The sequence below is a fragment of the Scleropages formosus genome, chromosome 12 (assembly GCF_900964775.1).
Source record: "Scleropages formosus chromosome 12, fSclFor1.1, whole genome shotgun sequence".
NCBI lineage: Eukaryota > Metazoa > Chordata > Actinopteri > Osteoglossiformes > Osteoglossidae > Scleropages > Scleropages formosus.
The window spans coordinates 27,098,054-27,167,776 of record NC_041817.1 but is presented as its reverse complement, the minus strand read 5'-3'; the positions used below and the strand labels follow the sequence as shown (position 1 = coordinate 27,167,776).

The window sequence follows — 69,723 nt, the reverse complement described above, 5'->3', positions numbered from 1 at the left end:
TATTTCACTCTGCGACTGAGGCGCTAATGCTTCTGAAGAGACCCACGTGTCATCATCCACTGCAGACGGCTGTTTGCTAAAGCAAAGCAAAGCACCCATTGGAGGGTTACAACAGTGGCTCACCTACTGGGATGTGAACCCACAATGCTTCTGAAAAAGGCATAGTCTCTTAATCACATTGCAGGGCTGAAGCTATGAGCTGTGAAACCTGGTTTCTTCAGTTGGGGCAAAGATTTCCCACTTCGGTTTCATAAGCTGTGTCAGGAAGCACCAGGTATGTACGATTTCTGTACGAAATTCCTTGTGACTCAAGTTGTCTACGTGGTCATCGAAACGTACCAAGGGACATGGATTGCGTTTCTTTGGAGCAGGTTTGGGTGTTCTCCCACAGTGCCCGTGTTTAGAAGGTGACACATTCCATAGCAATGCGTTCCTGGTCTGGTAATGCCGCGGCCTCCCTGCTTACCTGCACTCTGGTTTTACCTGTGCAACTGAAGGAATCTTGATTTGGAAGTTTTGGTTTGTTGACACCCATTGCCATGGAAAAAAAAAAAAACTTGCAATGACACCTTCGTTTGCTGACCATCCCAGAAAGTCTCTGGGCAAAGAACACCCTCTGAGTGTTTCTCAGTGTTGCAGCTGTGCTACACACACCTGCTTCTCGTGTTATTCGCACACCGCACCAAACACACGTAATGTGAGGCTGTTTTATAGCCGCGTTCCCCCATCATCGGCTTCGCTCCTCTAAATTGCCATTAAACGTAACAAGATGTGTTTCCAGAGCGGAGCTGCTGACTCTACTCTTGAGTTGGCGCGTTCTCTTCACCGATCGACCGTTCAAAGGGCACGCGCCCAACCAGATGGTTGCCAAATGTTGGTCGTTCGCACCATAAATTTGAAACCCACGCTCTTTCCTCTGGGGGTTGGTGAGCGGGAGGCTGTCGGTGCGGTCTCGGGGACAGACGCCATCTGTGAGCACGTGCAACGGACTCACGCTGCCCTTCTCTCCGGTTCGACTCGGTTACACGCACGGCTTATCTGGAGCGGTTGAAGGACGCCGGAATAGCTGCGGTCGCTTCCCGCACTGTGCTCGATCGGGGAGCCGTCCTACAAACGGCTTTCCCGCTGGGAGCCTCGGCTGGGGCCCGGGGCGATGACGGCGGCGATCGATGCCTCGCACGTGTCCCCCGCGGCTTTCGCGTGGAACCGAAGGCCCTGGCAGCGCTCCCTTGGCGCGGTGAACCCATCGGCATATTGCTGGCAAACCCACCGCCGCTCAGGCGTCCTTGCACGAGGCCGAAAGGACGCAGCGAGTGAATCGATAACAACTCGATCGCAGGGCCATGTGACTGTGTGTGGGGAATTAAGTTTAATGTCAGCGTTCTGTCTGCGGTGGGATCTGGCATCTGTACCTCAGGACCGCAACCCAAAGACTTCACTGTCAACTGGTTTTACATTGATTGTTAATGTTTTTTTCCAATGCAACTTACACCGTTCATCCACCTGTATTTCTTTACCTATTTATGCAGCTGGGTGATTTTACTGGTACAATTTAGGGTAAGTACCTTACTCGAGGGCTCTACCCCCGGAGGAGGGGTTCAAACCTGCGACCTTTGCTCTAACCACTACACTGGTCACCGATCCTCTGACTCTTGCTTTTCGGCTGTATTTGCCTTCAGATGCAGCGAGAACAAATGAAACATGGCAGGATCACCTGCGTGACCACAGTGAGCCCGATGACTCAGCGACTGTTGAACTGAACGCAGTGCGGCGCCACAATGACACATCGTACAAACGAGAGGGGACGCGGAACACGGAGGATGGTAACACCACACCTGTGTGAAGCTCTGCTCCCTTGAGGTTGTTTCTTGTTGCATCTCCCTTTAAACATTCATAACTGAGGGTTTCGTGGTTTCCATGTCTAACGGTCTTGGTCGAGACCTTGATTTGTCACTCTGTCTGAACTTTTTCCAAAGTTTGTTTTTAAAAAATAAAACATGAGCTCCAGCAACGAGCCTGTTACAGTGTCCCTCTGTCACATCGCATCCCATTTACTACCGTTTCATTTTCCCCTGCAGATGTAAAAGTTGGGGAACCGCAGGCGGTGTGTTTAGAGCTGCTACCTGCCATTTGGAGGACACGGGCTTGAATCCCCCTGCTGCAGGATCCTTGATCAAGGTACTTAGCCTGAATTGATGCAGTAAAAAAAAATATTGTGCACTGTTAATGGGTAAATAGCTTCATGCTGTAAGTTGCTTTGGAGAAAATTTATCAGTGGAAAGATTTTAAAGAAATTTTGTAGAACCTCTTGGTTTTTGGGGAAAACCAGGTGCATTAGGATCTAAACCCGGAAATAAGAGCGTTGTGTCGATCCCAACACGCCAGAACACTCCACTTGTGCAGCGAGAGCGGGGTGACAAGTCGAACAGAGTCCCCCGGGGCAAGCGAGCGAGCGCCGCACCCGTCTGGCAAATTGACATCTCTGACCCAGCGCCAGGGGCCACATCCAGCCCACTTTTAAATACCAGCAGTAACGTGAGGTGCACTTTCGACGAGCTCTACCGTATCCACAACATCGCTGTCGACGCCTTCGCGAGCATCCTGCAAGTTTGGGAGGGTTTCAGTCGCGCCCTCAGACGTTTTACTCTGGTTTAATTGTCTATGGTAATATTCCGCGGAATTTCGAACCGCTGGAGCCAGTTAAGAGTAATTAGTGGTCATTTGAAAATGAGCTCGAGGCGCCCAGAGCCGCCGCTGCAGCTTCATTAGTTTTTCTCGCTTCAGAGGCCTTAACAAACCGAGGAGAGCTGGACACGCACTGCACTAGGTTTGAATCCCATTTCCTGCTCTAGTACCCTTGATCAAGCTACTTGCCTTGAACTGATAGGGTAAAATTACCCAGCTGTAAACATGGGTAATTTTATGTATAACTAGGTTAGTGAACAAACCTGAAACTGGAAGTCATTAGAAAAAAGTTAGGTAATACTACTACTACTACTAATAATAATAATAATAATAATAATAATAATAATAATACACAGCAGTCCTCAAAGGCAACATGGTGGTCAGAGCTCTCACTTTTATACTCTATGGTTCCTTGTGCTCCAAGGTTATTGCAATGAACTTTGGGAGCATCAGCTAAATGAATAAAAGTGCATTTCTGTACAGGAGAAACTTCCGGTCTCCAGCAGCCATGAGCTTCCGGGTACGGTACTTTACGGTACTATCATTTGCAGACAGAATGGTAAGGCCTGTTCAATGTGTTCTAATCCCTCTCCTCTCCTGGCTCCAGTACAACCGGACTCCTTCTCCCCCGTCTTGTACTGGGAGAAAGGGCCACCTGGTCGGCGCTTTAGTTCCCTTCCGAGTCGGATTAAGACGTCGAAGATGAGCTCGGCGTCGCCTCGCTGGCGCCACGTGTCTCGGAGGAATGTTCCTGAAGCGCGGCGCTGACGACGTGCCAGTGGATGATTATGTAACATTTTAATACAAGCTGCTTAATTAAGTGCATCTGACGCACTGTTTAACCCAACATAATTAGAACATAATTTGAGCAGGTCTTGCTGCTCTGCTTCGCAATGACTAAGAGCATCGACATGCTGCACAAAATGAGGCTCGGTGGCAGTATCCACCTTACAGTTTCCATTTGATTCTCTCGAGCTGCATGGCCAGAGCTGCTCTGGTGGACGTCGGAGAGGGACACCTTGGTGCGCAGGTGGGCAGACGTTCCATCGCAGAGACTTTCCGCACTGATGATGTCAATTCATGAAAAGAGCAGGAAAGAGTGGGATGGGGCAGGACAGGACAATCGGACAGGAAAAGACAGGACAGAAGAGGATAAGGCAAGACATTAATTACTGCAGGAAATGAACAGGTTCTCCTCTCTGCAGGTTCTCCTCAATATTGATCATGGTTCTCTTCTCTCCGAGTTGTTTCCATTTTCTCCAGGTTCTACAGTCATGAACCATGAGCTCTTCTGGCTCTCACCATGTTTTCTCCAGGATCGACTGTGCTTCACTCACTTCCTTCCTGGTTCTTCTCAAGTTCTCCTACATATTGACTGTGAGCCATGTTCCTTCCATGTTCTTCTGTATATTGAACATTGACTGTCCTCGTTCTCTCAGGTTCTCTCTCCCAAATCCAGGTGTTGCATCTTCAGCAGAACCCACCCAGCTGGGAGCTGGTAGTACAGTTGTTAGAGCTGCTGCCTTTGGACCCCCAGGTTGCAGGTTTGAATCTCATCTCCAACTGTAGTACCTTTGAGCAAGGTACTTACCCTAAATTACCAAGCTGTATAAATGGGTCAATAGTTATAAGTACCTTAACAGTTTAAGTTGCTTTGGAGAAAAGTATGAGATGAATGTAAATGTAATCCTCCCCAACCAGCCTTCAGCTGCTGCCTGGAGGCTCAGCACAAGACTCCTCCACTGTCACACCAGGTGAACCTTTAATGGTCAAAAGAACCACAGGGGGCTGCATATTAGGCTCCTCAGGAGAAGCTCGAATCCAAAAACCAAACAAGCCCTTTAATCCAGAGTAGGTACTTATGTACCCCCCCTCCCCACCCTGGAGCTTACTGCAGCAAGAGGCACACGGTGGCAGAACAAACATGTTTCCTTTGCATTTCTGGGTCAGTGACCCTATGAGCTCCTTTGAGTGCTTTAACCGCAGTCTTTGAGAGGGTTCATGTCCTCAGCAGATCAGGAAAAAGGCCTTAAAACAGATGTTGCCTTTTAAACTTCGGACCGAATCAGTGGGGAAAACTTTTCCATTTACCCTTCTGGAAACTTCCTAATTCCCATCAAGTGCATTTCTCTAGGACGCAGCAGCCGAGCCCCCGGGCATTTAAATTCGCAGGTAGGATGAATACAGTTTACCCAGAGTCCTCTAGCATGGAGCCATGACTACGGGCACTCTTTACAGCAGAGCCATGGAACCTCATTCCATGTACAGAAAGCGCAGCCTAGTCAGATGAAATTGGGCATAAACCGTTTATGATTAAGAACATGTATTGAATAAATTTCTAGGCACATAAACCCCCCCCCATGCACAAAATATACATTTTCATGACATGCTTATAAATAGTCATGCAAGCGCACATAGACCGAGCACACGGCACATGGCACACATGTGCACACACACAGACAGGCCAACAGTGTGTTCAGCTGTGATTTATTTATTTTTCTCTCCATTTTTAACATTTGCCATATATTTGGATGCCCCTCCCCATCTATACATTCAGCCAATCAGAGCAGCTGCTTGCTGCAGCACCCAGTCTTGGTTGCCTTCTTGTTGCCAGGGCTCTTTGCCCCACCCCTTAATGCCCCCCAACCACACTTAACACCCTTACACACACATACACTGCACAGACCTCTGTAAATGAAGAAATAGAGCAGAAAATATTAGAAGAAATATATGTTCAATGAGTACTTGTGTTTTTTCTTTTTTTGGGAAAAGGTGAGACGTCGGCGCAGGGTTGGGAGACGCACACTGACACCGGTGGTGTCCCGCATCTGGGGCGGGGTCACATCTGTGAGCATCGTGTTGATGACGATGGATAGCTCTCCGTGCGGCTGTGGCAGACCTGCCCCCCACCCCTGCGCCCCTCCACCCCCCGCAGCCGCTCACGAGACAAGGTTCGAGAAGGCCTCACGTCTGCAGTGTGCCGCCGCGCCTCCTCCCCCTCGCCTGCCTCCGTATCTCTCTCTCCCTCTGGCAGAGACGCGTGCGCCCACGTCTGGGACGAGACGAGCGCACACGCACATCCTGGGGGCAGAGGCTCCTGCTTTATTTAACAGGCTTATAGGCGATGGCTGCAGACGCAAACTTCCCCCCCTGACCCAGATTCCAGTCTCCGCTTCCTGCCGCTTCCTCCCGCTTCCTCCGGCGCCCTTGCTCTCCGTCTCCCTGCGAAACGCAGCCGTGTCCCAATGGAAGCCGGTCTCCCCCCGACCCCCACCCCCCACGTCCTGCGGAGACTCGTAGGGGCTGTGGATTCCACATGCGGCACCGCTGGGGTGGGACTCATGTGAGGGACCTATAGATTAGCTCAAACTCCTCTAATTAAGCGCTTTTCATTTTTATCATATACCGTTCATTTTGTCATTACTGTGTTCAGGGTGAGGGGGGTGCGGTGGCGCAGTGGGTTGGACCGCAGTCCTGCTCTCCGGTGGGTCTGGGGTTCGAGTCCCGCTTGGGGTGCCTTGTGATGGACTGGCGTCCCGTCCTGGGTGTGTCCCCTTCCCCCTCCGGCCTTACGCCCTGTGTTGCCGGGTAGGCTCCGGTTCCCCGTGACCCCGTATGGGACAAGCGGTTCTGAAAATGTGTGTGTGTGTGTGTGTGTGTTCAGGGTATGACTTGTATTCCGCAACTGAACGTCTTCAAGCCCCCATATGAAGTGTGTTATACGGCTCTGATGGGTTTAGATCAGGAATGGAGACATCGAGCGCTGTGGACGATGAGATGATCCGGCAGAACTGGATCTGGACTTTTGACTTCCAGTCCATTTTTTCTAAACTATCCCCAATATATAGGAGATATAAATGTATTTGTATTATTTTCAGTTTTACTGCAGTTCACACTGGCTGCCCCCTCATGTTCCGCACTCACTCCAGCAGAAATGATGTTCGCTCTTTGCTGGGGGTCAGTGACACATGAGTCACGCTGCCTAAAGGTTATAATGACAAAGTTCAATAGCGACTAGAAGTATTAAAGGGACAGATTTCTGTTATTCCTTAATATTAGGAGACGTGAACTGACAGTTGTGCGTTTTACCAAATGTTTTTAGAGTAATCGGTGTTTTCTTTGAATCATTGAGCCGGTGTTGTTCTTAGGAGAAAGTGATGCTGCTGCTGACACCCCTCTGTATACTGTGTCATTTTGTGTTATTTAGTGTAATTTACTGTTATACCTCGAGCACCGAGTTACAATATTTCATAAGGAGGCGGAAACCCCCTTTTTGTTACACGGAAAACCACACACAATACTGGCAGAACACAAACACGGGGTGGTTTTCGGGAGGAGGCGGTAAAATATCGACGGGGTTCGAGCCGCAGTGTGCGGGGTGATCCAGGTGTCGTGACCCGGTGCTTTTTATGTTTGGAACGTACTCGACGAGGTGAAAAGAGACAGAATTCTCAAGAGTTCATTCAGGACTTCTGAGATCTCAGCCCTCGATGAAACCTTCTTGAAGCTTCTAAACTAAATTCCCCAGGGATCAACACAGTACTCTAATTTATCTATCTATCTATCTATCTATCTATCTATCTATCTATTAATGCGCACACTCCAGACACTGTATTATATTTCATTCTGACAAGGTGCTCTATGTCATTACAGTGAAAAGATCCACTGTTGTTCCACAGTGACCACTTCTCCTCAACTACATGACAATACCGTGATTTTGACTGTGAAACCCCCTTATCTGCTGGCTTTACCACACTTCTGACGAAGGCGTTGTGGTATCCTGCATCTTATTGCGTTAATGATTTGCATCGCATTTGCATTTATTTATTTAGCAGGCGCTTCTCTCCAAAGTGACGTACAACTCGGAGTAAACAAAGCGCATCGATCGCAGATGGACACACGAGTAACAAAGTTATTCTGTTTACTACAGCCGTTTCTGCCGTGAGTAGCTGAGCGTGGAACTGAGCGGAAATATAGTGGTGATCATGACGGAGGATGTGATCCAAGTTCATGTGGCTGTTAAGAGATCAGGAAGGAAGTGGATCTGGAAGAAATTGGTGTGAGACCCTTTCTGGATGTTGAAAGGGATTCAGCAGCTCTGAGGGACAGAGGGAGCTCATTCCACCACATCACTACGAAACTGGGCAATACAACAGGTTTTGGATGTTAGATCCTCATGTGAGTGTTACCCACCAAGGGGTCAGAGATGGAGGAGCGTAGCAGTCTGGATGTGGTGACCAGGTCCTGTATATATCAATGTTGAGATTCTATGGCCATATTGCAGGCTATAATGCTGTTTGTTTGCGCCGAAACCCCTGAAAAGAGGGATGCCATCAAAGTCGGGAGGTCGGGACAGGATGGAGTTTGAAGTTCTCAACCACAGCAGGAGAGATTATGTTTGGCAAACCCCTGCTGCTTGAAAACAGGGTGGGTTTTTGGTTCAAAAGCGTCATCATGAACATTTCTAAAAGTGAACAAGGAGGGAGCAGGAGGTCTTTAATGAACGCCTGAGTGCTGTGGTGATGATGATGATGATGATGATGACTGTGAGATGACTGTGAGAAACTGCTCCAGCCTTTTGGGACCTCACGGAAGAGTGTGGGTTCGGACCTGTCTTTCAAAGTTTGCTTCCATATGTCTGTCTGTATTTAACTCCTGATCAGGTCAGCAGGTGGTGTAGTGGTTGAGCCATTGGATTCAGGTCAAATGATTCCTGTTTGTCCTAGAGCAGGGTACTTACCCTGAATTGATACAGTAAAAATTACCCTGCACTATAAATGGATAAATTAGTGCAAGTAGCTTAGTGTACAAAACTCACACTGTCAGTTGCCTCGGATAAAAGCGTCAGTGAAACAACAAGAACAACAGTTATTATGAGTGAAACTGGGACGGCTGGTAGCATAGTGGTTAGCATTGCTTCCTTTGGATCCAAAGGGCGCAGGTTTAATCTCCACCTCCAGCCGTAGTACCCTTGAACAAGGTACTAACCCTAAATTGTTCCAGTAACATTACCCTGCTGTATAAATGGGTAAATAATTGCAACCTTAACACTGTAAGTTGCTTTGAAGAAAAGCATCAGCTAAATGAATAAGTGTAAATTGAGCCAAAGGGCAGCTGGGGTCATGAATCTTGCTAAGCTTTATATTTTTTGGTTATTTAGTGGTAGAAGGCTGTGCCCGATTAGCATTTTACAGCGTTTTATCATTTTTTGGTGCATGAAGTGCACAGCTGGGTCTGGATCACTATTCCACCTCCCTCCCCACCCTCCATCCCACAGCCTTTTCTAACCCAGCCGGTGGGAATGAAATCACCCGTTTCCCACGGTTTCCTCACCATCCGTGCTGCTGTTCCCACGCGGAGGGCCGACTGGATGCCGTTAAGTGTGACCGCTCTCGAAGCCACAGGTGTTTCTTCTTCTTCTTCTTCTTCTTCTTCTTCTTCTTCTTTTTGCCCTGGGCCACCTCCATCTCCAGTCCAGCCCAGTCCAGTCCAGCTCCTGTTGTGCTCCTCTCAGCTGAAAGGACAACGTTTCCCATAGTGCTTTCATAAGACACACAACAGACGTCCTGTCTTGTGTTGACTTTTCACCATCAGTTGCATCTTTCCACCTTCCACCTGCACTTTCATCAGTCCTCTTCTTACCGTTTCCTCTGTCTTAGAGTCTAGAGTCTACCTTGCATAGGACCTGGTGAAGGTGGACCTCCACCCAGGGAGACCATGATCACGGCAGATATGGTTCATGTGACCTATCCAGAGTGGTGGTTTTCCATCACATTTTTCCATGCCATTCCACCTCTTGAGCAGTGAAGAACCTGGAGGCTGGATTTCAGTAAACCCGTTCTTCTAAATACCTCCTCATTCCTAACTGATTCCATCCAGGGTAGCTTTACCATCCTTCAAGAAAATTATGTTTCAGAAGAGGACATTCTTCTTTCTTTGTCTTTTCTTTTTGGCCGTGATTCACAGCCATACAAGAAGACTGACCAAACTCAAGTCTCTTTGACCTTCTGAGCTGTTCTTAACTTGAACTTCTCTGTAGATCTTCTGTCTTCAGTAATTAAAGCTCCAAAGTATTATACATTTTTCACCTTTTTCTATCAGCAGGTGGTGTGATGCAAATTTTTGAAGATGTCAGGATGTCAGGAAAGAACCAGCTTTGAAAGAGATGGATTTTGAGACATTGTTAATGCTGGGAGGGCTTCAGCAGCTCTGAGGGAAAGAGAGACACAAATGGGTACATACAGAACCACACACACACACACACACATTTTCAGAACCGCTTGTCCCATACGGGGTCACGGGGAACCGGAGCCTACCCGGGAACACAGGGGCGTAAGGCCAGAGGGGGAGGGAACACACCCAGGACGGGACGCCAGTCCGTCGCAAGGCACCCCAAGCGGGACTTGAACCCCAGACCCACCGGACAGCAGGACAGTGGTCCAACCCACTGCGCCACCGCACCCCCTCCATACAGAACCAACAGGAAGTAAATTGTGACCGACTCTTTAGCATGAGCTTATGGAGCTGTCAGGAAGTCAGGAGAAAAATGGTTTCAAAAGAGGTGGGTTTTCAGACTCTTCTTGAAAACTGGGAAGGATTCAGCAGCTTTGAGGGACAGAGGGAGATCATTCCACCTCAGTGGAACCAGAATCAAGAACCTTCAGACTTTTGGTTTTGGACCCCTTATGAGTTGGACCACCAGGCGGTCAGAGGTGGAGGAGCACAGCCTTCATATTGGGCTCTACGAAGTGATGAGGACCTGTGGGTTTGGGGCTACAGATCCATTGATGGTCTTGTAGGCTGGAGCCAGAGTGCCAAACAAGCTACAGGAGGCCAGTGATGATAGACAAGGAGAGGAGACTCATGGGAACATTTTCGCAGCAACTTTTTTCCTCCAGTTTGCATAGGCACTCGTCCCGAAGGCTCCCGCTGCGGCTTTGAGGCATTCTTGAAAAGCACGACGAGTGCAGCTCCACTGAGCCGGAGGGCGCTGTCAGGACAGCCTCTCGCGGGTCTCCGTGGGCACGCCCCGCTCCGCCGGAGCCGGGGAAAGGATCCGTTAGATCGTCTGCGCCTGTCGGGGAATCACATTTCTGGGTTGTGTGAAAGAGGAAAGAGAGAATGTGAGAGCAGAGTCCCAACTCCATCCATTCTGAGCTTCTCTTTAGTCTTTGCTTCCCCCTGTTGTGCAATCTTTTTGTGTTCAACCGCACAACAGCACAAATCTGACCCACTGAAACCTAACTGCTTGAATGAATGAATGAAATGTACCATTTTATTCTATTCATGGTTTCATCTGTGTTTAACGACACGATTTCCCTGAAGTCTCCAATGACCGCTCTTTAGCCTCGAACCTTTGACACCCCAGAATTTGTCTCTGTTCCCAGGAGCTCTGACCACACACACCTCTGTAATTCCCCTGTAGGGAAGGGTGTTAAATGCAGGATTCAAACCCAGAATCTCCAGATGCACAATACATCAAGCTTGTCTCCCCTTTCATCTGTACCAGGGTTCAAATGTGACCCCCCCGCCTTGGTGTAAGGAAAGGCCCGTTACGAGTATCTGGCCCAATGGGAGCAGAGCAGCCTGACATTAATAACTGTGTTCCCCTCATTGCTCTCACACACTCACACACACACACACACACACATACTATGGGGTATGAGTCTAGAGTCACCAGTGCACCTGAAACACATGTCTTTGGACTGTAGGTGGAAACCAGAGCACCCACACAAAAACATGGGAAGAAACTACAAACTACACAGAGAGCACGAACGGAAGAACCCGCATTGGACCCGTCAGTACACTCTGGGGTAAAAACACGGTTTGATACCAACCTGACGTGTTCAGATACTGAACACCACGACTGCGCCAGCAGGTGGCGCATTGAGACTGAAGGACCTGGGTTCTGATCCCACCACCTGCTGGAGCAACCTTAGTCAGGGTACTGACTCTGAACAGATACAATAAAAATGACCCTGTTGTAAAAATGGGTAAATCATGGTAAGGACTTGTACATGGTAGTGAACAAATCTAAAACTGTAAGTGAGAAGTGTCAGATAAGTGACTAAATAGAATGTTGACTGTCAGAGTGATGCTGGTGAGAAGAACTAAAAACGATATTATATACAGTAGATTACAGTACAGTATACAGTAGAACATATTTATAGTTATTATCCACACTCATCAGGACCAGCTCTGCTTCGGTTAACGAAATAGTTTGGATAATTAAACTAGTTTATACTTAATTAGGCCAACAATTAAAGTACTGTACACAGGGTTATTGCTACTGTATTTTGAAATATGAAGTACAATGAAAAAACGATTTAGGAAATGGTTTGATAAAAATAACTAACACATTTTGAAGAAACAATGTATATTTATTTTGAACTTACCTAATTGTTTTACGTGTTTCTATAACATACTATAAATCATACCTTCTTACATAAACAGAAATCAACAAATGCAAGAAATGACACACAAGAGTACAGTTGTTCTCCTTATTTTGCTTTGGGGGCGGAGCTTCGGATGATTGACGGTTCCAATAACCAACATTCTGATGTAAATCTATACATAATGTTTTCAGACATAAGTTCAGTCTTAGGAAGATGTTGTTTAACTCTGGTAAGAAGAAGCAGCTCTGATGGACCGTTTTGCCATGGTGAGCAGAAACATGGACGGTGTCAGATGGATCCTTCCGGACTGAGTCACCAAGTGACAGGTGAACAGGCGTCCGTTGGAGTCGTTTTCAATGACTGAAAAACACAATGTTTCCATAAAGTTCTATTCAGCGCTGATTGGTGACCAATCGATCCCATGAGGAGCGTGTTCAACACTCCAGATCTTACATTTACATATTTATCAGACACTTTGATCCAAAGCAACTCCCAATGAACTCTATGTAGTGTTATCAGCTGACACATCTTATTCACCGCGGTGACTTACACTGCTAGATACACTACTTACAATGGGTCACTCATCTATACATCAGTGGAACACGCACACACTAGGGTGAACTTGAACAGCATATCTTGGGAGTGTGGGAGGAAACCAGAGCACCTGGAGGAAACCCACACAGACATGGGGAGAACATGTAAACTCCACACAGACTGAGTGGGGTTCAAACCCACATCCTCTTGCACCACCCAGTTGCTGTGAGACAGCAGCACTACCCACTGTGTCACCAGGCTGTCGATCTTGTTATTGATCACTGACACTCGGGAACAGCAGACAGGAGCTGTGAACACTGTGGAAGGGAGTTGGATCACGGAGGTCCCACGCGCCTGTCACACTCTGTTTGGGCGCTGTGTCGGGGACAAGGGGCTCCGATTCCCATACAAACAGGTTGTGATGAATATGAGATGTCGACGCTGACTGAACCTGAGTTTAAGCAGAAGGGAAGTGCGGTCCAGTAGATGAGCAGCTTTTTTGACCGCAGGACACGACTTGGTCACTAACTGATGTTTCAAAACGAAAGGGCTCAAGGCAGCCAGGCTGCTCCGCGTGGTACAGGAGTAGCCTTAAACCCGTGGGGGGGCCTGCTTTCCCCTGCTTTCACTACTGCTTCCACAGACTGTTTACCCCCAGCTCGTTTGCATGCGCTGAAAACAGACTGCAGACATCAAAGGGATGCCTGCGCTCCTCCGTTCAGAGGGAAGCGAGACCAGCGAGCGCATGGAGATACCGCACTGTTATTGGTTCGGAAGCAGGGTACAGCCTGAAGGGGACACCAGTCCATTGCGGGGTAGCTGCACACGCAGTAATGTAATCAATATGTGATCAATAAGGGACTGAATTAATTAGGGGGAGGGGAAAGTGGCGGGGCAAAGAAAGACAACAAACATGATGGAGAAAATAAAGACTGGATGCAGCAAACTGTCAAAATATGGACCAGTGGATGTTGGTGGAGTTGGGGGTGTAGGCTGCTGGCCAGGAGAGGTGTTCCAGCTAAGGACATGCACTTGTAACCAGAAGCTTGCTGGTTCAGTCCCCACTCCTTCCACTCTGGTAGTGGAGAAAAGCAGCTTCACAGGACTGAGCAGTAAATAGCGTGTTACTCCGGAGTAAAAATGAGTGGCTACAGTAATATCTGGGTAAAAGTGAAGTGGGGGGGGTGGAATCACACCAGGGGAAGGTGGCAGTGTAGACCTGTTATTAGGGTCAAGTCCCACCACCGACCATTCCTTGCTGCTGTTCCTCACTCTTCTTTCTTCCTGACGCAGCAATTTCTCTTCTCCACTTTTTCCTAGTTTCGGGAGGAGAAACACACACACACACACACACACACACACACACACACACACAGACACACCATTACCTGGCGCATGGGAATTTCTCTGCTAACTGGGGCGTCAGCAGCACAGGAGAGTCAACAAAGTCACAAAGTTCCTGGTGAAGTGCGACTGTGGCTCTTTGATCACAGCCCCCCCTCCCCGCCGCCATTCCTTTCCACCGTTTCCATGGCAACCAAGTACAAACTGCAAACTTGCTCTGACTTTGGCACGCAGCTTGATCCCAAGGAGAGGAGTGGGGGTGGGGGGCAGGAGAACAGGGGATTTATCGGTAAATGCTGATGATAAACAAAACCGAGACAACTACACTGTGACACCAATCACACACATATTAAAATATAAAAAATTAATAATTGTCTCCGACTTGCACTTCTCCTCAGTATTAGGGTATCAGTGTATCACACACACAACGTCTATAACCGCTTGTCCTAAGCGGGGTCGAGGTGAACCGCAGTCTGACCCTTTGACACAGGGTGCAGGGCCAGAGGGAGCAGGGACACACCCAGGATGGGACGCCAGTCCATCACAAGGCACCCCAAGCAGGAGGTGTATCCTTACCTGTTACTTCAGTAATGAAGTACTATAAAATGATGAATGGAGCGAAATGAGCTGGTGATTAACCGCTCCCAGTTTAATAGGATTTGCAACACCTATTAAACTCCGTTCTGATTATCACAAGGCACCCCAAGCAGGACTCGAACCCCAGACCCCCTACACAGGAGGCTCTGGTCAAACCCACTGCACCCCTGTTAGTGTATCAAAATATGTATATTTATCAGTGCATCAGAATATCAGTATGGTAGTGTGTCATGGTTTCCTGTTTGACTGGAGCGCCATCTGGTGTTTAGATGTTTAACTACAGTTCTCCTGTATAAAGTTTAATTTATTAATTTATCTAACAATTTTCAACAAAAAAACTTACAATTTTGCACTTTGGCTCAATCTTACAAAATTATTACTATTATTTTTAACCTGACAATTTTGTCAAAGGCAACTGAAAGTTTGAGTTTTTTACACTAAGCTACTTACACTGATTAATCCATTTATATAGCAGTGTAATTTTTGCTGCATCACTTCAGGGTCAGTACCTTGATCAAGGGTACTACAGCAGGAGGTGGGATTCGAACCCGCTGCCTCTGAATTTGACAGCTCTCATGACAATGCTGCACGTTGCCCCTGTTGACCCTTACTGTTGTATCATGGTATAAAGAGTATTTAATTTCTCCTGGAGAGCTCAGTACTGTGTGGTGGTGACCCGGGTTCGAGCGTTTGCAGGATTGCGTTCCCTTAGGTGGGTGAGAGGTTTAGGATCCTCTTTCAGAAAAAAAAAAAAACTGAAAGCGCTCAACACATCAGTTCAGGATTAAATTAGCGCTGAAGGGCTTGTGGGTTCATTTCCTCAAAGTAAATCACTGCACTTTACCGTGACTTCACCATGTTTATAATTAACTCTCCCTATAATTTGAGCAGAGAGTTAATGATTAATTCAAGGGTAAAAGACGTTGCGACTGAGAGCACATTGATTCCTGCTGCCACCAAACCCGTTCCTCACAGCTAGATCAGTACACGATCGCAGCTGGTCGACCGCACAGACGGGCACTTCCAACCAAGGCCTGTGCGACCGCTGGAACCTCAGTCTGAAGGTAAAGAGGGTAAGCAGCACTGACTGACCCCATGGCTTCTAACAGTCTGGCGGCCCCTCCCAACTGGGCCTTCCAGTCTTTTCCGGAAACTTTCAGCCCTGTAGTTCTTCCAATGGGCCTAAGGTGGCGCCCATGAGCCAAGTCAGGGTTCCAATCCAACAAAAGGGGTCTGAGATTTTAGGAAATCATGAGAAAGAAAAGCTCTGTTTGTCTACTGTACTTGTTGCCCAACATGCCTTGTATCACACTTTGCACAGTTAACACAGTTTACACGCCTTGCGTTCGATGGACACTCTTAACGTGTCTCTCTGAGGGCCTCGTTGTGTGGCAGCATTTCATGGACGTTTAATGTCTGCAGAGATGGACTTCCAGGAATGTAGGAACTGAACTGCCTCAAGATTATCTTGCAAGAATACACACACACACACAGATATGTACATGCATATATCAATGCATAAATGGATGCATGGACAAATACACATATATGCATACTTTCATACACACACGGCAGCAATTTTTATCTTTAGTCCTTTCTGTACTTCCTCTTGTAGTTCTTCCAGTGGTTCCTCCTCAAACTCCTCTTCTGTTTCCTCTCATAGATCTTCCTACAGATCCTCCTGAAGTTCTTCCTCTAGTTCCTTCTATGCCAGCTCCTCCTGTGGTTCCTCCTATAGATCTTGCAGTTTCTTCTATAGACCCTCCTCAAGTTTCTCTTCTAGTTCCTCCTCTAGTTACTCCTTGAGTTAATCCTGTGTTTCCAGCTGAAGTTCCTCCCGCAGCTTCTTCTGCAGTTCCACCTTTAGTCCTTCCAGTGGTTCCTCCTCTGTATCCTTCTGTTGTTCATCCTTTCAGTCCTTCTTCCGGTTTCTCTCGAAGTGCCTCCTGGAGTTCCTCCGAGATCCTCCCGTCCTTCTTCCCAAAGCAGCTTTCAGCCTCCAGGTGTCCCGACAAACAGTCACGCTCTTGTTACCTAACATGCTCTTTACACACCAGACATCATGTCTGCAGAGAACCGGTTACACGTTAATTCATTATTGGTTTAAAAAGAGCAAATTGATACAGTGCAAACAGTGTAAAACCACAGATTCCCGTTTGTTGTAAAACGCTCACGTTTGATCCAATATGTGAAATGAAGCAAATACAGCGAAAACAGTGGAAAAAACAAGTAATCATCAGTACACACAGTACTGCACACCTAATACGTTCTGAAAACAATTACATGAACATTTATGTTACAGTTTTTAGCTCCTACTACTGAGACGGACATACATGATGATGCACCTGTAGAAATTTAATTATGAGAAAAAAAAAACTACAAGTATCAGCAATGTCACTTTTTTATTACGGTGGAACTGCAGAAAGAAATTACAGAAGGAGAAATTTCAGTAGAACCTACAGGAAGAACCCCTGGAAGATCTACAACAAGAAAAATTGAAGGGACTTCAGCAGGAGCCACTGCCAGTGGAACAGTGGAAGGACTAAAGGTGGAACTGCAGGAGGAGCGTCAGCGGGAAACACTGGATTAACTCCAGGAGTAACTAGCCTAGGGGAGGAACTGAGAGAAACTTGAGCCTCGGAGGGTCTACAGAAGAAACCGCAGGATCTAGAGAGGAGGAACTTCAGGAGGAACCTCGGGAGGATCCATACATAGGCTCTGCGGGAAGAAACGAGAGGAACGAACGGGGTTCTAGAGAAGAAACTACAGCGGGAACTGGAGGAGGAGCTTCAGGAGGATCTAGAGAAGTGGAGGAACGCAGAAGGACAGAAGGAACCTCAGGAGGATCTCAGAAAGGAAGTAGAAGAAGAAAAAGGACAGATGGCTGGGTCAGAGGAACCTGCTGTTGCTGCGTGCAGCAGCCTCGTCTTCTACGTGAACGGCAGGAAGGTGAGGAAGGAAAGTTCTCGCCACGAACGAACGCGGAGCTTCTGGAGGCGCTTTTTCAAAACTGGTGGTGGTGGTGGTGTGTGTGAGTGAGTGAGTATTAATCGAGGAAGAGATTAAATTTAAGCGCGTTTTGCTGCAAATCAGGTTGTGGAGAAGAATGTGGATCCAGAAACGACGCTTCTCTCCTACCTCCGTGCTAAAAGTATCCTTTACTCTGTTTTTACTCTGTTTTAGTTAGTCACTAGACTAGTGTGTGGTGAACGTGTGTCCTTTCCGCTCCACTTTCTTAAATTTCAGTCAGTGTATCTTTCTCACCCCCCCCCCCCAGTTTTATTGTTTTATTGTAATCTATTCTCTTGTGTCCTTTTCATACAGGTTTATTATTTAATTTAATTTACTGTCTCCTCTCTCCGTATGGAGACCCGTCACACATGTAACGAAACGCAAATATTAAGCACTTGTATTTCTTTCTAATATACTGTTCCGAGTTTTAACGTACTTTAAAACAAAAAAAAAAAAGGGAAAAAAAAAATCAAAGTATCTCCACCTGGCGGGAGCGCGCAGGAGTGCGTGCACGTGCTCCACTCCGCTTTACCGCGTTGCATGTGAGAGTTTTACCTTATTGTTTTAAACCCTTTCCTTTCTTAAGGTTTTCTTCTTGTTATTATTCACTATTAACATAATTTGGGACCTCGGATTATTAAAGCACTGTTGTGTATAATCATAGAGCTCTATTACTGCTGTCTGGATATTATTAATAATGATAATGATGATAAAAGCACTAGTTAGTATGAATGTTTTCGGTAATGAATTTTGTTCCTTTCACTCGTCACTCCATCACTTGAGGCCCAGCCTGCATTTGAGATGTTTCCACCTGCTTTTCCACCCATGGTTGCTGCCTCAGGCCTGCTGTGCCCTGTCAGTGACCTTTGACCCCTGACCCCAGTTTCCTTAACCCTCGGTCCCACCAGTGCGGCTCACCGGGACCAAGTACAGCTGCGGGGGCGGAGGATGCGGAGCCTGCACCGTGATGGTGTCCCGCTACAACCCGCGGGAGAAGACCATCTCGTATCCTACGCGCACACGCACGCGAACCCACACAGGCGTGACAGCGGTGGGCGCTCGGGTCCCCTCACCGTGACTCTTTTATGGTCGATGCCCCAACTTTGTCGTTTGTGACAAACTGTCTTTCGTCCAGGTTTCGCAAGAATGTCCGAGGACGATAAAACAAACGGCGATTCCAATAAAACCCGGGCGCGAATCGGTTGTCCTGGTGTCCAGGTTCTGCGTGGTGCGTCCGCTGCGTCCCCTGTGTATCCGGTGTGTCCGCGATGCGTCTGCGGTGTGTCTGCGGTGCGCCGGGATCCGTGTCCAAGTACGACGCCCTTTGTGAGCGCAACTCCCCGTTCCCGTGCGACGCCTTGAGCGAGAAAGACGTGCGCGACCCGTTCCCGCGCCGTGAGCCCCGTTAGTCCTCTGCGCCGTGTCCGCTGCTCTCGCTCCTCCGGCCTCATTTCCTTCACTCTGCAGCCACTTCTCGGCCAACGCGTGCCTGCTGCCCGTGTGCCAACTGCACCTGGCTGCGGTCACCACCACGGAGGGCATCGGAAGCACCGAGACCAGGATCCACCCCGTCCAGGTAAACGGGGCTCCGTGGGGGGGGGCTGAGCTGGGGTTCGAACTCGTAACTGCCTGAGCGCGGCCAAAATGAGAGCAGCAGTAACGCTCTCCACAAATGATTTTGGCGCAGTCTGTTAATCGAGCAAAGGAAAAAAAAAAAAAAAAATCGTCCATTCCAAGAAAATCATATCTAAAAAAAAAAATGATCTTTTACTAAAAGCAATTTCTCATGAGATTCTTATGATGGAAAACAGTCATTAACTGAATAATTATTCTTCGTTAATTATTTCATTCATGAATTTGTTTTTAAATAAATCTAATGCTGTTGTGTCCTGGTGGGGTCATTTCAACAAATTCATAAAGAAAGGAGATTGTCGTGGGTGTGACTCCTCACTCAGCGCGGAGGGCAGGAAGGCGAGGAAATCAGTGTTCGTTATGGACATTAGCTCACATCCCCCTCCAGAAGCGTGTGTGTGTGTGTGTGTGAGAGTGAGTGAGTGAGTGAGAGAGAGCAACCCCCAGCTGGGATTAATAATGTTCCGTCCTGTCCTAAGGGCAACTGGGATGATGTGACTTTGTCAGTGTCCACCAGGGCGGCGCTCTTTTCAGCTCTTTTTGTCTCCCTGTCATTGCAGGAACGCATAGCAAAGGCCAATGGGTCCCAGTGTGGCTTCTGCACCCCAGGGATGGTGATGTCCTTGTACGCCCTCCTGAGGAACCAGCCGCAGCCCAGCCTGGAGGACATCGTGGAGGCCCTAGGCGGTACCGTTTACCGAGCCCAGCACCCTTCCTCCGCCACCCAGTCATGAGTTACAGTCTCACCTTATTTAGCTGCTGCTTGTTTTTCAGGAAACTTGTGTCGATGCACTGGGTACCGTCCCATCGTCGACGGCTGCAAGACGTTCTGCGGGGTGAGGATGTCTGTCATGAGGCATTTAGAATCACTGCTGGTCGATAACGCTGCTCACCAACATTTTCGGAATGTGTGTGCGTGCGTGCGTGCGTGCGTGTGTGTGAGAGAACTGTGCTCTTGGGGGTAACAGCAAGAGAAGTTTACCGTGTGTTTTGTGGGGCAGCTGCTGCCTTTGGATCAGAAGGTTGCAGGTTCGAATCCCACCTCCAGCTCTAGTACCCTTGAGCAAGGTGCTTACCCTGAATTGCTCCAGTAAAATTGCCCAGCTGGGTGAAAGCATCCAATAAACGGGTAAATATGGGTGACAGGTCATGGGAGACTAATGTGGTTGTGATGTCACAGGTGAGTAACTCCTCCCTACAGGCGTCCAGCTGCTGCCAACTCAACGGCCAGGAGGAGAGCTCCGTCAACGGGGAGGTGAATGTGAGTGCGAACGATCCAAGTCCCCCCTGGGCTCCGGGTTCGAGGGTGTGAGGCGGCATTTGTGCCATTGTTGTCCTCTTTGAACGGCGACATCTTGCTCCTCACGACTCGTCTCCAACTCCACCGATGAATATCGTGGAGCTCGAGAGTTTTTGTGCACTCTTTTCATAAATGATCTTTTACCAAAACACTCCATTATATTATTATGATTTACTTGTAATTGTTATTCACCGTGTGATATTCATTTCTCTTTTACTGAATTTTCTCTTTGTATGAGGGTCAAAGTTGTGAAGTATCACACTTCACACTTTCTGACTGACCCTCACCTACAGCTTGTGTGAATTTTCTCGTCTTTGGTGCCGTTATGTCTATGATGTCGTTCAGTGGAAACTTCTAGAAAGAAACCACCTGTGTTACTGGGAGATTCTACCCAGTGGAAGGAGATTTTGGATGGTCTGTATTATGGGGACAGTTAGAGCTCTGGGGGAGTGTAAAAAGACGATGAAGGGACGTGCGTGCGTGCGTGTGTGTGTGTGACAGGTGAGATTCGGCAGAAGTGTAATAAACCACTGGGGGTGCGGTGGCGCAGTGGGTTGGACCACAGTCCTGCTCTCCGGTGGGTCTGGGGTTCGAGTCCCGCTTGGGGTGCCTTGCGATGGACTGGCATTCTGTCCTGGGTGTGTCCCCTCCCCCTCCAGCCTTACGCCCTGTGTTGCCGGGTAGGCTCTGGTTCCCCGTGACCCCGTAAGGGACAAGCGGTTCTGAAAACGAGTGTGTGTGTGTGTGTGTGTGTGTGTGTAATAAACCATTTTAACTCTGTGTCTCATTATTGAGACTCCAAAGATCCCGGAGATCAATTCCAACACAAGCAAAGAATTAGACTCAAAGGTTCAAGGGGTGGAGATGCTGTTTACCCCCCCCCCCAACGTGACCGCACTAAAACTGTATATTCCTATACTTTTCTGTTAGGGGGTTCCTGAGCTGTTCCATGAGGGGGATCTCCTTCCTCAGGACCCGACCCAAGAGCTGATCTTCCCTCCAGAGCTCATGGTGAGACTTGAGCACCACCCTCCTTTTGAAGGGACCGGTGCGCGGATCTTGACCGTCGAGGACCGTGAAGGACCGCAAAGGACCGTAGCAGTGCCATATGTCTGAGGGGAGCAGAATTCTCTGTTGTTTCAGCCCGATTTTCAGAAGGCGACATTAGGGTTGGCTTTTGACCTCTTTGTTTGTGAATATCGTATTTATCGAAGATTATACACTGATTTTTTTTAAAAAAAAAAAAACACACACACATCTTGATTAATGTCGTTATGCTGGAACACAGGAAAAATATCTTTAGCTTTGCATTTCAAACGTGACGTTTCACGTTTTTCACGTTTCGGGTCACGTTCTCCGAATCTTCCGAAATACCATATTTTTGTTGTCTAAAGCAGTAGTCCTTGGGTATGAAATCCTACCGCGGTGCGGAGCGGCCCTGTTCTGCGGGTCTTGAACTCGGCGGTGGGTCACGGACCCGGCGCTGGCAGCCTCTGAACGCGTCCCTGTTCTGCTCAGCTCATGGCAGAATCCCAGAGGCCGCTCACCCAGACCTTCTGCGGGGAACGGATTACCTGGGTGTCCCCGGTGACCCTGCGGGAGCTCGTCGAGCTGAAGGCGAAGCACCCGAAAGCGCCGCTCGTCCTGGGGAACACCGGCGTTGGTGAGGCTCTTTCGCGGTGACACCTTTATCTCTCAAAAACCCTGCGATCGCACCGCGCAAATCGAGGTAATGTACCGTGTTGCTTCCTGGCATCGTCGGCTCGGGCCGTTGGACTCGCAGCCAGAGAAAACCGCGATGATGGACTCTGATATTTAACATTTATCTTGTTGTACAAGACTATGATGTTTTGTATCTTTCCATGTTCCAACTTCGGTCAGAAACAAAACGGTACCGTTCGTCCCATCAGGTGACCCGCAGTCTGGTGCTTCACGGTATTATTTCTAAACGCTTCTTCCGGAATTTTGAATAAAAAATTTGAAAAAATTCAACACAAATGGTTAAAAACGCCACGGCTTCAGTATCTGAAGTGATTTGTTCGTGGAAAATTTCCAGTAAGAATAAATTCTTTGGATTTGTTACAGATGCGTTTTATCAATTTTATTTAATTTCTATGCAAATGTCTGTTTCGTCAAACTGTCACATTGTACTTTGTTACAACGTTTAATTAATGCATAACAAATTATTTAAAAAAGTGGTATGTGATACACTGCAACAGTCAGTCACATGTCTGGACCCCCCAACAGTCCAGTGATATGAGGACAAGCTGTAAATACAGATGTGCAGATAAAAAAAAAAAAATAATAATAATAATAATAATAATAATAATTTGAGATCTGCCATTTATGAGCTTCAGTGGCAACCTGGCACTTTCCAGTCCTGGAGTGCTGAGTACCGCGGTCCGGCACTACGGTACACTGGAGTTTTACTTCACCTGCGCCGTTTCACCTGTCGATTCCACAGCTCAAATTATACTATAAGCATGGCTCTCCGTGTCTCATAATAAAGGAATAAATACATTATTTGGTAACTGCCACAGGTGCGGTTTTTACGCAGCTTCTCTTTGGTTCTTTTGAGAACTTTTCGGGGGAGAAAGTGTCCAATTCAGATTAAACGATTAACCTATTTAAGATATAGGCTGCTTACCAGCTGCGGGGATAAGAATGACTAAGTACTCGGAGATTAATGGGAATAATGAAGTGTATTATTCACGTCTGCTGGAAAAGCGGTGAAAACTGAAGTGCCGGGCATGAAATTGGTTTAACGCAAAAAAGGAAGTTATGGCAGTTCCTCGTTCGCTTGAGCGTGATTTGGATTTTGGGGCGAATCCGACGGTCCGGTCGGCACACGCAGGTGGCCTGATGGAGGAAACTGCAATAAACACCACCAGGACTGGGGTTTCACACCTGCTGGAGGGGTGCTCTGGTTTCCTCCCACAGTCCAAAGACATGCTGTTCAGGTTCCCCCATAGTGTGTGAGTGAGAGAGAGTGTGTGTGTGTTCCACTGATGTATGGATGAGTGAGCCAGTGTAAGTAGTGTATCTAGCAGTGTAAGTTACCCTGGTGAATAAGGTGTGTGGGCTGATAACACTACATAGAGTTCATTGGAAGTCGCTTTGGAGAAAAGTGTTTGATAAATAAATAAATGTAACATAACAGATGTAATGTCCACATTTTGCTCTCAATGCTGCTGCTGCTGACAAGGTCTGGAGATGAAATTCAAAGGCATCCTGCATCCTGTGATCATCTCTCCGACCCGCGTCCCAGAGCTCTACGAGGTGAACAAGACACCAGACGGTAGGTCGTCGTCGTTTCCCGTCCCCTCAGCTTCCCTTCAAGGGTTGCGACTGTCCGCCGCCTTTCCGTAGGGATGTTTCTTGACTGCCGTTCAGGCACGAGAACTTGGGCTCTGTACCGCAGGAGTGTGGGTGGGCGCGGCCTGCTCCCTCACATCACTCAAGACCTTGGTGGAGAAGCTGGTGCGGGAGCTCCACGAGGATCAGGTGGAGACGTTCTCGGCCCTCCTCCAGCAGCTGCGCAGCCTCGGGGGCCAGCAGATCCGCAACGTGGCCGTGAGTCCAACTTGCCCCGCCCCCCCAAACCCCGGAACGTTTCCTTCCTAAGTCTCTGAATCCTTTGGGGTCGTGGAGTTCGGTCCTGAGCGGCGGTGCCTGTGTTCCAGTCCCTGGGCGGTAACATCGCGAGCGCCGCTCCGAACTCGGACCTGAACCCCGTTCTTGCTGCCGGAAGGTGCATCCTCAGCGTCATCTCTAAGGGTGAGCAGGGCGACACACGTTCTTAACCTCAACAAACAGTATTTAACTTCACGCACACTTCACAGGGATCTTCTCACATGTCCACGATGGGTTCTGTAGAGGTGAAGCGTTTTTCTGTTTTTTCCTCTTCAGTTTTGTGTGTCACGCTAACGTTCACCACCGATGGTGATCCCAGTGAATGGTTTAGTCCTGTCTCGACTGCACTCTTTACAGCTTCGGCCCAATAATGGGGACAGCTGGTAGCGTAGTGGTTACAGCTACTGTCTTTGGACCTCAAGGTTGCTGGTTCGATCCCCACTTCCGTCTGTAGTGCCGTTGAGCAGTGTACTTATCCTGAATTGCTCCAGTTAAATTACCCTGCTGTCTAAATGGGTAAATAATTGTAACCTCAACATTATAAGTTGCTTTGAAGAAAAGTGCATCAGTTAAATTTGTGGGTTTGTTCCCCACTCAGTCTGTGTGGAGTTTGCATGTTCATAGTCGTTTGTCATTTCGACGCTTACACTGGGCACTGAAATGCTTGTGACGGGGCTCATGTAGGTGTGAACGGACATGACGAGGGTGCTCTGGTTTCCTCCCACACTCAAAAGACATGCTGTTCAGGTTCCCCATAGTGTGTGAGTAACACAGGGAGCGTGTGTTTCACTGATGTATGGATGAGTGAGCCAGTGTAAGTAGTGTATCTAGCAGTGTATGTTACCCTGGTAAATAAGGTGTGTGGGCTGATAACACTACATAGAGTTCATTGGAAGTTGCTTTGGAGAAAAGCGTCTAATAGATAAATAAAGGTAAATGTTAATATCCTCCTGTCCATCCAGCAGGAGGAAGAAGGGAAATTGCTGTAAATGAAGATTTCTTCGTCGGCTTTGGGAAAACAGCCCTTAAACAAGACGAAATCATTCTGTCCGTTTTCATTCCGGTGTCCAAAAGGGTGAGAGAATCGTCTCCGAGTTGTTTTTACTTCCCGCCTATAGGATGTACTAATAATTCTGTTTTCCACCACACGGTGTTCAGTATCAAGTCCCTGGGAATTTTTCCTCTCTAAAGGCTGAGAGAAGCAAGTTAGGATTTTTAACGTGAGCAGAGCTGCACCGTGACGGATGGGACCCCATACTCTGTCTGTCTCTGCCGCAGTGCATTAGGTCTAATCTGGCAGAGAGGCATTGTGGGTAGTGACTGATTAACTCCAACATCCAGTGTAAGGCACGCGGCTCATCAGTCGGGAGGTGAAAACTGACTTTTGACACTTAAGGTGGAAATGATTGCTCTGATACGATCGCCTCTCCCGGTGCTGCTCACGTAATCACGAGGTCCACGTGGGGTTTCGTTCACGTGCGATTCGTGTCCAAAGGGCGTCAAAGCAAACACTAAGTGTTGCATTCTGGGAGAAGGGGAGCGCGGTGGCGCAATGGGTTGGACCGGGTCCTGCTCTCCGGTGGGTCTAGGGTTCGAGTCCCGTTTGGGGTGCCTTGCGGCGGACTGGCGTCCCGTCCTGGGTGTGTCCCCTCCCCCTCCGGCCTTACGCCCTGTGTTGCCGGGTAGGCTCCGGTTCCCCGTGACCCTGTATGGGACAAGTGGTTCAGATAGTGTGTGTGTGTGTGTGTGTGTGTGTGTGTGTGTGTGTGTTGCATTCTGGGATTCGGAGGCAGAAAAACCGATGACTACGAGCTCGGAGTTTGGCCTACCGGAGCAATAAAATTCTCAAACTACACCAAAGTTGTTTTCGTTAATTATGAGCGATAAGGAAATGCGGCGAGCTTGGAAGCGCGAAGGTGGCGTCGCCCATCGACGCGAGGGACGATCGGCTCTCGGTGACGGTTCGCCCTTCTCTGCGGGCCTGGTCTCGCTCAGGGGGAGTTCGTGCGGGCTTTCCGGCAAGCTCCGCGCAAGGCCAACGCCCTGGCCACCGTCACCTCGGGGATGCGGGTCCGGTTCGCGCAGGGCACCGATGCGGTCGAGGATCTCGCCATCTTCTACGGAGGAGTGGGGCCCTGCACCGTGGGAGCCACCAAAACCTGCCGGGAGGTCATCGGCAGGTACGGCGGGAGCGAGCGGGGCCGTCTTCCGAGTGCCTGCTTCTGTCTCCGTCTGTCTGTCCGTCCGTCTCCGTTTCTGCTTTTTTGTCTCTTTGTCCGTTTCGCTTGTTTTTAACGGATTTACAGCGGCCGCAGCCCAGGGTCACGGCAACGTAAAACGAAAACGACACTCGGAGAAGTTGCGGACACGTCGACGTGTATAAAACGGACAAAAGGTGGTAACGTTTCCGAGGTGCGATCGGAGACCCGTGTCCGTGAGGTCCGCGGTCCAAAAAGGTGTTCGGAGTTCACGAGTTCTCATGCGCATCCATTTTATTTTATTTTTCTATCAGAAAATTAATAATTTGTCATCCGTATACTGGTTTTTGAAGGATCTAGACCACGACAAAATAATTTTTCCGTTTCCATACTTTACTGAGACTGGTAGCGTAGTGGTTACAGTCACATCCTTTGGACCCAAAGGTTGCGGGTTCGATTCCCCCCCAAGGCTGTAGTACATTTGAGCAAGGTACTTACCTTGAATTGCTTCCGTGAAATTACCCAGCTGTCTAAATGGGTAAATAACTGTAAATACCTTAATATTTTAAGTCGCTTTGGAGAAAAGCATCAGCTAAATGAATAAATGTAATTTTATGTAAATGAAAGTAATGTGTCTACTGTTAGGAAGCTACAGGGAGATTAATGTGTTGTCCAGCATTTCATCTCGTGGAATCCGAACCCATCATCGTGAGTCACATGAGCAGTTTTGTAACAAACGCTGTCCTTTACGGTTGGCTGAACGTTTATGTTTGCTTATTTAGATGATTTTCTACACATGTGCTGCAGTTTCCATCTGATACCCTTTGTGTGAAATGTGATATAATGTGCCTTTGACGCGTTTCAGATTACATGCTGATATGGCCGTCCAGCCAAATCGGGAACATATCGTTAATTTAATAAGATTTTTTTCTATGAAATTGTGTCACACAGGGGAATCAAATTCTAGTGGAGCAGCTTTAAACAGGCTGAGTTTCATATTTGTTTGTTTGTTGTCTTGTTATTTCTCCACCTCTGACTTGCTTCATGGCGCATCTTATGAGAGGTCCAAAAGTCGGTTCTGCAGTTCTCAGTTTTGACCCCAGTGTGGTAGAATGAGCTCCCTCAGTCCTTCAGAGCTGCTGAATCCCTCCCAGCATTCAAGGGTCTTAAACCCATCTCTTTCAAACCCACTTCCCTCCTGGCTGCTCCAAAAACTTACATTGAATAATCTGCCACAGTCACCTGTCTCTTTCCTATCATCATTTCTATAAGCCACTATTCATGTACTCATGCTCCTCTGTCCCTCAGAGCTGCTGAATCCCAGCCACATTCCAGAAGGGTCTTGAACCCATCTCTTCGAGAGTCACTTCTGTCAGCTCTATAAATGACCCCAACACCATCTGCCATGTTTATCTATGCATTTGCTATTTGAATGTCACTTCTGTAAGGGCAACTGGAGAGATGTGAACCAGCGACATGTTGGTTTCATACAGACAAGCTGTGCGTCAATAATCATGTGTCTGGGTCTAAAGTGTCGTCTGTTGCTGATGCACTTTTGTTTACGCTGAACCCTTTTTTCCCTCACTTTGGAGAAAAGTGTCTGAATGAATTTGAAATGAAAATGTAAATGTTGTATTTACTAAATAAGCCATTTTGCACAGAGGGTTCAGGCAGCGAATCTGAGAAAGCAGGTCAGTAAACCCCTCGCCCTCCCTCCCTGTTGAGACGCTGGAATGAGGAGACCCTGAACGAGGCCTATCGGCTCCTCCTGGACGAGATCTCCCTCCCGCCCTCAGCCCCCGGCGGGAAGGTGGAGTTCCGCAGGTCCCTGACCCTCAGCTTCCTGTTCAAGTTCAACCTGCAGATGCTGCAGAAGCTCAACGAGATGGTAGGTCTGAGCACCACCTGTGTATGAACTTCTGCCAGATATGAATGTGCAAAATAATTTTTACACAAGCAGAGAGCTTTCTCTTCTAACCGCAGGGACAGCTGGTAGTGTAGTGGTTAGAGCTGCTCTCTTTGGACCCAAAGGTTGCAGGTTTGAATCCCGCCTCCCGCTGTAATACCCTGAATTGCTCCAGTAAAATTACCCAGCTGTACAAATGGGTAAATAATTGTAAGCAACTTAACACTGTAAGTTGCTTTGGAGAAAATCTTGAACTCAGTGAACAGCTGTAAATGTTTTATTAATTAGAGTCAAAGTCACTTTCCTACAGTTTAGCTCGCTGTTACAGAGCATCATCCCGGAGGACCTACCTGGGGAGGTGGCGAGTGCCGTTCGAGGTCTGCCGAAGGAGCTGCAGCCCAGCTTCCAGGAGTTCCAGGTCTGAGCCTTCGTGGAGATGGCAGGTACGGCCGGATTGTTCGGACAAGAGGCGTTTGACGTTTGGGACGTGTCGTTCCCAGGAGGTGTCCCAGGGTCAGCGTGGTGACGACCTCGTGGGGCGGCCGGTCATGCACCGCTCGGCCCTGAGCCAGGCGACGGGGGAGGCCGTGTACTGCGATGACATCGCCGGGTCCCAGGGGGAACTCTTCCTCGCTTTGGTGACGAGCACGAGGGCTCACGCTAAGCTCATGTTAGTACTCTAGAGTGGTGGAGAAAAGTTTCAGTACCAGGAACGAAGAGCTGGGTTGGATCCACAGCCGTCCTCTGCTTGCTGCTCCCAGTGCACCGACGTTGCAGTGATCTGTTTTGACAAACTGACCCTTATTTATTGTGCAGTCCGCAACCGCTTACCTTAGTTTGTCTCGGTGACGCAGGTTTTTGGCTCAAAAATAAGTAAACTGGAAATCCGTTCATAATTTGTATCGTTCGTGACTCCAGTCTCACGTTGACTGCAACGTCGCAGTCAGTAAAACCCTATTTATTTGGTTCTGTAAAATCCCGATACAGCTATAAGAAATAAAATTTTGCAATACTTTTAACTTTGAGCTTTATTAAAATTAAAACTGATTTAAATGATTGCAAATAGAAATACGTTGTCTCCGCAAGGTCCTGTTCGGTGCCGATCGTTGACAGATCCGACAAACAAATGCGACTACAAACGTGCGGCGTCCTTCATCTTGGTATCGATCGTCGACTCTCGGGAAAAACACGGCCTTTAAACTCTCTGGAAGTGAGTTAAATTAATGTGGCCCCTCACTCCTATTTGGTTTGGGTGCTCTTTACTGCCCCCTATCTGCTGGGAGGGTAAACACAGGTTGCACAGGTTCAATGTTCTGTAGACAAATCTTTGAAAATAGAAGATGAAGAAATGCACTTAACAGGAAAAATGTCTGTATTTTCATAAATCTGCCATTACTAATATGAATAGTGAGTGTTCCTGAAAACATTATACTGTGATTTTAATGACCTTCTGTTGCTTGAGCTCATTCAGGCCCGTCGTCCCCAGACTGACATTCTTTCTCATTCTTACATCCTGCTCCTACGTAGAGTGAAGAGAGTTAAGACGGTTCAGACAGAGGTTCGTTCTGTTGTAGGACAGCGCCGATGTTTCCGCTTAATTCGGACCACATGACTGCCAATTAGCAGCACTCGGGGAGCGCCGTTCACCCATCCTGTCACATGGTGCCAAGGAGCCGCAGCTCATTCTGTACATGATGCCGTTACCAAAGAGCATCACTTTGTGTGGGAATAACACTCAGGGTAGAACATATTTTCATTGTGCAGACCCAACAGTGTAAACCCCCCTCCCCGGGCAGCTAAATGAATAAATCATAATATGTGCAGCACTTGACCCCTTGGAGTTTAACGAAACGGTAACGTTGGGAAATTGTCGACTAAGGCTGGAAATCTAAATAAAAACTCTGTTCTTCCCTTCCCCCTTACAGAAAAATAGACGACGGCGAAGCGCTCAAGCTCCCCGGAGTTGTGGATGCGGTAACTGCCAAGGACATCCCGGGCAAGAAGTTCCGGACCTTCACTGGCATCGACGAGGAGCTGCTGGCTGAGAACGAGGTACCGCGCTGCCAAAAACATCCCCGTCCCAAGCTGTCCAGATCACGTGTCCCCCTCATTCCTTCCCGCACTCCCCTTTACTTCCTGGCAACCGCACTGGTGGTCTTTCCAAAAAAAGAAAAAAAAAAAACGGACACCGTTACAGTGTCTCCTGCAGCTGAAAGTCGTCCTCTGTGTTCCACACACACATCTGCACAAGTTGTTCTTACGAGTTCGGCATTTTAAGTCCCTTATTCCTATCTGGCTAAAGGGACTAAATTTACATTTGTTTATTTATCAGACACTTTTCTCCAAAGGGACTTCCAATGAAGTCTACATAGTGTTATCAGCCCACGCACCTTATTCACCGTGGTGACTTACACTGCTAGATACACTACTTACACTGGGTCACTCAACCATACATCAGTGGAACACACTCTCCCTGTCACTCAACCTGAACAGTATGTCTTTGGAGTGTGGGAGGAAACAGGAGCACCCGAGGGAAACCCATGCAAACTCCAGACAGTCTGAGCGGGGATTGAACTCATGTCCTCTTGCACCACCCAGATGCTGTGAGACAGTAGTGCTACTCGCTGTGCCGCCGTGCCACCCCTGAATAAAGGATCGGTCTGCCTAAATTATTAGTATTTGTTAAATTAGCTGATACCTCTGTTTAAGGTGACTTACTGTGTTATGTAAGTTAAATACAGTTATTTACCCATTTGTTCAGCTGAGTGATCTTTACTGTATCAATTCAGGTTAAGTACCTTGATCAAGGGTACTACAGCTGGTGGGGGATTTGAACCCAGGACCTCTAAGAGTAAGGTGCAGCTGTAACCACAAGCCAGTGAAATTAAAGCTTAAATTAATTTATATTTCTTCTAACATTTTTAATGTTTTTAAGCCTCCTGAGAATTTACATTGATCTCTTCAGTCTGAAGTTTTTCTTTGTCGTTCTCAACTGCTTCTCAGTCATTAAACTTTACCGAAAAGTGGGACCTTTCCTGCTTCCTTTGATTTTTGCATATTTCAGCTCAGTTCCTTTTATTTTATTTTTATAAATAAAGCCTGTTTCATGTCTATCTGGAAAGTTACCGTGCCTTGTTTTTTGCAGTTCTTTAGTGTTTCCTGTGGTTCACTGATTGTTTTCTGTACTTTCGCTGAGTGTGTGGCTTCCTGCCTCTACCCTCCAGGTGACCTGTGTGGGTCAGATGGTCGGCGCGGTCGTCGCGGACACCAGGCAGCACGCCAAGCAAGGTGCGGCGGCGGTGAAGGTGGTCTACGAAGACCTGCCGGACCGCGTGTTGACCATTGAGGTCCGACAGTCGGAACGTCCGCTTCATTTTTACGACACTCCTTAAGTGTGTATTAAGAGTTGGAAACAGGCTGCGTTCTTGTTCTTCTAACATCACAGGAAGCCATTGAGAAAAAGTCCTTCTTCAAGCCACAGAGGGAGATCGAGAGGGGCAACGTGACAGAGGGCTTTCGGAAGGCCGATCAGATGCTGGAAGGTCTCAATGTGGAAGAAAACACCTACTAGTCCTTTTACAGAAGAATTTAAACTTCTGTATTCAGTATTTGTGGCAAATTCTTATGCATAGTGATGCAGCTGAGTTGTAGGTTGACCCGTTTTCTGCACTTTTCAGGGGAGATCCGCATTGGGGGACAGGAGCACTTCTACATGGAAACGCAGAGCATGCTGGTGGTCCCATCAGGAGAAGAGAAAGAGCTCAAAGTGTACCTGTCCTGTCAGCACCCGACGTACGCCCAGGTATCGCACCGGGTCCATCTATCCCATATTGCTCCTTCCTGCTTTTGCCTTGTGAATTTTTCATGACTTTTCCGTGATATTAATGAGCAGGAGAGAAAGATGGGTTTCAGGGTTGCGTGTCGCACGTTGCCACAGGAGTCCATTGCGGAGACGCTGGGGATCCCGTCCAACCGGGTGTCCTGCCACGTGAAAAGGATGGGTGGAGCTTTTGGAGGGAAAGTCACAAAAACCTCCATCCTTGCATCCATCACTGCTTTGGCTGCATGGAAGTGAGTGATAGACCTAGACACGCAGACTGAAAACCGAGACTGAACACACATGTACAGTGCTGTTTGTGTGTGTGTGAGTGAGAGTATCCTTCGGCAAGGTACTGTACCTTGTTATTCCAGTAAAAGTTACCCAGCTGTATAAATGGGTAGACATTTGTAAGTAGCTTTACACCATAAGTCACTTTGGAGAAAAGCATCAACTAAATGAATAAATGTAAATGTATATTTGCCTCTTGCAGGACGGGACAGGCTGTGCGGTGTGTGCTGGAGCGGGGGGATGACATGCTCATAACAGGGGCTCGCCATCCCGTCCTGGCCAACTACAAGGTATGGCTTTGCTCCGCGGGAGGTTGATGTGCTCACAGCACCACCTACAGTGAAAATGCATCTTAGGCGTGTAGGAAGTAGTGTAAATCCTGTTGTCATGAAGCATCCAACCTTTTAGATGGAGTCTCAAGAGGGACCTTGCCGTTGTACCCTGAGTGCAGCACATAACCTGTCAAGCCCAAACGGTGGTGTCCAAAGAGTTCTGTTGTCCTCCTTACTGCATTTGCTCTCAGTGTCTGTGAGGAATTTTCAGTTCAATTTATTTTTACAGCACTATTCTCACTCAGTGACACAAGTGCTTTAACACAGGCATAAGGCAAGAAAAACAAACGCATCAGATAAGAAACAAAGAAGACAGTTGACTAATGACTACCATAATGTAGTACTTTTATAGAGCTATAAGTATGCCTGCTGGCCATGGAGGAAAGTAACAGAAACTCCCAAATGAAAATCGAGGGAGAAAAAACCTCTGAGGGTCCGAGGGCCAGTGGTTGCCCCCCCACCTCACCTCTCCTGGGCATTCTAGATGAAGTAACAATTCTAAGCCAGTGTACGAGTCATAATGATATTGTTGCTGTATGGTAGCTTGAATTCGCAGTTCAGCATGGTACATGTTGTCCATCATGGCAGTTGGTCGTCATCTTCAGTCAGGATGGGATTCGTCTGTCACCACCGGCTGGCTGCATCAGGTCTTATGTGGGGAGACAATGCTCCACAAGAAGACATTGTTAGTAATTTGTAACTTAAACAAGTAAATTTAATTTGCATTGGTGTAGAGGTGGGAAAAACAAACACAGCCGAGTGGAATTACATTTCGAGGTGGAATGCCTGAGTAAGCATGTAAGTCTTTAGTCTGGATCTGAAGACGGAGACAGACGGGACATTTCTGAGAGTGAGTGGTAGAGTATTGCATAGTTTAGGTGCTCTATAACTAAAGGTAAACCCTCCTACTGAGGTCTTATTGATCACCGGTACTTTAAGGTAACCTGCATCCAATGAACGAACATATCGTCCTGAGATATAAGAATCAATAATATCTCAAATGTAAGCCGGAGCGATGCCATGTACTGCCTTATAGGTCAAAAGAAGGATTTTATAATCAACTCTAAATGCCAATGTAACGATTTAAGTACTGGTGTTATATGGTCGTACTTTCTAGTTCTAGTGACAATTCTCGCAGCAGTATTTTGTACCAACTGTAGCTTGGATACAGTCTGGTATGGACAACCCGATAATAAAGCATTACAATAGTCCAGCCTGCTTGAAACAAAAGCATGAACCAATTTCTCAGCATCCCGTCTACGTAGGGATCGCCGTAATTTAACTAAGTTTCTTAACTGAAGGAAGCACAACTTAGTCAAAGCATTTACATGACATACAAATGACAGCTTTCCATCCAGCAGGACACCCAAATCCTTGACACAATCTATACACTTTAAGCTAAAAGCATTTGTTGTAAAGATTGACATGATTATGTCGAGAGTTTTGGCATCACCACCCACCACAAGTACCTCTGTTTTACTGGCGCGCGCGCACACACACACACACACACACACACACACACACACTCTTTCTGAACCGCTTGTCCCATACGGGGTCGCAGGGAACCGGAGCCTACCCGGTAACACAGGGCGTATGGCCAGAAGGGGAGGGGACACACCCAGGACGGGACGCCGGTCCGCCGCAAGGCACCCCAAGCGGGACTCGAACCCCAGACCCACCGGAGAGCAGGACCCGGTCCAACCCACTGCGCCCCCCCGTTTTACTGGCACTTAGAGATAAAAAATTTTTACTCATCCATAATTTTATACTGGTAAAACAATTGACTAAAGACACCTCATGTGATCGATCATCAGGCTTAAACGATACATATGGCCGTGTGTCATCGGTATACGAATGGAAATTCCCATTGTTTGCGAATAATGTCACCTAGTGGTAACACAGAGCCCTGTGGCACACCATACCGAACCGTAGTTGAGATGGAGGGGGTGCAGTCATCAGATTTCAGTACAAATTGTTCACGGTTAGCTAAATACAAGTCAAACCACTTCAGAACGGTACCTCTTAGTCCAACCAGGTTTTCAAGTCTGCTCAGTAGGATACCATGGTCTACAGTATCAAATGCAGCACTCAAGTCTAGTAACATAAGAATAGAGATCTGACCAGAATCATAAGAGATGAGAATATAATTAACAGCACATGTGGGTGCCATTTCAGTGCTGTGATCAGTGTGGAAACCAGACTGAAATTTTTCAAATATATTGTGATGATTGAGATATTTTACAATTTGGGAAGCTACGATCTTTTCTTTTTCATAAAAACACCTGGTAATCCACTCCTCTTCACATGTCTTCAGGTGGGCTTCATGAACGATGGAAGGATTATTGCAGCAGATATTCAGTATTTTACGAATGCAGGGAACACTGGAGATGAGTCTATCTTGGTGAGTGTCTTTGCAAAAATATTTACTCTAGATGTTTCCTTGGTGTGTAATTTGATACTTATTTCCATGACTTCTGAAACATCAGGATTTATTACTTAAATTACCATGAATATGGCCCCAAAGACCCTGGAAACCATTTGTTCACTTGTTCTCCTCCAGGTGATTGAGAAGATCCTCCTTCACATAGACAATGCTTACAGTGTGCCTAACCTGCGAGGTCGAGCCACAGCCTGCAAGACCAACCTTCCTTCCAACACAGCCTTCCGGGGCTTTGGAGTGCCCCAGAGCATGCTGGTTGTGGAGAGCGTGATCAACGATGTGGCCATGAAGCTAGGCTGCACTGCCGAGGAGGTAGGAGGGATGAGAACTACTAGTTTCTGGAGCTGGAGATGGTCTGCATGGAGAGCGGGCTTGGAGAGAATCTGTCGTGTCACCACCCTTGCAGATCCGAGAGAAGAACATGTACAAGGGGCCATCCATCACCCACTACAAGTTGCAGTTTGACCCAGAGAACCTGCTTCGCTGCTGGGACGAGTGTTTACAGAAGGCAGACTACCACAGCCGCCGCACTACCATTGCCCAGTTCAACCAGAGCAACCGCTTCAAAAAGAGAGGCATCGCTGTCATTCCCATCAAATACGGCATCGCCTTCGCCGAGTGCTTCCTCAACCAGGTGAGTAGCCAAACAAATCTCATCTTCATCCTGTCATTATTCGTGGGAGTGATTATCACGCAAGCCTGACACTGTTGAGTGTTCGAAGCGTGAGGAAGCCTGGTCGTAGAGTGTGGTGTCATCCTGATTCCATTTCTACCCAAATCGTTGTTCACATCATTGGATCAGTTATTGAGATAAGTGCAGGTGAGCACATGCTCCAAGTGCTGTGTATCACAGCTTGAGGAGAAAATGTTTCTCACAACAGTGTTTTCCACCCAAGGAAAATGAGTTATGAGTAAATCGGAATCTAGGTATGTGCTCTGTACATGTACTACCGGCAAACGTTCACTACAATATTACATGTACTTCTTGTGTTCCTTGTGTAAAGGCTGCTGCTCTGGTCCACATCTACAAGGACGGGTCGGTTTTGGTGAGTCACGGCGGAGCGGAAATGGGCCAAGGCATTCATACGAAGATGCAGCAGGTAGCGTCGCTTTTTAATCGTATAACCGAGTTGAACTCAGATGGCCACAATTCCCACATTTGCTCTCTCCTTACTTGTGGTTAGGTGGCCAGTCGGGAGCTGCGAATTCCGGTGTCCTTGATCCACATCTCGGAGACCAGCACGAACGTCGTCCCAAACACGTGTCCGTCAGCGGCCTCCTTTGGCACAGATGCCAATGGGATGGCAGTCAAGGTTTAAAGAGGCGACCCTTGTTTGTGTAGGGTGGGAGGCTGAAGGCTGGGCCATGCTGATTCAGTAGCAACGATGGTGACGGATACAGAGGGCTTCAAGGCTATCCAAAAGATGACCAGTGTTGACCCCTGTGGATTTCTCTGTTGTTTCAGATGGCCTGTGAGACGCTGCTCCAAAGACTTGAACCAGTTATTAGGGAGGACCCCAAAGGCACCTGGCAGAGCTGGGTAAGGTTACCAGAGGACCTCGGTCATGGAACAATTTTGAGACCTTGTCCTCCTCCTGCTTCTTTTTGCTCTGTCTGTATCATGTTTCTTGGACAGTTGGCAGCAACAGTGAAAATCCCTAGGTCTCAGTCCTGCAGGTCAAAGTTACTGCTCAGGTTTGCATATAAATAAAATATCTTTTACATCCAAGTACTGGGTGAAGAGCAGAGGTGGAATAAAAAGCAGAATACCTTGGGCTTCATGAGCTGTGATCTTCCAAAGCACTGAAGATCATGTAGGGATTATTAAAGATTCTGCCTTGTGAAACGATTCTTAATGCGTTTGCCCTTTATTCTCATCAATTGCAGATCAAAGCTGCTTTCTTCAAGAAGATCGGTCTTTCTGCAACTGGATATTACAGGTGATGCATGTGAAGAGACTTCATTTTTGTTAAGCTCAAATTGAAGGGACAAAAACCACATTTTAAGGTAGCTTTCCAAAAAACTCATAGCAACAGCAGCTCGCCTCAAAAATGAGGATATGTGATTTCACAGAAGGAAATTTTTTTGCAGAAAAGCCTGTGGATTTTGAACATTAAGGATAAAAGAATCGAAACTTGAGTTGGCCTAACGTGGTGTCGCTGTGCAGGGGTCCTGACACATACATGGACTGGAAGAAACAGGAGGGTCAACCATACGCCTATTTCACCTATGGCACTTGTTGTAGTGAGGTGGAGGTGGACTGTCTCACGGGTGACTATCAGGTAACTTGTTTTTCTAAGGACCTAAATGCGGTAAATAAAACAGCAGTTCTCAGAACTTTGTTCAGGGCACTCATGCCTGGGTCATGGAGGCTTTAGATCATGGTCTTGCCTCTTTTTTTCTGTGAGTTGTTCCCTTCAGCTGTGGGGGGGGTGGGAGGAGAGGACAACTGCCCCTGGTGGATAAGTTCAAGTATCTTGAGCTCTTATTCATGAGCTTTGGAGGAAGGGAGCAGCAGATGGAAGGGTGGATTGGTGCAGCATCTGTAGGCCTGTGAGCTCTGTACCAATCTGGTGGTAAAGCAGGAGTTGAGTTTCTGGACTTAAGCTCTTGCTTTACCTCTACGTCCCCATCCTCATTTACAGTCATGGGTGACTGAGAAGAATGACATTATGAATACATCAGCCAAATTTGGGTTTTTCTGTAAGATAGCTGGGCTCCCTCTCCATGACAGGGTGAGAAGCTCTACAGTCTGGGAGACCTTCAGAGTAGAGCTGGGCATATTTTAAGAACTCTAACCACGTCCCCCAGAGTTACAAAAGGGACATCCTACTAGGAGAACCTGTGGCAGACCAGTACTCACTAAAGAGAATCTCTCAGCTGGCCTGGGAATATCTCTCATGATGGCTGTAGGTGGGTGAGGACCTACCTGATTTGTGTGTTGATTGATGGTCTTTATGCATAATGTCCCTTCAGACTCTGAGGACAGACATTGTCATGGACATTGGAAGAAGCATTAACCCTTCAATTGACATTGGCCAGGTAAGACTTTAACCACTTTAATTCTATCCATAGTTTTGAGTATGGTCATTTTCGTTGTTTCATTATTAATGTGGAATAGAAGATCTGAGCTCCAGGAAGGTTGTTCATGCTAATAGTAGGGTTGGGTCTTTCAGATTGAGGGGGCATTCATGCAGGGACTTGGCCTTTATACCATGGAGGAGCGCAAGTTCTCACCCTCTGGGATGCTCTACCCCCGGGGACCCGCACAGTACAAGATCCCTGCCGTGTGCGACATGCCCTTGAAGTTCAATGTCTACCTGCTGGCTGGATCCAGCAATCTACATGCAATCTACTCCTCCAAGGTGAGGGCAGACAGTAGGGAGTCATTTTGTAATATCGAGAAGGCACAAAGCATTTGCTAAACAACCAAAATGCAACCATGAACAGTCATAGATTAGAGAGGTTTGTATTAAGGAACTTGACCTGACCCTGCTAATGTTATAACCCCAAGTTAATAACTGTAATTATATCCTGGATTCAATTATTTTAATGCTTGACTCCTGGTTCTTTGGAGACACTATGATGAAATGTGGAGATCTTTATTCATGCTCCCAGGTGTTCCCCTTCCTGACATTACATTTATAGTCTGAATCATCAAGTCCCAAAATCAATCAGTCACATTTCTTATGTTGTTTTGCTGCTGGGGGACTTCACCTCACTAAGATATATACCCAGCCTTCTTTCACAACCCTGTTATGTATTTTAAAGAAATCTTACCCTTCCTGACTCCCAGCTTCTGGAATATCCCAAAGAAACACTAACATAGAACAGTACAATAAAATACCCACAAAGAATATTAAAAGTTGTCACAAAAAGAAAACAAAATAATGATCTATTGTTGTGGAATGTAAAAGAACTAAAGCAAGACTAATTAAAGGTTTAAGATGTTACTTAACCTCCCTAACAATTTTATTAAGATTATCGTCCTACGCGTCCTGAGGGATCGTTCTTTGTCCAAACCGCTACAGTGAATCATCTAAAAATACTAAACAGTGAATGAATTGAACAGAAGTTTGGGCTATGCCTGTTGTTCTCCTGTCCAAATAACCGTTTTACATGTGCCTTTACCTGCAGGGTATCGGTGAACCTGTTCTGTTCCTAGGGAGTTCAGTCTTCTTTGCCATTAAAGATGCGGTGGCAGCCGCACGGAAGGACGTGGGTCTCGGCGGCCCCTTCAAGTTGGACAGCCCTGCTTGCCCAGAGGAGACCTGCCTGGCCTGTGCCTCCTGCTTTGTGCAGATGGTAGGGGAATTTCATGTTGTTGTTGATGCTTTTTGAGGGTGGGAATTATTTTTATTCACATTTATGTGTTGCGTGCTGGTGAAAACCTATGATGGGCTGCTGTTATGTCCAGGGTGCACTCTCCCTAACACCCTCTGCTTCTGTGATAATCCCCGGACCACCAGGACCCTGCCCTGGCACAACAGTTAATGATGGATGGCTGGATAGACTTTACAGTATCAGGTTATGCTGCTTTTCTTTACCATTCTAGGTTCCAGTCCCCAAACCTGGATCCTTCCAGCCATGGGCCATTGATGTGTGACAGCCAAGGCCAAGTTTGTTTCGCATGTTCGTAACACGTTGATCCTCCACGGTTTTCTAGAATTAACAATTTACAGAAGCTCAAGTATTAAACATTAATCACCTTACTTTATGTTCATCAAATAAAACTGAACCTGTTATCCAGGATTTACCTAGATTAAAGGAATTACAAAGTACCCTTAACCCTGCTTATTGCTAAAAATATAAATTGGTCAGTGTTTTTTGCAGTCATCTCTTCTTAGTACTGTCTTTCCCTATGTGTGTCATTGCATTAAAAAGCACAGTTAAGTTCTACCACCTCTCCATTACTATTCTTTATTCAGCTGAAACCTTTCTCCGGTGTGCTGAAAAGTTCCCACAAGATTACAAGACAGATGAACTCAGAACAAATGAGGATGAGATTGTTACAATTAACACAAAAGTCAACCTGATACAGTTAAACACTAAATGAAAAATGTAACATTGCTTTGTACTTTAACTGTATGTATACAAATTGCCCTCATTGCTTTTCTTACCAGTACAGCTGAAATAAGGCATGTGGCAACTGAGAAGAGGAAGAAAACAAAACTCCCACATCCGGGAAAAAGAAAAATAAACTTCTGGAGGGTCTGAGTCCTAGTGGCTGCTCACCCCTCCCTAGGAGAGTGTCCTGTATTATGACACACGCAGGCTATTACAGGTGGCAGGTACATATTCAGCAGTGGTACATTCATGATCCACAAGCTACCGCTTGTACATTAATGTTATGTTACAAGATAGTTTATTAAGGCGCTCATGTCACACTACAGAAGTACAGTGTAAACATGGTAAAAGCAACTCGGGACACACCTGGACACCCCACACATCACTGACTTTGGAGGGGCTTCTTCCTCAGCTCGAAGAGCCTCTGTCCCAGTTTGACCAGTCTCTTGCGGTACTCGAGCTTCTGGTGGTTGATCGCAGGTACCCCAGTGTAGCCGTAGATAGCGCCCCACCAGGCGGCGGCGATGGCTGCCGTGGAGTCGCTGTCTCCACCATGGAAGAAGGAGTGCTGGGCCAACCTGCTCCAGGAGTTTCCTGCCCACAGCAGCCCGTCGTAGGCAATCATTGGGGCATCGTGCCCACTGCTGCCTCCCCATCCGCTGTAGCTCACTGACTTGTAGAACCTGTCCCTCTCCTTCACGTCATAATTCTTGGGGAAGCAGGCCTCAGATTTGCCATCCAGGATGCCCCTATCATTTAGGTAGTCTTTCCACATCTTCTCAAAATACCCCCTGGAACAGGAACAAAGGGGTTATATTGCTTCCCCTTTCTGTCATCCTCCAGACCCCCCATGATTTTGAGGAAAAAAAAAAAGAAATTGATTCCACAGTGTGAGAGTAGCCAATAAATAAAGCATGGTAATATGATACAACTGTCACATTTCTGAACATTGTACAGTTATGGAATTACACTGACTCCTCACACCATGAACAGCTGAATTACAAATTCCTGAACACAAACATTTTACCATTTTCTGTCTTTTTTAACTGCAAATTTGCTTACCTGTGCTCTAAGATTTATCAAATAGAACTAATGTCTACCCACTGAGCCAAAAAATGGCAGTAAAGAGTAAGCAAACAGAATTGCAGTGTGGGACCAACTTCCACAATGTTTAGAGCTCGTATGTGGTGTTCCTGAGTGTCAGCGACCAATAAAAAAAAAAAAGGAATATTACATGTGTTTATGGCATGAATCGTTCAACTCTCGGCACTGAATAAAAGATTGTGGCACGTACGTTTTTATTTCCAGTCATTTTAAAGTTCTTTATGAATTTTTAATTTTCATGTAGCTCAAAGATAAAATATTATAAAGTAACTTTTACTGTAGCTGTAGCTAAGATTTTTATAGAACCTCACCTTTAATGAAATTGAGGCATATCTGTATTATTCAGCATTTTTGACCGTGACTTTGATGTGAAAGTGCCTTTAGAGTTACGAACAATTCACGTTGCTGGTTAGGGTTCAGGTTACTCAGGTTACTTCTTCCTGGTCCCAACACTATAAGGCGAGTAGCCAATGAAACTGTAAGGGACTAAAATTAACATCAGCACTGTCCATTAGCTGATGGATATCCAGCCCCCCATTAGCTGCAGCACAGTACAGCCCAAGCGAACACTCACCAGTGTTTCAGGTTGTCTTCCACACAGTGCCCCGACTGCCTCACGTATTCCTTGGCCGTCACCAAGGTGTCCAGCAGGCCTCGGCCCCACTCCACCAGCGGTGTCCCCCTCACAGCGTACGCAGTGAAGAGTGCACTCGTCAGTGCGCCCAGGTAACCTGTAGGGTGGTGGTGGGTCATCCGTCCACTCTCCACGCTCACGGCCACGAGGGCAGCCTCCTGGTTAGGGTAGGGGAACCTCAGGCCCACACACATGGCCCTCATGGCCGCCCCGCAGCCCCCAGCTGTCTGACTGAATGGGATCATCCAGCCATTCTTGACTTTTGGCTTCAGCAACCTCACGCTGTGGACACAGGCCATTCCTGGAGATGCAGAACATTAGGGTAAGGTGTGGGTTTCCTCCAGAGGCTCTGATTTCCTCTCACAGTTCAAAGGTCTGTCTTTCAGGTGGACTTATGTCTCGTGTGTGTGCGTGTTAGAGTGTACCCTCCCTCATAATCTAGGTTTCCAGGATTGGCTGTTTAACTGAATAACTGGTTATTGTTAATGGCTCCATATATTTGAGTCAGGGTATTACTACAATGTTACCTCATTATGAGAGCTACAGTACCTGGAGCTCGGTCGGTCATGTCCTCCATGCAGTCGATGTACTTCTGTGCTATCCGGCTATACAACTCAGAGAGCGACTCTTCAGGATCCTCCACTAGTGCCTCTGCCGTCGCTATGTGCATAACCGTGTCATCGCTCACACGAAACTCCGCCACATCCAGCTTTTCTAGGCCGCCCTTGCAGGCCACTTCCTCGTGGATCTGCTCTCCACTTCTGCAAAACTCCCACTTGCCGTTGTTATAACCCAGGGCATCACCAACCCCGCTGAGGACCATACTGGCTTCATACCTCTCCTGAAGGTCCATCTTGGAAGTCTGCTCAAAGGCAGGAAACAGAGACACAAACATCACTGCAGAACTTACTCATGGTTGGAACACAGGCAGGAAAAACAATATTAATGAAACACTAAAGCAACCAATGAGATTATAAATTGATTTTTTTTTTTTTTTTTGCTTTTAATATACATTATTCAGGGAAAACAGATTAGACATATGTTGTGAGTCTGATATTTCCCTCATTTTTTCTTTAATTTTCAGACCCAACCCTAACCCACACTTCAAGAAGAGCAAGATAGAAAAGATGTATAACACTGTGGATAAAGTCAATCGTTTCATTATCAACAGGTTGTCCTTGAAATTATGGTGATATGAGAGCCTTGTGTTCTTGGGGGGGGGGGGGGGGGGGGGGGGGGGGGGGGGGGGGGGGGGGGGAATGGTTACATTTTTTATTTTAATTAAGCTGGAGGAAGTGTTTGTAAGGCTTTCAAAACAGGATAGCACAGGGCCCCAGGTCTCATAAAATGTTTTAGTTGACTCTTTAATAGAATACTTGATCATTTCAAATTGGAGGAGCAACACAAGATCTCAAACCACAGAAAATCTTTCAAAAATGTGCAGAAAATCTTTTGAAAACATTAATGTAATCGGGGGTGTGTTAAAAAGGAATAATACAGCTTTCAGGACTCGTTGCCAGCACCTGTGTGTGAAATATCTAATGTATGAATGTCATGGTATGAGATTTTAATGGTATGATTACCAGGAAATATTACGGTTTTAGTTTTGCAATTTTTTTCCAGGTAATTTACTCAGACAGCAAAGAGAAACCACAGAGCATTAAATCATTTGTCTCTTTTTCCCCCATAACATTCTTTTGGATATAAAGAACATAAAACAAATAAAATATGTAAGCCTATTCCATTTAGCTAATGCTTTTCTCCCTGCAAAATAACTTCCAATCATGTTAAGCAATCTAGAATTATTTACCTATTTATACAGCTGGGTGATTTCCTTTTACCGGAGAAATTTTAGGGTAAGTACGTTGCTCAAGGGTTTTACAGCAGTAGGTGCGATTCTAACAAACATGGAACCCTTAGATTCAAAGGTGACAGCTCTAACCACCGCATCAATAGCTGCACCACAATGCAAACATGGTAAAGGACTCTGCAACAGTTGACTGACCTGCATTGGCAGCAGGATCGAGGTAGTTTTAGGCCAAAAGTGAATTAACAAGTAAGACAACAAACCTAATCCATGTGAGAAAGTGTTCATCAGACAATGATTTCAGAATATTTTTAATATAGAAAAAATATGATCATCAGCTATCCAGTAATTTTTACAGTGTATATGTCTGGCCACCTAGAAATAATTTATAGTGGCGAGATGGACACAGCGACAGAGGTCAGAGGTCACCAGCGTCTCCCTCCTCACCAGTGGAACTGCGTCACTCATTTTCAGTGAACAAAGTATTTCGAGTCATTTACTTCGCGGCCAAGTCCAGCAGGGTCCGAGGACGGAGCACGTATAGGAGAAATCTTCGCAAAATTAGTCATACAGTAACGATACGTATTTATTTTATTTGTTTATTTTTGTTTTCCTGACTTGAGTACTGGGGGGAGCGCAGCTTAGCTTTTTGAGCCGTTTTTCGTAGACGGCGCCTCTGACTGGTCTAGTAAAATAAACTGGCTGGGCATCCGTCGTCTTCTACCGCCTCCTCGTCATGTTTAAAAAGCCCCAAACCCAGCCCCAAATGTCGATTTCAGCCAGGCGCTTTTCGCTAGAAACGAAGCTCTATCTCTCTCTCTCACACACACACACACACACACACACACGGACAGACAGACAGACAGACAGACTGACTGACTTCCCTCAACGCCACGCAGCACCCCCGGGCCGGACGGACCCCTCGCGCACAGACAGTGACGCAGCAGCAGTGCGTGACTGACTCGCGGAGCAATTTCTCACGGCGACATGGAAATAGGATTTCGCAGCGGCGTGTAAAACTCACGGTCAGTGCGGACGGTGACGGTTTAAATCGCGGTTAACAGAGTGAAGCGGGCGGGTTCGCGTCGGATATCGCCGGCGGTCCGAGTCGAGTGTGACAGAGAACGTCGTATGTCGCTGCACCTTGGCAATTGTGTTTACAGCTCAGCTCAGCTCTCCCTCTGTATGTGCGTGTGTGCGCGTGTCTTACAGTGCGATCCCGGTCCTGTTGACCCGAACCGCCGGTCAGACAGTGGAGGAAAGCGAGAACCTGGAAGATAATATTAAAAGAAAAACGATAAATACCTACTAAAATAACCAAAGAAATGCTGAAAATGTGCACACGTAGTGAAACAAAACACGCTGTTAAAGAACTACTTAATTTTCAAGATCTGACAGCATCACTAATAGTAACTCCCAGAACGACTCGATTCACCTGGACCCGCCCTGCCATACTTCCGGGTTTACTTACCGGAAATGACGCACTTGCCAGCTTCCGGTTTTCGAAGGCAAGGTTTAAAGTGAGACGTGTGTGTATGTGTAACGTACATCGCTCAACGGGCTTTTTTTTTTTTTTTTTTTTTAATTATTTATACTGTACTAATTCTGTTTGGACACCTTGCTCCAGTAGCACTGAGACTCAATCCAGAAGGTTACAGTCCACCTTAGCCACTAGAAATGACGTGTTTGCTATGTACTTATCTAGCTGATGCTCATCCAAAGCAACTTACTGATTTACCCGTTTTATACAGATTGGTCAATTTTACTGAATATTCAGGCTAAGTACCTTGATTAAAGGCACTGCAGTAAGTGAAGGTGGGATTTGAATCCACGTCCTTGGAAGCGGAAAGAAGCAGCAGCTATAACCACTACCACCTGCTGTCCTTAGTGAAAAGACTTTTTTGAAACTGAACATTTATTACACAACATTCTTCAAAGTTCTTAGTTATGTTGATTTTTGTTAAAGTTCACCGATGACAAAAATACTACTAGTTATTCTAGTGTCAGTTTTAGCCACAGAATCTTGCAGCCATTGGAATGTTCCAGAAGACACCAAAAAATTCTAGTAAGCGTCCGATCCTAAGAGGTACCAGAATATTTGGTGCTTGGAACCCGGTGCCAAAATTTGCTAATTTCAAGAATGTGGAATATTTTTAGAAAAAAAAACTGACGTGTAGTATGAACTAACACCAAAAATGTGTTTAATCTTAGCAAAACTCAATGGAAAATGCAAAAAAAAAAAATAAAATTTTGTTACATTGTGTCATCATTATCAGTCTGCTATATATCTAAAAACAGTAATACAGGAAGTACCATCCCCCTTGCCGAAGAATGATGCATCATACCTGTAGACCGTGCACGGCTTTTGCATACGTAGCTGGCGACCGTGTGCTGAACCTTGCCATGAATTTAAGCTGAGCTTCCATATTTTTTCAAAAAATAAAATGCACACGATGACAGGTTAAAACTGCAGTTGTAGACTGATACCACAGCTGTCCAGCCAACCGCATGAAGGGAAGTGGTTGCATGACGTGTGGTATGAGGACCATCCCCCTTCCTGACCTCCTACCTCAGGACCTCCTCCATCATGGCCTGCCTGCTTTGCACCTTTTTTCTGAGATACAGAAGCAGATCCTGGCTGTATGGTTTAGGTTCTTAAGTGTTTTACCGCTGTGCTGTATCTATTCTGCTTGGCGTAATGAACCAATTCTGAAAATAATGTACTATGCATTGCAATAACATATTTACATATTTTTAACCTTCTCTCTCTTTTGGTGAGTAAATTTGTCTGTGGGAGCCTGTAAAGCTACTGTTACAACTTTCATACACTTGTAAACTTTCTCAAGTCTTACAGTGATTAATGAACGTAAAAAACATTCTTTGCGTAAAGTGCTGCTTTTCATTTCTCCTGAACGAATCCTTAAGCTCGGAATCTCCCATCCATCCTTTATAACATAGAGATATAAAAGATTTATGTAACAGTATAAGAGTACATAGAAATATGACCATGTGCATGGAAAGCAAAGAATTTTTTTTAATTCCTATTATTTTAGGACACATTAAGAAAGAGTAAACACGAGACTTGTACTTTTTTAAAGGAATATTGCAACACCAGTTTGGCTCGACTAATTCAAATAACTTTTGTCCAATTCAAATAAAGATAACACGTCCCGTGGTGTCCTCTACGGCGTCACTCTCTGACATCCATCCTGGATCTACACATTTATGGCCCATGGTGTAAATGATCCTGGTTCTGGACATGGTACCTAAGCAAATGACAAAGTCGTTAGATATTATTCAAAGTGGAGAATGTAGTTTTGAATGCAAAGCCACAGACCAGATACCTACAATCAGTCAGATGGGAAGAAAATAAAGCTCCATGGTTGGTGTTTAATCAACCTTAAATATAAATCTTCAACATATACTGTTACAGAGGAAAAATGTCAAAGTCACATGTCTTAACACGTGTTAGAATGAGCACCGGAGGGAAGGAATATCTCCGAATGAGAATTAACTGATATAACTCTACAGGACTGTATAGGACCTATGAAGTCTTTTTGTTTTTCTCCAGAGTTCTGATGGGTGATGGGTTACTATGGTGACCACCGCAGCAGTTGGATTCCCTGAACCTGGAAAAGGTCTACACGGGCTGCTGTGACCCTTGGAAAGAGCTGCTGGTGAAACATACCATCTCTGTGAACCGATCCACACACGCCATGCGGATCTTCTCCACGGTGGCCGGGGAGCTGAGGGCGAAGCGGCCGTTCAGGCCACTCTCCCTGCGGGCGGCTGCGATGGCCTCCTTGATGGCGAAGAACAAGGTGCAGCCGAAGAACACCGGGGGCTCGCCGATACCCTGCAGTTGAAGATCTCAATTAGCATTCACCCCCGTCCACTCACTCAAAGAAACTCTGGTTTTTATGTCATGTTTGCAGCGATAAAATTACATCCATTGAAAGCTCTGAAACACTGAAAAAAAAATAATTGCCGTCTTAATTCGTGCAGCATAATAATGTGTAAAGACTGGATCGTGATGCGATGGATTTTCAAAGACACAAACGTTGATAGTTTATTTACAGTCTTTATTTTCAGTAGCATTTTCTGCACTTATGCAGAGCAAAAACAACATATGTTGACCCTCCACGCCAACAGATGGTCACAGAGCACTGAAACACTACAGGAGTGTGGGACCACCTTAATTCATCTCTATTCCACAGTGTTTAACAGCCTGTGTTCGTGTTCCTAAGTGTCAGTAATTAAAAACAAGGTGAGGATCATTGCACATTTTTATGGGATTCTTTGTCAACAATTGGGACTAAGCAGCACTTTGTGGAGAGCACAGAATATTTTCTTTAATCACAACAGCTATATCTGAGGTTTTTACCAAATTCACCTAGCAAATAAACTGAGGGATGTCTGTATTACTAAGATTTTGTCCATTGTTGCTTAGTGTTAAAAGTGGCTTTTGAGTTAAAAAAAAAATTATGAACCAGCTTTCCAGCCCTGGTGGTGTTCATGAGGCGAGGAGCCTGACTATACGGTCAATGTGATTCGTAGCTGAAACACACTTGCCTTGGAGGAGTAAATGGCGTTTGGATTCTGGGAGTCGGCCAGCAGGTGAACATTGAGCTGAGGTGGAATGTCGCACAGCGCTGGAATTTTGTACTGGTTTGGCCCTCTGGTCCTCAGGGCTCCGTCCGGGGAGAACTGCAGCTCCTCGATGGTGTACAGACCGAGACCCTGCACGAAGCCCCCCTCCACCTGCCATCGGGACACTCCTGCTGAACCACCTGCTTTTAATGTCACCCTCAAAGAGATAACTTGGAAGGAAGCCTGCAGCGACTGTCCTCTTTCACGTACATCCATTACACCACTGCAGCGGCAGGTAAATGAGGACATTTGCATTTATTTCTGCATGACAAGACCCTTTGCCTAGAGCAAATGCCAAGTACCCTGGTATTTCCCCCATTTAAACGCAGTTTCCCTTCCACAGTTAACACCTGCACACGCAATTCCATGAGTGGCTACTCAAAATGATTTCACACCAACTCATTTTGTTTTAGTTATCATATTAAATAATATAGGGACTGAATATTGACTTCAAATGCTAAATATACAACCATGTACAGTACCGGTCAAAAATTTGAGTACACTGGCTACAAACTATTTTTGTTTTATAACAGACACAGTTTTATGTCTAGGTGATTAAATTGAGTTGCCCTTCACAGTCCTTTATCTCCAGATATTCTTATGCAACTTTGAAGTGTGTTTTGTGTCTGTATCTTGCTGATTATTCAAGGGCTGTCCAATTGGTCGCAAACCCTGATGGAGTGGTGTGCTTTTGAAGAAAGCTGTGCCAGTTGACATCGTCATGGATTTGGTAAAGGTTGCCAGCTGTGTGACTGGCAAAGCAGCCCCACAACATGACACTGCCGCCACCATGCCTGACAGTGGGAACCACACAGGCATAACTCTTACACTCATCCTCTCTATGTCTTAAAAATACTCAGTGGTTGGACCCAAATTTCACATACTGTCTGACCAATCCATAAAACCAACTTCCACTCCTCAGAAGCCCTGTTTCTGTGTTTTTTTGCTGAGTAACATCTGGTTTCAAGCAGGCATACTTAGACTTTTGACTGGTATTGTACATAAAGGATCTTGTAGTTTTTTTGCGCAGGCTTAGCAGCAAACACAACGCACCTGGCCCACGTCAAGAGCTGGGTTGAGGCTTTTCCCGACATCCATAACGATATCTGTCCTTATGTTCTGCAACATGAAGAGCACATGCAACTGATGGTTGAGTCCAGCATGAAATCTGGGAAGGCCTTTTCCATCATGCTGACCAGCACCATACCTTGTGATCTCCTGTCAGACAGTCAATCTCCACTTCAGAGCAGCAGGCGCCAAAAGTAAAGTAGTAGTAGGCTGCCCCCTCGCTTTTCTCCCAGTCAACACTGGTGTGTGGGCCCCTAAGTCACAGCATTACTTCTGTTATCTTTTATCCAAAGTGTATTACAGTGTTAACTACTTACACTGATTTGCCCATTTATACAGTAGGGCAATTTTATTGTTTATTTAAATTCACAGGAAATACCTTTCTCAAGGGTACAGCGGGAGGAGGGATTCAACCCAACCACCACACTTGTTACTGTCCCACAATTAATGTGTTGATTCTAACCTCTTTAAATGATTTAAGGGTTTTTCTACCTCACACACCTTACATGAATACATTACTGTACTGTAACAGATTTACTTACATGAAGAACCCAGTTGCTGATAAACTGATTTTTTGACAATAAGCCTCTACAATCTGTAGAAAAACAGAAATAGTTCCAGCATTAAGCTTTTAATATGTTTACCTTGTTTTTTTTTTTCAAAGGCTGGTTGGCCATTCTGAGGAAATACTGAAGTAAGCAGATCTTACACTCCTTTATGCTTGCAGTTATTATTGGTGTTAACAACAACAACAACAACAATAATAATAATAATAATATTATCATCATCATAATCCATTACTTGTCTTGATGAGGGTAGTGGGTGTCTGGAGCCACATATCCCAGAATCATAGCACAAGGCTGAGGAGGGGTACACCCTGGATAAGATTCCAGTCCATCGCAGCGTATATTATTATTATTATTATCATCCTTCATCCAAGCTAGACTTACAAGGCTAGACACACTGCACTAAGTTACTTACTTACAGTTATATTCCCATCCATATAGCACAGCACTCAATACATACACACTATGGGCAATTTAAAGTCATCCTTCCACCTGAAACACTTGTCTTTGGACTGAGGGAGGAAACCAGAGCACCTGGTGGAAACTCACGCAAACTTAAGGAGAACATGCAAACTCCACAGAGACTGAGGTGGATCTGAACACTCATTTGAGCCCAGGAACTGTGAGGCGCCAGTGCTACCCACTGTGCCTCTTATTCTTTATCTTAAGGCCTCTTGAAGATGACTCTAGGAAGGTATTATGTAACCACACCCCTACTGGTGCACTGTGGCTGTGCCTCTGTTATTACCCATTGAGACCAGGTCCACTTGGGGTAGGCCTTCATGACTGGCTCCAGGCGCTTCATTAGTTTCTCACAGGCATCCTGGAAGTCAGGGGTCCCCGTTATCACATCTTAAAGAAACACCACTGGACTCGAGCAGATGTATGTTCTCACACACGCTTCTCCACATTCCGTAAACGATTCACGACGGTCCCACCTTGACGGCCATGCCCACAGCGTCTGTGCCAAAGGAGGCCGCTGATGGGGCTGCATTGGGCACATTGCCTGTACACGTTTCCTTGATGTGGATGCTGGACATAGGAACCCCTAGGATCCGGCTGGCGATCTGGAACAGGGAACCATTACACACCATGGGGGGGGGGGGGGGGGGTTCTGCTTGTCTCTCACATTCATCCACACACATACTGTATTTACACTGCAAAGCAACATAGCGAAGACGCTGGTGAAAAATGTCAATTTTTGTCAAACTATGTCAGTGGCACTTTTTTTGTTTGAATTTCGCACCCACAGTCCAGGTGGACTTGCCCTACACGATGTGTGTAAGAAGCAGCATCTCGCACCTGGACAGCCTTGGTGTTGATCCCCTGTCCCATCTCCGTTCCGCCGTGTGAGACAAGCACTGAACCGTCCTTGTAGATGTTAACCAGTGCTGCCCCCTACAGGACAGGAGGAAATATCTCCAGATTAAACAGTTACTCCATTATTACCGATACTATTTACATTAATTTATAAGACGTTTTTCTCCAAAGCGAGTTCCAATAAACTCTATGTAATGTTATTAACCCACACACCTTATTCATCAAGGTGATGCTCTCTGTCACTCACACACTATGGGTGAACCTGAACAGCATGTCTTCGGACTGTGGGAGGAAACCAGAGCACCTGGAGGAAACCCATGCTGACACAGAGAGAACATGCAAACTCCACATAGACTGAGTGGGGATCGAACCCATGTCCTCTCGCACCACCCAGGCGCTGTGAGATAGTAGCGCTACTCGCTGTGTCATCTGTACAAATGTACATTTTGTATTATCCGTGGTTATGAAAAATCAAGGTATACTGCTGTCATGGCAGGACAATGCCTGGGATTTAAACCTGCAATGTCTTAATAACAAGACTTGTTGCTCAACCATTTCCTTAGATTTAGAAGAGAATAGGTTTGTTTGGGTTCATTGGAGGTAATTTGCTATATATGGCAAATCAGTGGAAAATAGAGCAAAATATGTCATGATGTTCCTTCTGTCTTGGAAGGAACCTGAGGAACTATTACTATTAACACCTTGTTCCTCAGAGCACCTTCCAAACTAAAGCAAACAGTGCTAAAATACATTGTTTCTGTAAAAGTACAACATTTATTCAGCTGATGCTTTACAATGTTAAGTATGTACACTGATTTACCAATTTATACAGCAAGGTAATTTTCAGTGTATCAATTTAGGGTGAGGACCATGATAAAGGGTACTATACCAGGAGGTGGGATTTGGACCTGGGTCCTTTGAGTCCAGAGGAACTACTATGCTACCACTTATTTTGTAAAAATAATACTATAATTTTTTTTTTTTTTTTTTGCTCAGCCCAAAAATGACTAATTCAGTGTAAATATTACAATAGTTAGGGGGTGCGGTGGCGCTGTGGGTTGGACCACAGTCCTGCTCTTCGGTGGGTCTGGGGTTCGAGTCCCGCTTGGGGTGCCTTGCGACGGACTGGCGTCCCGTCCTGGGTGTGTCCCCTCCCCCTTCAGCCTTATGCCCTGAGTTGCCGGGTTAGGCTCTGGTTCCCCGTGACCCCGTATGGGACAAGCGGTTCTGAAAATGTGTGTGTGTGTGTGTGTGTGTGTGTGTGTGTGTGTGTGTGTGTGTGTGTGTGTGTGTGTGTGTGTGTGTGTGTGTGTTACAATAATACTACAGCAAGTAGCACTGCTGTCTCACAGCACCTGGGTGTGAGAGGACATTGGTTCCATCCCCACTCTATGTGGAGTTTGCATGTTCTCCCTGTGTCAGCATAGGTTTCCTCCTGGTGCTCTGGTTTCCTCCCACAGTCCGAAGACATGCTGTTCAGGTTCCCCCATAGTGTGTGAGTGACAGAGAGAGAGTGTTTGTGTTCCACTGATGTATGGATGAGTGACCCAGTGTAAGTAGTGTATCTAGCAGTGTAAGTTACCCTGGTGAATAAGGTGTTTAGGCTGATAACACTACATAGAATTCATTGTAAGTCGCTTTGGAGAGAAGCGTCTGCTAAATAAATACATATAAACGTACTAGTGATTTGAACCCATGACCTCTGAGTCCAAAGGTTGCAGCTTTAACCACTATGCCACCTGCTGCCCTATCAGAGTAGTGTCAGAATGCATTTACTGAGAAGTATTGTATGAATGTTAGGATGAAGAAGTTTCAAGTATGAACAGTTAGAATGACTGACTGTACTACAATAGCATAGTATTATAGTAGAGTAATTGCAGTATTTCACCCTAAGCACAGTTGCCACAGTCCCACAGCAGACCCCATTGCCATGAGGACGCCACGGAGACCCACCTGGTTGTAGAAGCCCTTGGAGAAGCCGATGCCGAACTTGAGGGGCACGGCGCAGATGCCTCGCTTCCTCCAGCGGTTGGTGGCGTTGAAGTGCTGCACTGCGAGGCGGCGGCTGCTGTAGTCCGACTTCTCCAAGCACTCGTCCCAGCAGCGCACCATGTCCCGGGGGCAGAAGGGCTGCCTGTGGTGGGTGTACGACTCTTCCTCGCTGTACATGTTTACAGCTCTCACCTGGTGAGCAGGGAGATCCACATTGCCTTGAGGTGCGAGCCCTGCGTGAGCGCTTACCACGTGGGACAGTCCCGTAAGAGGGGCTCACCTCCTCCGCGGGGAGGCCGCACTCGGCTGCCACCTCGTGCAGGATGCTCTCGATGATGGTGAGACCCTGGGGGCCGCCGAAGCCCCTGAAAGCCGTGTAGGATGGCAGGTGGGTCTTACACACGAGGCCGTGCCCACGCAGGTTTGGGATCTTGTAGCCGTTGTCCATGTGGAGCAGCGCTTTCTCCATGATCTGCAGTAGAGGGCGAAAGGTCAGCAGCGGAGAAACGATGGAGGTGCTGGTTTCATACCGAAGGGACGAATGAGAATGAATTCAATTACAGGTGGTCCTCGACTTACAACACATGACTTGTGAAAACTCAGACTTGCAGCGGTCCTCTCATTAACCTCGTTATATCATTTGTCGAGTCCCAGAAGTTGTTTGTAACGTCTACCAACATTTTGGAATTTTGGAATGAAGCCCCATCATAAATCAAGGTCTACCTGTATACTATCAGATTTAATTATATATCATTATTATATTACTAGTTACAGTTACACAAATTCTTTTAGATGATTCTTTTTTTTTCATATGGGGGCGCAGCGAGTTGGACCGGGTTCTGCTTTCCGGTGGGTCTGGGGTTCGAATCCCGCTTGGGGTGCCTTGCGACAGACTGGCATCCTGTCCTGGGTGTATCCCCCTTACGCCCTGTGTTGCCGGGTTGGGCTCCGGCTCCCCGCAACCCCGAATGGGACAAGCGGCTCAGACAATGTGATCCTTTTTTCCAGCGTTATGCTACTTTACCCATTTATACAGCATGGTCAGTTTTACTGTATCAAATCAGGCTTAGTACCTTGATTAAAGACACTACAGCAGGAGGTGGGATTCAAACCTGAGTCCTTCAAGTGTAAGGAGTAGCTGTGACCACTACGCCACCAGCTGCCCCAGGTCTGTCCTCAGTTAACAGATTTAGCTGTACTATACTGAGGGTGGTCAACCCTCTGGACAGCAAACTCACGAAGGAGGACTCGTCCAGCGTACTGCCCCCGTTGCTGTAATAAGTGATGTCTGCAGCCAGTATTGTCCCGTCGTTCATGAAGCCCACCTAAAGGGAGAGAGAAAACGTCCTGCAGCGACGTGCAGAGAACAGGCTGAAAGCTGAAACTTCTAGAAGGCAGTGCTGACGCACCTTGTACTTCCCCAGGAAAGGATGTCGGCCGCTGGTAATGAGCATGTCATCCCCACGGTCGAGAACGCACCGCACCGCCCGACCCGTCCTGTAAAGCATATGCGCTGTTACCTCGCTTCTTTTCCTTCAGTAATTTGCAAATGTTTTTAATATCAGTACAATAAATTTTAATTTTTAAATAAATAATAATTAAAAATATAATTTAATATATTGTCATATAATTTTAATAACTACTCTTTATTAGTAAACAATTATAAAACATATTTAAAAAATTATCATATATTATTAATAAATAATCTGTATTTATGTAGCACTTTTAATACAAATTTGCAGCTTAAAGTACTTTACAAAAAGAGAAAAACATCATAATAAAAATGAAAAAAGATTAAAAATGAACAACTAACAGTCAAAAATAACAATAATAAAATATTAAAAGCAGGATTTAAAAATATGCTTTGAACAAGTTTTTAAAGATACAGATAGACAAAAATGGGTCGACATGACAAAAAAGAATGACTTACTAAAAGGATAAAAATAAAATAAAATAAATAAAATTAAAAAAAGCATCACATGCGACTGGGATCCACAAGGAGGCAGTGTGTTCAGTAGTTCCAGTATACAGGATATACAGAGACAGGCTGCATATTTATAGCTCTTATTATTTAATTAGATGGGAGAGATTCTTACTCCTTATCTGCGGACTTAAAAGTTGCTCTGGAGACCCAGCATGACAATGTTTGCAATTTCTTTAAGGGATCTGCCTCCGTTTCCGCAACACAGACTCTTACTTGTACGCAGCCGTGGCGGCGATGGCCGAGAGCGAGGCGATCTTCATGACCTTTCCCCCGAACCCGCCGCCCAACCTCTTCACGTGGCACGTGATCTTGTTGGAGTCCACGCCCAGAGTGTGGCCCACCACCTCCTGGTCATGGGGGGTCGCAGAACATGATCAAACCAAGTCTGGGGTCTGTAGACCGTCAAACACCCCCGACACCGTCCTGCTGACCCAGCCTCATTAGCTATTCGAATCTGGACACTGATTCAGTCTAACTGTACTTAGGCACTTTGTCCGCATCCTTTTCCTCAGCGACAGTTTGATATTCAGTCTGATTCCCAGTCAAATTTCTTTCGCTTATCAGCCATTTAATTTTGACAGCACACCGACGCCCCCTGGGGGCTGACCTGAGTGAATGCGGCATGCTGGGTCGCCACGTACAGGTCCATCTCTCCATCCTCCCCTCTTGGTACAGCGATGAGTCCCTGGGTCTCCATGTAGAAGTGCTCCTGTCCCCCCATGTACATCTCGCCTGGTGACCATGTCGAAGGGAAGACGCTTTACATGGCTTTCCACCGCAGTCGTTCCCGTGTTCTGCATCTCAGGAAACCCCGTATGAGCGCCCTCTGGCTCTTTCCAGAAGGTACTTAGCCGTGTTAATAGACGGCGTTTCATTCCTACCCTCAAGAATACGGTCCACTTTCCCAAAGGCCTCATCCACATTTCCTCTCTCCAGTTTCCTCTTGGGGTTGAAGAAGGACTGATGCTGGATGGCCTCCTGGATCAAGGAGAAGCGACAGGGAAGAGCTGGAAGTGACATGAATGTACAGATGGATGAGTCCTTGCTGGGTTTCCAGCTGATCCCGAAAACTGCGCTACAAGTTGCGTTTGATCTGCTAAAGCATTCCCAGGCATCTCCGCTCCTCTTCTCTCTCCGCTGGCTTCCTGCAGCTGCCCAAATTGAGTCCATCACTACAGTTATGACCTGCCTGGCCATCAGCGGAAAACCTCCCTGATACCTACAGGACCCACCCAGTCTCTATACCCCAACCAGACTGTTATGCTCCTCCACCTCTAGCCACTTAACGGCCTCATTCACAAGGGTCCAAAATCCAAAGCCCCACCATGGTGGAAAGACCTCCTTCTGTCCCTCAGAGCTGCTGAATCCCTTTAAACACTCAAAACCTATCTCATTAAAACTCACTGACTATCTCCCAATCTCCTAACTGCTCCATAAACTTCTATTTGTTCCATAAACTTGTATTTGCATTTGCCAAATTAATAAATGTAAATGTATTTTGTATTGCAGAAAACACTGAAATGTTCAACAAGCTAAAGAAATTCAGTGATGTTTATGAAATATATATTCATTAGAATTTAGCATTTAGATCAAGACCACAAATGAGGGGAGTCTCAAAGTGCTCCCTGTCTGAGGCCTCACCAGAAGTGTGAACTGTGAGCAGGATGCGGGCTCTTACCTCGATGGTGAAGAATACTGGGCTGAGGTCATCGTAAGTGACGCGGACCCTCTCTGCGGCTCTCTTGGCCTGCTCTCTGCTTTCCGCCACAACTGCGCCAATAATCTGCCCCACACAGCAAACCTGCAATGGACGGAACGTACACTGGCTCCCCGTGTCACAAACGATCCAATACGCTTTTTTTTAAACATATTAACATTTTCAGGTTCATTCATTTCATTTATTTAATAAAATCCATTTGATTTAGTTAAATGCATTTTCTTCAGTTATATACTGTCTAAAAATTCTGCTTGCAGTATAACCATTGTAAGATATGCTCACCCACCATTTTGACAATAAAGAGCACAGAACAGATGTGGTGCCGCCTTTGTTCAACTCACTTCCACAGTGTTTACAGCTTGTGTCCGTGGTCATATGTATGGAATTAATTAGTCGGAAATGACGCCCACTAGGAATTTGTCAAAATATTTTGAGTTTTACTCTTAACGTATCGGGGGGGTGGTGGCACAGTGAGTTGGAACAGGTCCTGCTCTCCGGTGGGTCTGGGGTTCGAGTCCCACGTGGGGTGCCTTGCGACGGACTGGCGTCCCGTCCTGGGTGTGTCCCCTCTCCCTCCGGCCTCACGCCCTGAGTTGCCGGGTTGGGCTCCGGTTCCCCGCGACCCCGTATGGGACAAGCGGTTCAGAAGGTGTGTGTGTGTATGTGTCTTAACGTATCTTACAAAAGGTAACCTGGAAATAAAGAGAGCAATGTGTGTTTTACTGACAATTTATTCCCTCTGGATCTCCAAACAAATCAGGTGTAAGACTGGAGTGAGAACGATATCTGGCACTTAATGAAACGCTGCACTTTTCGTAACCAGCCATCGTTCATCATCCCAGATAGACCAGTGACTCATTTGAGGCCCATCAGAACCTCACCTTGCTCTTCTTCCCTTTCTCCTGAGACCAAGCAGATCATCTCCCCAGTGAGCACTTTCAGCGTGACTCTGACTGAGGACAGATTGCCTTGCCGTATCCTTTATTCTCACGCCGATGAATTCGGTTTCCCACAGTTACCTGCTGCCTCTACTAAGCCAGTGGCATTTCTATGGGGAATCATTAAACACTGACTTTGTTTCCACACTCGTGTCCCATGCAGCCAAACTGATTTTTTTTTTCTTTCAATTTCAGTACATATTTGTGAATTTATGACAGAAAAAAGAAATACTACAAATATTTTTTATAAATATAGACACAAACACAAGTTAGCCTGTGTGGGTGGCACAGTGTATAGCAGTGGGGCCTCACAGCTTTTGAGCTGTGGGTTTGAATCTGGCTCTGTCTGTGTGGGTTTGCTCCAGGTGCTCTGGTTTCCTCTCACAGCCCAAAAGTATGTGTTGTAGGTGAACTGGTGACTCTAAATTGCCCTTAGTGTGTGACTGTGAGCGAATAAGTGTGTGTGACTGTGTTGCAATGGACTGGCGCCCCGCCCATGGAGTACCCTGCCTCACATCCTATCCTTCCACAATAGGCTCTGGACCTCTGCAACCCTGACTTGGATAAGTGGTTATTGATGGTGAATAATTTTGTACTCTCATTTTCCTGGAAGGTTCCCTCACAGTGCTTACCGTAGTAAACAGGAAGCATGTGGTGCGTGGCTGCTCCTATGAGTGCCCTGGTTTCCTCCCACAGTCCAAAGTCAGCTGATGTGTACGTGTTCTGGGTTTTACATGCTCATGTGTCCCCTACCTCCTCCTCTGCAAAGAGCTCCTCAGTGTTGTTGAACCACAGTCTGCGGTTCTGACCCGGCACGTCCCGCGCTGACAGGAACGTGACCGCACCAGGGACCCGTAGCGCTTCGGAGAAGTCCATGGAGCTGCAGAAGCAAACGTACGACACGGCGGAGCTGGTGGAGACCGACAGGCAGGTCTGCGTGTGGCTGCACACCTGTTTCCTTTGAGTGCTCGCTGTGTGGGGATGTGTGTCACGTGTGTGTCTTCACACATGGAAACCAGAGCGCCCCACTCACATGATCTTGGCGTGAGCTCTGGTGCTCGTCACCATGAACACGAAGAGCTCCCCGCTGACGGCCGGCAGGTCGTCGTAGTACTTGGCCTCCCCCGTGGCCTGCTGGAAGGCGGCTATGTGCACCCTGGGACGCCCCACAGGGTCCTTAGAGGACTGGATCTCAGACACCATCTGGATATGGGAGGGGTGAAGGATGGTCAGTAAATAACTTCTGGAGCAGTGCTTGTGTGTGCAAGTGCTTCAAGGTAAACGCACCTGGAAGGTCTGATGACCTTGTGGCACCTCATTCTTGAAGGGCTTCAGGGCGCTCAGGTACTCGAGGGGGAGGTCAGCAACACCCACACCCTGCAGGACAGCACCAAAGTCACGGTCACATCACTGAGGTGTAACGCGTTTAACGCTCTAGCGTCTCTTATTTGTCAGTAGCGACATCTTGGAATCTGGTTCTGCAGCTTTTTGGTTGTTTAGAAGATACTTTCCTCTAAAATGACTCTTCACAATGAACATACAACTGTTTCTCCATGAGCCAGACTATCTGTGCATTTTCTTAACCACTACACCCCCTGGTGCTCATTCACATTAAACACACGTTATATTGAGCCCTCTGTGAGGTTTCTCTGGATCGCCTCTTGACTCAGGTTCGGATCTCTTTCGTTTATGGCGCCCTACCTTCTCTCTCAGCTCCTGGACGACCTGCATGTAGAACTTGAAGAAGAAGCTGAGACTCAGGATGCTGCGGAACTCCGTCTTCCCGCCGTGGGCGGTTGGAGGTAGGGCCACCTCCTCAGCCAGCAGCCTGCATGCCTCCTCCAGCAGCCCCTCGTTCCAGGACCTGGGGGGGACAAGAGGGGCACGATCCGAGAAGCGGCGCATCACCCATTAATGCCCCGTCTGCCCACCACCAACTGTTTTATAATTCACGAGAATCTTCATTACGCACAGCAGGTAGCGCTGGTGCCTTACAGCTCCTGGGCTGCAGGGTCAAATGTGTCTGTCTGTGTGGATTTCCATGTTCTCCCCACAATCGCATTGGTTTCCTTTGCGTGCTCTGGTTCCCTCCCACAGTCCAAAGACATGTTTCAGGTGCATTTGTGACCCTAAGTTGCCCTTAGTGTGTGTGAGGGAATGAGGGTATGTTTTTGCCCTATGATGGACTGGTGTACCATACAGAACGTACCGTGACTCACACCCTTTATTTCCAAGATAGACTCTGGACCCTCGTGGACCTGTGTTGGGCCAAAGGTTTTGGATAATAGATGGTGGCTTTATGACACATCCATGGCACAGCGGGTTGGGCCGGGTCCTGCTCTCTGGTGGGTCTGGGGTTCGAGTCCTGCATGGGATGCCTTGCGACGGACTGGTGTCCCGTCTTGGGTGTGTCCCCTCCCCCTCCAGCCCTATGCCCTGTGTTGCCGGGTTAGGCTCCAGTTCGCCGCAACCCCGCTCGGGACAAGCGGCTTCAGCCAATGTGTGTGTGAGCGTGTGTGTGCGCACACTGAAGAGAGTCAGACAGAGTCCAACCCCCAGCAGTTAGTAGAACCCCACTTCCTGGATGCTGCAGAACAAGTCCTCCATCACAGCTGCTGTGCATCATCTCAGTGGGGTAAAAACACATGCAGACACACACTGAGCTGGAAATTAAATGAAGCCATTACAGCTTACACCATACCGTGTTCCAGCACCGCCTCTTCTCTGACTGGAGCATTTCTGATTGACCTTTGTGTGTGTGTGTGTGTGTGTGTGTGTGTGTGTGTCCTCCAGCATTCAGCTGTGACTGTATACATACATGCCAACCAGGCCTTCACATGTGCGCTTGACCCTGAGCAGTGTGGGTCCCATCCCGCCATAGAAGATGCTCAGGGACTGGACCGTGTCCGTGCCCTCCTTGAAGACCACCTTCATGCCAGCGTTGACGATGGAGAAGGCAAACTCGCGGCGCTGGGCCTGGCGGAACGCCGACACAAACTCCCACTGTGGAAACGGAGCAGTGGTGTTGCCGTGAGCGACTTGGAACCTTCTCTTTTTGGAGGCAAGAATCAAAGCGTGGGGCAGTGCAGGTGTCACGGACGTGGCAACACCGGTGTGGGTAAAGTAGAAACAAAAGAACAAGCCGTCACCGGTTGGGACCGAGGGATGTGAAGAGACAGGAGGACTTCATCTGCTCTAAGATGGGTTCTCCCAAAACCGGCAAAAAACTTCTCATTGAGGGGGACCTCTCTGGTGCCACCTGCAAACGGTGAAAATGGAAGTTTATGAGTCAATTTATAAGAAGCTACAGCCACAGAGAACTGCCAGTAAAGTGGATGTAGTGAAAGGCGATGCAAACACACGGCTCCTGATGGAACTCAACCCTCAACACTCCGCTAACCTCTTGCAATACACGGCTAAGCTAATCGCTAATCGTTAGTTGCTAATTGCTCTGTTGTCCACCCCACACTACTTAGCTGTCGGAATTGATCTTTGTCACGCAATTCCAGGTACTTCGGAGTGTCAGTAATGAGGCACAAATAAGCTTTAAAAGGTTTTTTATTATAGTTCTGCAGAAATCTCAGCGGATGTCACCCATTGCGGATGACCACCTGACTGCAGTCTCTCCATCGTTCTTATACAACCACAATCGTTATCTGCTTGCGCCCACAAAACAGGCCATCCAAGGTCTCCTAAACAGAAGTGCTTGGCATTCCAGAAATTTCCAGAGCAGACAAAGGAAAAGGAAGGCACCAGGGATAATGGAAGGTGTAAAATTAACACATAACTGGGTAAAAAGAAAAGATAAGACTGATACCATATGGTGAGTAATATAATCAAGTATAAGTAAAGAATAAAATGAAATCATAAAAATGTAACATAGACTGAATAACAACAACATTGTGGAAAAGGAAGGTACGATCCAAACACAGCTAAGCCAACTGCTAACTGCGAACCACTCCATTGCCCTCCAGCTCAGCAAATGGAACCACATCAGCACTGCTCGTACCCCATGAGTTAGGGTCAATGCGGTTGGGAACTTTGTGGACGACGTGGTTATTCTTATAGTTTGATGAGGAGTACCTTTAGAGACGAGCTGGAGGGTGCAGTCGGCCGCTGCCAGGATGCAGCTGAGGTCATACTTGGGGTCGGCGCTCAAGATGTTTCCCCCGACGGTCTATTGAAGGCAACAAGAGAAAATCGACAACTTGCTGCACTAAAAGGGTCACAATGATTATTTAATAAGGCTCGTTTGGCTCCAAACCTACTGAAAATTGTTAATGTCCTTTTTCAAAGATCAACCAGCAAACATTCGGCCAGCTGTCCTCAGTCAAGCTATTTCCGGATGGTTCTCGCTCTGTAGACCCAGCACTGTTTGTGCCTGACAGTTTAGGACATTCTTCATTCCTCGTTGATCAGGTCATTTGCATTTATTAATTTATCTGACGCTTTCCTCCAAGGCAACTTAGTATGAGGGGTTTGTACACAAAGCTCCTTACACTGATTTACCCATATATATAGCACGGTATTTTTTTATCAATTCAGGGTAAATACTTTTATCAAGGCCAAGGACGTGGGATTCAAACCAAGCCCCTTTGTTTAAAAAGCTCTAACTGCTACATGCCTGACTGCCCTGATCCTGTGATCATTGTGCCTTCTGAAGTCTTTGTATGTCTGTTTATTCACGTTATTATCATTTTATAAACCGCGGAGCATTTGAGCCTTTGAGGCCCACGACTCACCGCCATGTTGCGGATCTGCTTGCCGGCCAGGCAGCGGAGGGTGTTTAGCAAGGCCTGGAAAACCCGACTCTCCTCTGGGTCCAGTCGTCCCACAGCCCCCTGCAGCTCCTCCTTCACCTCGGACAGGCTGCACGCAGACCCAAACGTCACACCTGCAATGGCCCACAATGCACCGGTGCCAGTGGGGTCAGTGACACGTTCACGGCAGAAACCTGGACTGGATCTCCTACAAAGTCTTCATAAAACAGATCCTTTGAAAACATCAGTAAATCTACAAATGCTTTCAAACCTCAAGTTTCAATGTTTGCTCATCCATATCGTCTTTAATGACTTATTGCAGCTAAAGTCCATGTCACTAGATGGGGAAGTAATGTGCAATATTAATATTTACCTGACACTTTTTCCAAGGTCACTTACAGTGTTAGCTTTGTACACTGTACCACTTACACTGATTTGCCCATTTATACCATTTATGACAAGCTATTTTTACTGTATTAATTCAAACTAAGTAAGTAAGTAAGTTTGATCAAGGTACTATAGACGGAGGAGAGACTCAAACCCTGATCCTCTGAGTGCTTGTGAAAGACTTACGAAATACACCACCTATATATTATAACTGAAACATATATCATTTTATATGTCATGCAGTGGCGCAGTGGGTTGGACCGCAGTCCTGCTCTTCGGTGGGTCTGGGGTTCAAGTCCCGCTTGGGGTGCCTTGCGGCGGACTGGCGTCCCGTCCTGGGTGTGTCCCCTTCCCCCTCTGGCCTTACGCCCTGTGTTGCCGGGTAGGCTCCGGTTCCCCGTGACCCCGTAAGGGACAAGCGGTTCTGAAAATGTGTGTGTGTGTGTGTGTGTGTGTGTGTGTGTGTGTGTGTGTGTGTGTGTGTGTGTGAAATCCTTTTCTATTACGGTAAACCACTTTGATCAAGCGTGGTACGTAAGAGAAAGAGCTGATTATGTGTTATGCAATAGGTACACGAACTGCCCTAAGACATGTTCCACACACGTTCTGGGCAAAACACAACATTGCTGGAGACGAGAAGCGGGACTGTGGCGACGGCTGGATCGGCTCAGGCATGCCGGGCCTGAGAGTGTGTGCCTGTGTGTTGCCGCTATGTGCGGCCCTTTGCTGTCCCACAGAGAAATGAGAGAATACACACTTGCACATCTATGGGAAAATACACTCACTGATCACAGGAGAAGATATATGGGAGGCCAGACTATTCTTCACTGGTAATCTGCAGTGGACTTGGAAATAATCAATTGGTTGTGGTGTGTGATCAGTTGGAGGGTGTTTCAAGGTTTATTTAAGCTGAATTAAAGGTTTATTAAAGGCGAATTATCTTATATATTGGGTTGTTCTAACTAAATAATAGTAGTGAGGTCAAATTCACCTTTCTTGCCCCAGCTGACTGTGTGCAGCTCCATAACGCTTCCGGGGGAGATGATCAGTGGGTGGACGTCTCCTTTAAACATCATATTAGGTCCTGCGGAGATGAGTATGAACACAGCTAGAAATGAGCAGGAGCCCAGCAAATCCCAGTGAAAAAGGTGAGTCCACCTGGGCACCCTGGGTAACACCCGTATGGGACGAACTGGACAGAAGAGAGAAGGCGAAGCAAACCACAGGTGTCCTACATCTTTAGAACATGCTGCAGAGGAGCTGGGAGGACATGTCTGTTGAAAGTCAAACTAGAGCGTGCAGTTGGTTTACTCACCGACATTCGTGTTTCCCACCACAAGGGGGGCATTTGGATGTGCGGCTCTGAGCTCCAAAAGGTCGGAGAGGTCAGCTGGGGAGAACCACTTGACCCTGTTGCCTTGGAAACACAGTCGACCCCCACCTCCCTTCTGGAGCATAAGCTGGAAATGCAGATGAAGAACAAGTGTTTGCACCGTTTTCTCCTGAGTTCGTACCTGTGACCACGCGGGCGCTGGCAGAAATTGCTGGAAGGTCCCTCACCATCAGCTCGGGGGGGAAGATGAGGTCTTGGGACGGGTCAAGAGGAAGGACACCGTTCATGTGGAACAACTCGCTTGAGATCTATAAGTAGTTTCAAAGGTTTCATCACTGCAGTGATCCAACACATCTGAGTCACACAACATTTTTAGGTAGGAGATGACAGCGCCGCAGTAGTGGTCCTCATCTTCCTCGTTTCGACCTCATCGATCGCGGTTCTCGGAACACCAAAGCCGCCCTGAAAGCCGAGGTCTGACTCACATCACTGCTGCCATTGCAGAGAGTCGATGGGCCCCCTCCGCAGCAGTTTTTCCCACTCTCCCCGTTCTGGCAGCACTCAGAAACCTGTCGATGAGAAACATCAGCGGGGGCTTTCAGGATCCCTCCCCCACCACTCCCCGGCTCCAGGAGCACAGCTTCTAAGGAAGCTTTAGAAGAAGCAATCAGCTGAAATTACACTGAACTGTACAGGCAGGCAGTAAAAATCATCGGTCATAAGTGTCAGGTGAAGAGAAGACTCACGCCGCAGAAGGTCTTGAACCCATCGACGATCGGCCGGTACCCAGTACAGCGACACAGGTTCCCTTAGGGGCCAGAAAAAGTGGTCACAAGTGTCCTGTTGTAGGGCAGCTTAGTGTATGAACCTGGTACTATGCAAAAATGTACTGTACTGAGAACATGATGAAATAATAATAACTTGAAATTTTGAGCGTGAACGTGAAGTGCTACCTGTCAAAGCCTCCCGGATGTCCTCAAGGCTGGGCTGCGGCTGGTTCCTCAGCAGGGTGTACATGGACATCACCATCCCTGGGGTGCAGAACCCACACTGGGACCCGTGTGCCTTCGCTATGCGTTCCTGCAGCCAGGAACACAGCGACCTTACTGGCCCCATCTCTGCAGGAGCTCGTGGGACACATGGAGGTACAGTCCGGCCACATGTTGGACCAGCTCTTTCACAGACACCAGGACGTTACATTATTTTAGGTCTATTTCAGTGGTAAGAGGGCTGAGGTGGAGTCCCACCTGCACCGGGTGCAGCTTGGTCTTGGTGCTGCCGATGCCTTCGACCGTCACCACAGCCGCCCCGTGCAGGGAGACGACGGGCAGGAGACAGGCGTTCGCTGAGCAGTGGCTGGAGTCAGGTGGAGGTGGAGTCAAGGAGTGCTGGACCCCACTGGGCACCACCAGTCCAACTGAGTGTCTCACTCAGACACATTCACACAGTTAAACGCAACACATTTATTCTTACGTTGCCCTCTGACCCAGAGACAAACCCAGAGCGCTTTTCCAAGGCACAGGTAGGACAAAAGGATGAACCAAAATATGCAGCATATTTTAGGAAACATATTAAAGTATAAATAGGGACAAGTGAAGCAACAGTGACAAGCAAACAGTGACAGAAGTGGATAGATAGATAGATAGATAGATAGATAGATAGATAGATAGATAGATAGATAATTTATGAATTATGATTATTATTTTACTATTTTATTATTATTTATGATTATTAAGTGATGGTGAAGAGGCATTAAATAAAGAACCAATTTGTCAGAGAAAAAGGCCTAACTCTAAAAAACAAAAGCAGAGATAAAAGCTAAAAATTTTTGGGGAATTTTATTTAGTCTAATTTATTTAATTCAAATATAACTTATTTCTTGGTAATTCTTCGGTGGTCATTAGTGTATTTTTTACAAGAGATACCACAGCCACCACACGACAAACATGTCGTGGGACGTTGCCATGGCGGCACCGAAGCCGTGGGTGGATACAGGACTCGGGCCGAGAGCGGATCGTAGCGGGACAGCATCACGGTACAGGCCCCGCAGCCCCCCGAGCCACAGCCGTACTTGGTCCCGGTGAGTCGCGCTGCAGACATGGAGCACAGACACGATGGAGATGGAGCGGGTTAGAACCAAGCACCTATCTGTGTGTACACACACACACACACACACACACACACACACACACACACACACACACACGGTTCAGCTGAGCAGTACCTTTTTTCCTGAGGTAGTTGAGGAGCATCTCCTCGGGGTCGGCGTTCCCCTCCGTCATCTGCAAGGCACACTGTGTTAAGACACGCTGAGCATCCAGGATGTTCCCCTGCAGCTCCTTCGAGTTACGCTGCTCAGCCAAACTGAGTTCACTTACTTTTTTTATTCTTCATCCTAATACTTTTCTCTAAAGTGACTAACAATTATTTATCCATTTCTACAGCTGGGTAATTTTTACTATCAGTTTCTTTTCAGTCGCTCAAGGGTACTAGAGCAGGAGGCAGGATTCAAACCCAGATCATTGGATTGCAAGGAAAGGGCTGTAACCACAGACACCTGCTGGCCTATATGTGTCACCTGTAATTATTGTGCCTTCCCAATTCCATGTGTCACTTGGTCTTTAGTCACTCGGGGGGGCAGTGCTGTGTCTAACATCAGTTTATGCAATGTGCTTCTACAAGAAGCTTGGAATAATTAGGCAGATGGCGAACGTGAGCAAAATCATAACCCAGAGATGAATTAAAGAACGTAATCATACTCTCAGGAAAGTTTTTACACCCTCCTTTCTTGCTCATGATCGATGCCAACAGTAAAAGCGGCACGTGATCACATAACTGCAGATCACAGCCCAGCACATTATAGCATGAACTTAAAAGGTTCTTGTAACACACATGGGCAAGAAAGAGCACATGACTGGCGCCGGCGTGCAGGAAGGGAAGTGACACAATGCAGCCTTTATTGCGAGGTCAGGAGGCTTCAGACGCGAGAGAACCTTAGCGTGACATTGAGCAGGGAAGGCCTTGAATGCCGTAAGAGCAGGAGCTGTGTCCAATTGATGTGTTTCCTATGGCGGGTCGGGACCCTTGACAAATGCAGGACTGTGGAGGAAAACGAGCCTTTGGAAATCACCGCATCACTGAGTAAAACATAGTGGGGCCAGAAAGATAACAGGGGTCACGGGATCTCTGGAGTACAAGTACATGGGAGGGTTGAGAGTCTGCATTGTTAGGCTTTAACAGTCACTGTTTCCAGTCGTCATCACCATCATCATTATTATGCATTCATTCATCTGACATTTTTCTCCAGTGGGACTTACAGTGTGAGATTAGTACACTAAGCTACTTTACCCCTTTATTCAGCAGGGTCATTTTCACTGTATCAAACAAGGGTAGGTACTTTGATCATGGATACTGAGGCATCACTGAGGAGATTCAAACCCAGGTCCCTCAGTTGCAAGCCTTTGTCTCCATCTCTATGCCACCCGCTGCCCTGTGATGTGTCAGTAGAGACCACGAGAGAACAGTATGTTTTTAAACTAAATTACATCTTATTTCGCAGCACATGTAAATCAGCTGAAAACGATGAAAGATTTTCTGGACCGGAAAGATGCTGAAGAAAAGAGGGACCGTGATAAATATTACATCAGTTCTACAGGAGTGAATAACAATGCACTTGTTATTAATCTCTTCTTATTTTTTTCACTGACTGAAACCAGATGTTTTAAGAATAGATATTAAGAAAAACAAAAGCATGTGAGAGGATTAGTCCAACGGTATTAGTCCAAAATACTGACATATAACCCACAGCATAGTACATATTAATATTTTGTGTTATATGGGAAGCATCCAAAGCAAGATTTAACTTGTGGGCCAACAGTGATTCTCTTAATTTCATCTATTTTTTGAATTTGTTACAATGAAAAACACAGAGTGCCTGAACCATTAAAATGGTGTGTGTGTGTGTCATTCACTCAATCCCCTGTAAAACCGCCGAGAAGAAAAGTCTGTGCTTCTGTTTCATGATTAAATTAATCTAATAAATTGCATGATACTTACAAAAAAAAAATCACATTAGTTATTCAAACAGAAGGCAAAGCAGGTGCTTGTCACCTCACTAAACATATTGTGTATAATTGACCAAAAGATACTGGTATGTTACACGTTGGAATATTTAAGCAATAACTGCGATGCTGATATTGAAAATATTATTTCCTGCAGCATACTAGTCTCTCAACCTGTAATTCAAAGAGTATCACTCAGTATGTAATTCCAAAAGATACTTAAAAATTGATTCCATTAAGCCATACCAAATTTAGCTGTGAGTTGTCACGTACAGCATGACCATTATAAATAAAACCTCACCTTTTTCCCGTTGACATAGAAAACCAACTCAGTGTGTCTGACGTTGTTGGACATAGTGGTGTTCCGACCGACTGCAGTCCTGGGGTCTGGAGATCTTCTGCCACCGAACTACAGTCGTGAAGAAGTGTGAACCAACACCAGAAATGGCCTGTTATTAAGTATGAAGAGTGTGAAAATTGGTTATTCCATATTAATCAAAGGAATGCATAATAACAGGCGGGTTAGTACCCTTCCACCCTGAAAGGTGTTGGCTCAAGTCCCACGAGGGGTCCTGCAGCAAAACACGTAACCTGAATGGCTGCTGTACAAATAGGCGAAATGACAATCTGCTAAGCAACATCAAACAGTTGGGTCTTGTGTAACAAGCTGTGAAGTGGTGCTTTGACCCAACAAGCTATGGGGGTATTACCAAAAATACTGTAATCCTATTTCAGAGTTGAAAAAAGAGAAGAATGGGATTGGTACTGTGGAGCAGAAAGCCTCATGTGTTCAGCTGGAAGATCAGATGTTAATGTGATCTATGTTTCAAACAGGAGCCAGACGTTCTTAACCTTTCCATCCCTTAAAATTCTGATGAGAGCTGAAGACCCCTCATATAAAAATACACACACACACACATTTTCAGAACCGCTTGTCCCATAGGGGGTTGCGGGGAACCGGAGCTTACCCGGCAACACAGGGCGTAAGGCCAGAGGGGGAGGGGACACACCCAGGACAGGACGCCGGTCTGTCGCAAGGCACCCCAAGCGGGACTCAAACCCCAGACCCACTGGAGAGCAGGACTGTGGTCCAACCCACTGCGCCACCGCACCCCCCATATAAAAATATCCAAGAATAAATTCAAAGAAAACATTTTACTCAGTTTATGGCACTGAAAGTTGATTTGCTTCCATACAATTATCCCACACGTAGTAACAG

At 46.7% G+C, this 69,723-nt stretch overlaps 3 protein-coding genes, 1 long non-coding RNA gene and 1 other non-coding gene across 10 annotated transcripts in view; 3 read left to right on the top strand and 2 right to left on the bottom strand.

Moving 5' to 3' along the window:
- Nucleotides 1-2,158, top strand: part of LOC108929299 (uncharacterized) — a 14,648-nt gene extending 12,490 nt beyond the window's left edge. Inside the window, exons 2-3 of the long non-coding RNA XR_001965734.1 lie at nt 1,680-1,823; nt 2,079-2,158. This is a non-coding gene — a long non-coding RNA (uncharacterized LOC108929299). The remainder of the gene's footprint in view (nt 1-1,679; nt 1,824-2,078) is intronic.
- Nucleotides 2,159-14,512: 12,354 nt separating this feature from the next.
- LOC114912074 (U8 small nucleolar RNA) lies at nt 14,513-14,646 on the top strand. The gene has a single exon (XR_003798064.1). It is a non-coding gene; the product is annotated as a U8 small nucleolar RNA (small nucleolar RNA).
- A 2,530-nt stretch (nt 14,647-17,176) lies between these two features.
- aox6 (aldehyde oxidase 6) lies at nt 17,177-39,940 on the top strand. 2 transcript variants are annotated; one of them, XM_018746394.2, is made up of 35 exons: nt 17,177-17,504; nt 17,649-17,706; nt 18,476-18,572; nt 19,035-19,143; nt 19,760-19,886; nt 19,974-20,035; nt 20,401-20,460; nt 21,430-21,510; nt 22,018-22,162; nt 23,705-23,797; nt 23,921-24,072; nt 24,183-24,276; nt 25,098-25,207; nt 26,128-26,312; nt 28,056-28,218; nt 28,565-28,654; nt 28,737-28,906; nt 30,162-30,288; nt 31,461-31,583; nt 31,682-31,778; nt 31,914-32,038; nt 32,174-32,307; nt 32,547-32,634; nt 34,991-35,077; nt 35,237-35,428; nt 35,523-35,750; nt 36,121-36,216; nt 36,301-36,429; nt 36,582-36,656; nt 37,004-37,056; nt 37,284-37,398; nt 38,093-38,158; nt 38,293-38,481; nt 39,254-39,421; nt 39,672-39,940. In XM_018746394.2, exons 1-35 carry the CDS (start codon nt 17,436-17,438, stop codon nt 39,720-39,722), a joined length of 4,008 nt encoding a protein of 1,335 aa, XP_018601910.2. In that variant the 5' UTR covers nt 17,177-17,435; the 3' UTR covers nt 39,723-39,940. The 2 variants fall into 2 exon arrangements, with proteins under 2 accessions (XP_018601910.2, XP_018601901.2); XM_018746385.2 differs by having other exon boundaries at nt 25,095-25,207.
- Nucleotides 39,941-40,025: 85 nt separating this feature from the next.
- Nucleotides 40,026-45,190, bottom strand: LOC108930637 (protein ADP-ribosylarginine hydrolase-like). 5 transcript variants are annotated; one of them, XM_018746010.2, is made up of 5 exons: nt 45,164-45,190; nt 44,753-44,998; nt 42,471-42,783; nt 41,862-42,222; nt 40,026-40,974 (listed from the first exon to the last, which is right to left on the bottom strand). In XM_018746010.2, exons 3-5 carry the CDS (start codon nt 42,772-42,774, stop codon nt 40,566-40,568), a joined length of 1,074 nt encoding a protein of 357 aa, XP_018601526.2. In that variant the 5' UTR covers nt 42,775-42,783; nt 44,753-44,998; nt 45,164-45,190; the 3' UTR covers nt 40,026-40,565. The 5 variants fall into 5 exon arrangements, with proteins under 5 accessions (XP_018601526.2, XP_018601508.2, XP_018601518.2 ...); XM_018745992.2 differs by having other exon boundaries at nt 44,939-44,998; XM_018746002.2 differs by lacking the exon at nt 44,753-44,998 and having other exon boundaries at nt 45,034-45,190.
- A 1,627-nt stretch (nt 45,191-46,817) lies between these two features.
- Nucleotides 46,818-68,868, bottom strand: aox5 (aldehyde oxidase 5). The gene is made up of 35 exons (XM_018746035.2): nt 68,806-68,868; nt 66,668-66,725; nt 66,437-66,533; nt 65,691-65,799; nt 65,397-65,523; nt 65,190-65,251; nt 64,929-65,012; nt 64,671-64,751; nt 64,426-64,570; nt 64,102-64,194; nt 62,706-62,857; nt 62,047-62,140; nt 61,113-61,222; nt 60,782-60,966; nt 59,665-59,827; nt 59,251-59,340; nt 58,997-59,166; nt 58,717-58,843; nt 56,987-57,109; nt 56,190-56,286; nt 55,916-56,040; nt 55,522-55,655; nt 54,734-54,821; nt 54,563-54,649; nt 53,605-53,796; nt 53,286-53,516; nt 51,315-51,410; nt 50,951-51,079; nt 50,761-50,835; nt 49,989-50,041; nt 49,586-49,700; nt 49,432-49,497; nt 48,301-48,489; nt 47,417-47,584; nt 46,818-46,994 (listed from the first exon to the last, which is right to left on the bottom strand). The coding sequence occupies exons 1-35, from the start codon at nt 68,857-68,859 to the stop codon at nt 46,944-46,946; spliced, it is 4,020 nt and encodes a 1,339-aa protein (XP_018601551.2). The 5' UTR covers nt 68,860-68,868; the 3' UTR covers nt 46,818-46,943.
- Nucleotides 68,869-69,723: the final 855 nt, after the last annotated feature.

Coding starts and splice junctions, on each gene's coding strand:
- aox6 (XM_018746385.2), top strand. CDS start 17,436: ATGGCTGGGTCAGAGGAACCTGCTGTTGCTGCGTGCAGCAGCCTCGTC. Junction 32,635..34,990: donor CCGTCCTGGCCAACTACAAG/GTATGGCTTTGC, acceptor ACATGTCTTCAG/GTGGGCTTCATGAACGATGG. Junction 36,657..37,003: donor AAGGCACCTGGCAGAGCTGG/GTAAGGTTACCA, acceptor CATCAATTGCAG/ATCAAAGCTGCTTTCTTCAA.
- LOC108930637 (XM_018745992.2), bottom strand. Junction 42,223..42,470: donor CATGACCGACCGAGCTCCAG/GTACTGTAGCTC, acceptor CTGCATCTCCAG/GAATGGCCTGTGTCCACAGC. Junction 40,975..41,861: donor GAAGACAACCTGAAACACTG/GTGAGTGTTCGC, acceptor TTCCTGTTCCAG/GGGGTATTTTGAGAAGATGT.
- aox5 (XM_018746035.2), bottom strand. CDS start 68,859: ATGTCCAACAACGTCAGACACACTGAGTTGGTTTTCTATGTCAACGGG. Junction 64,752..64,928: donor TCTGCAATGGCAGCAGTGAT/GTGAGTCAGACC, acceptor AACTACTTATAG/ATCTCAAGCGAGTTGTTCCA. Junction 56,287..56,986: donor CAGTATTCTTCACCATCGAG/GTAAGAGCCCGC, acceptor TCCTTGATCCAG/GAGGCCATCCAGCATCAGTC.